Genomic DNA, 72,089 nt, shown 5'->3' with positions numbered 1-72,089 from the left:
CCCATCATCACTACCATGTAGTAAAGAGAGTATAGGAACCCATCATCACTACCGTGTAGTAAAGAGAGTACAGGAACCCATCATCACTACCATGTAGTAAAGAGAGTATAGGAACCCATCATCACTACCGTGTAGTAAAGAGAGTATAGGAACCCATCATCACTACCGTGTAGTAAAGAGAGTATAGGAACCCATCATCACTACCATGTAGTAAAGAGAGTATAGGAACCCATCATCACTACCATGTAGTAAAGAGAGTATAGGAACCCATCATCACTACCATGTAGTAAAGGGAGTATAGGAACCCATCATCACTACCGTGTAGTAAAGAGAGTATAGGAACCCATCATCACTACCATGTAGTAAAAAGAGTATAGGAACCCATCATCACTACCATGTAGTAAAGAGAGTATAGAAACCCATCATCACTACCATGTAGTAAAGAGAGTATAGGAACCCATCATCACTACCATGTAGTAAAGAGAGTATAGGAACCCATCACAACCGTGTAGTAAAGAGAGTATAGAAACCCATCATCACTACCGTGTAGTAAAGAGAGTATAGGAACCCATCATCACTACCGTGTAGTAAAGAGAGTACAGGAACCCATCATCACTACCATGCAGTAAAGAGAGTATAGGAACCCATCATCACTACCGTGTAGTAAAGAGAGTATAGGAACCCATCATCACTACCGTGTAGTAAAGAGAGTACAGGAACCCATCATCACTACCATGCAGTAAAGAGAGTATAGGAACCCATCATCACTACCGTGTAGTAAAGAGAGTATAGGAACCCATAACTGCCATGTAGTAAAGAGAGTATAGGAACCCATCATCACTACCGTATAGTAAAGAGAGTATAGGAACCCATCATCACTACCATGTAGTAAAGAGAGTATAGGAACCCATAACTACCGTGTAGTAAAGAGAGTATAGGAACCCATCATCACTACCATGTAGTAAAGAGAGTATAGGAACCCATCATCACTACCGTGTAGTAAAGAGAGTATAGGAACCCATCATCACTACCATGTAGTAAAGAGAGTATAGGAACCCATCATCACTACCGTGTAGTAAAGAGAGTATAGGAACCCATCATCACTACCGTGTAGTAAAGAGAGTATAGGAACCCATCATCACTACCATGTAGTAAAGAGAGTATAGGAACCCATCATCACTACCATGTAGTAAAGAGAGTATAGGAACCCATCATCACTACCATGTAGTAAAGGGAGTATAGGAACCCATCATCACTACCGTGTAGTAAAGAGAGTATAGGAACCCATCATCACTACCATGTAGTAAAAAGAGTATAGGAACCCATCATCACTACCATGTAGTAAAGAGAGTATAGAAACCCATCATCACTACCGTGTAGTAAATAGAGTATAGGAACCCATCATCACTACCATGTAGTAAAGAGAGTATAGGAACCCATCATCACTACCATGTAGTAAAGAGAGTATAGGAACCCATCACAACCGTGTAGTAAAGAGAGTATAGGAACCCATCATCACTACCGTGTAGTAAAGAGAGTATAGGAACCCATCACAACCGTGTAGTAAAGAGAGTATAGGAACCCATCATCACTACCGTGTAGTAAAGAGAGTATAGGAACCCATCATCACTACCATGTAGTAAAGAGAGTATAGGAACCCATCACAACCGTGTAGTAAAGAGAGTATAGGAACCCGTCATCACTACCGTGTAGTAAAGAGAGTATAGGAACCCATCATCACTACCGTGTAGTAAAGAGAGTACAGGAACCCATCATCACTACCATGCAGTAAAGAGAGTATAGGAACCCATCATCACTACCGTGTAGTAAAGAGAGTATAGGAACCCATCATCACTACCGTGTAGTAAAGAGAGTACAGGAACCCATCATCACTACCATGCAGTAAAGAGAGTATAGGAACCCATCATCACTACCGTGTAGTAAAGAGAGTATAGGAACCCATAACTGCCATGTAGTAAAGAGAGTATAGGAACCCATCATCACTACCGTATAGTAAAGAGAGTATAGGAACCCATCATCACTACCATGTAGTAGAGTATAGGAACCCATCATCACTACCGTGTAGTAAAGAGAGTATAGGAACCCATCATCACTACCGTGTAGTAAAGAGAGTATAGGAACCCATCACTACCGTGTAGTAAAGAGAGTATAGGAACCCATCATCACTACCATGTAGTAAAGAGAGTATAGGAACCCATCATCACTACTGTGTAGTAAAGAGAGTATAGGAACCCATCATCACTACCGTGTAGTAAAGAGAGTATAGAAACCCATCATAACTACCGTGTAGTAAAGAGAGTATAGGAACCCATCATCACTACCATGTAGTAAAGAGAGTATAGGAACCCATCACTACCGTGTAGTAAAGAGAGTATAGGAACCCATCATCACTAACCTGTAGTAAAGAGAGTATAGGAACCCATCATCACTACCGTGTAGTAAAGAGAGTATAGGAACCCATCATCACTACCATGTAGTAAAGAGAGTATAGGAACCCATCACTATCGTGAAGTGAAGAGAGTATAGGAACCCATCATCACTACCGTGTAGTAAAGAGAGTATAGGAACCCATCATCACTACCATGTAGTAAAGAGAGTATAGGAACCCATCATCACTACCATGTAGTAAAGAGAGTATAGGAACCCATCATCACTACCGTGTAGTAAAGAGAGTATAGGAACCCATCATCACTACCGTGTAGTAAAGAGAGTATAGGAACCCATCATCACTACCGTGTAGTAAAGAGAGTATAGGAACCCGTCATCACTACCGTGTAGTAAAGAGAGTATAGGAACCCATCATCACTACCATGTAGTAAAGAGAGTATAGGAACCCATCATCACTACCATGTAGTAAAGAGAGTATAGGAACCCATCATCACTAACGTGTAGTAAAGAGAGTATAGGAACCCATCACTACCGTGTAGTAAAGACAGTGTATAGGAACCCATCATCACTACCATGTAGTAAAGAGAGTATAGGAACCCATCATCACTACCGTGTAGTAAAGAGAGTATAGGAACCCATCACTACCGTGTAGTAAAGAGAGTACAGGAACCCATCATCACTACCATGTAGTAAAGAGAGTATAGGAACCCATCACTACCGTGTAGTAAAGAGAGTATAGGAACCCATTATCACTACCGTGTAGTAAAGAGATTATAGGAACCCATCATCACTACCATGTAGTAAAGAGAGTATAGGAACCCATCATCACTACCATGTAGTAAAGAGAGTATAGGAACCCATCATCACTACCGTGTTGTAAAGAGAGTATAGGAACCCATCATCACTACCATGTCGTAAAGAGAGTATAGGAACCCATCATCACTACCATGTAGTAAAGAGAGTATAGGAACCCATCATCACTACCGTGTAGTAAAGAGAGTATAGGAACCCATCATCACTGCCGTGTAGTAAAGAGAGTATAGGAACCCATCATCACTACCATGTAGTAAAGAGAGTATAGGAACCCATCATCACTACCATGTCGTAAAGAGAGTATAGGAACCCATCATCACTACTGTGTAGTAAAGAGAGTATAGGAACCCATCACTACCGTGTAGTAAAGAGAGTATAGGAACCCATCATCACTACCATGTAGTAAAGAGAGTATAGGAACCCATCACTACCGTGTAGTAAAGAGAGCATAGGAACCCATCATCACTACCATGTAGTAAAGAGAGTATAGGAACCCATCATCACTACCGTGTAGTAAAGAGAGTATAGGAACCCATCATCACTACCATGTAGTAAAGAGAGTATAGGAACCCATCATCACTACCATGTAGTAAAGAGAGTATAGGAACCCATCATCACTACCGTGTAGTAAAGAGAGTATAGGAACCCATCATCACTACCATGTAGTAAAGAGAGTATAGTAACCCATCATCACTACCGTGTAGTAAAGAGAGTATAGGAACCCATCATCACTACCATGTAGTAAAGAGAGTATAGGAACCCATCATCACTACCGTGTAGTAAAGAGAGTATAGGAACCCATCATCACTACCGTGTAGTAAAGAGAGTATAGGAACCCATCATCACTACCATGTAGTAAAAAGAGTATAGGAACCCATCATCACTACCATGTAGTAAAGAGAGTATAGAAACCCATCATCACTACCGTGTAGTAAATAGAGTATAGGAACCCATCATCACTACCATGTAGTAAAGAGAGTATAGGAACCCATCATCACTACCATGTAGTAAAGAGAGTATAGGAACCCATCACAACCGTGTAGTAAAGAGAGTATAGGAACCCATCATCACTACCGTGTAGTAAAGAGAGTATAGGAACCCATCACAACCGTGTAGTAAAGAGAGTATAGGAACCCATCATCACTACCGTGTAGTAAAGAGAGTATAGGAACCCATCATCACTACCATGTAGTAAAGAGAGTATAGGAACCCATCACAACCGTGTAGTAAAGAGAGTATAGGAACCCGTCATCACTACCGTGTAGTAAAGAGAGTATAGGAACCCATCATCACTACCGTGTAGTAAAGAGAGTACAGGAACCCATCATCACTACCATGCAGTAAAGAGAGTATAGGAACCCATCATCACTACCGTGTAGTAAAGAGAGTATAGGAACCCATCATCACTACCGTGTAGTAAAGAGAGTACAGGAACCCATCATCACTACCATGCAGTAAAGAGAGTATAGGAACCCATCATCACTACCGTGTAGTAAAGAGAGTATAGGAACCCATAACTGCCATGTAGTAAAGAGAGTATAGGAACCCATCATCACTACCGTATAGTAAAGAGAGTATAGGAACCCATCATCACTACCATGTAGTAGAGTATAGGAACCCATCATCACTACCGTGTAGTAAAGAGAGTATAGGAACCCATCATCACTACCGTGTAGTAAAGAGAGTATAGGAACCCATCACTACCGTGTAGTAAAGAGAGTATAGGAACCCATCATCACTACCATGTAGTAAAGAGAGTATAGGAACCCATCATCACTACTGTGTAGTAAAGAGAGTATAGGAACCCATCATCACTACCGTGTAGTAAAGAGAGTATAGAAACCCATCATAACTACCGTGTAGTAAAGAGAGTATAGGAACCCATCATCACTACCATGTAGTAAAGAGAGTATAGGAACCCATCACTACCGTGTAGTAAAGAGAGTATAGGAACCCATCATCACTAACCTGTAGTAAAGAGAGTATAGGAACCCATCATCACTACCGTGTAGTAAAGAGAGTATAGGAACCCATCATCACTACCATGTAGTAAAGAGAGTATAGGAACCCATCACTATCGTGAAGTGAAGAGAGTATAGGAACCCATCATCACTACCGTGTAGTAAAGAGAGTATAGGAACCCATCATCACTACCATGTAGTAAAGAGAGTATAGGAACCCATCATCACTACCATGTAGTAAAGAGAGTATAGGAACCCATCATCACTACCGTGTAGTAAAGAGAGTATAGGAACCCATCATCACTACCGTGTAGTAAAGAGAGTATAGGAACCCATCATCACTACCGTGTAGTAAAGAGAGTATAGGAACCCGTCATCACTACCGTGTAGTAAAGAGAGTATAGGAACCCATCATCACTACCATGTAGTAAAGAGAGTATAGGAACCCATCATCACTACCATGTAGTAAAGAGAGTATAGGAACCCATCATCACTAACGTGTAGTAAAGAGAGTATAGGAACCCATCACTACCGTGTAGTAAAGACAGTGTATAGGAACCCATCATCACTACCATGTAGTAAAGAGAGTATAGGAACCCATCATCACTACCGTGTAGTAAAGAGAGTATAGGAACCCATCACTACCGTGTAGTAAAGAGAGTACAGGAACCCATCATCACTACCATGTAGTAAAGAGAGTATAGGAACCCATCACTACCGTGTAGTAAAGAGAGTATAGGAACCCATTATCACTACCGTGTAGTAAAGAGATTATAGGAACCCATCATCACTACCGTGTAGTAAAGAGAGTATAGGAACCCATCATCACTACCATGTAGTAAAGAGAGTATAGGAACCCATCATCACTACCGTGTTGTAAAGAGAGTATAGGAACCCATCATCACTACCATGTCGTAAAGAGAGTATAGGAACCCATCATCACTACCATGTAGTAAAGAGAGTATAGGAACCCATCATCACTACCGTGTAGTAAAGAGAGTATAGGAACCCATCATCACTGCCGTGTAGTAAAGAGAGTATAGGAACCCATCATCACTACCATGTAGTAAAGAGAGTATAGGAACCCATCATCACTACCATGTCGTAAAGAGAGTATAGGAACCCATCATCACTACTGTGTAGTAAAGAGAGTATAGGAACCCATCACTACCGTGTAGTAAAGAGAGTATAGGAACCCATCATCACTACCATGTAGTAAAGAGAGTATAGGAACCCATCACTACCGTGTAGTAAAGAGAGCATAGGAACCCATCATCACTACCATGTAGTAAAGAGAGTATAGGAACCCATCATCACTACCGTGTAGTAAAGAGAGTATAGGAACCCATCATCACTACCATGTAGTAAAGAGAGTATAGGAACCCATCATCACTACCATGTAGTAAAGAGAGTATAGGAACCCATCATCACTACCGTGTAGTAAAGAGAGTATAGGAACCCATCATCACTACCATGTAGTAAAGAGAGTATAGTAACCCATCATCACTACCGTGTAGTAAAGAGAGTATAGGAACCCATCATCACTACCATGTAGTAAAGAGAGTATAGGAACCCATCATCACTACCGTGTAGTAAAGAGAGTATAGGAACCCATCATCACTACCATGTAGTAAAGAGAGTATAGGAACCCATCATCACTACCATGTAGTAAAGAGAGTCTAGGAACCCATCATCACTACCGTGTAGTAAAGAGAGTACAGGAACCCATCACTACCGTGTAGTAAAGAGAGTATAGGAACCCATCATCACTACCGTGTAGTAAAGAGAGTATAGGAACCCATCATCACTACCATGTAGTAAAGAGAGTATAGGAACATAGCAGTTATTGCACTGGTGAGGGGCCGGAAAGCAAAATGAACATTTGAAGAGAAGGGGAATAGACTAAAAAAGGATGGATGGGTATTGTAAGTGCCACTCCTTGAATTTTCTCTCAGTCTCCCTTCCTTTCTCTCTTTTCTCCTCATCTCTCTCCCCCCTCCCTCTCCTCTCCCTCTCTCTATCTTACTGTGCCTCTCTCTCTCTCCGTTTCCTGCTCAGAGAAGCTGCTAGTGTTTACCTCCCCTTATCCAGGTTGCTAATCCCCCGCTGGTGAAAGACTCCACTAAATAGGTGCTGGTGAAAAAAAGGGAGAGGGACAGGCAGAGCCATTAGAGGAGAGTTTATCAGAGTCGCCAATCTGTTATCACTCTTGTCCCTCTGTCCCTCCCGCCAGCCTCCCTCCCCTCCTGTCACAGAGCTACTGATTACAGCCAGCCAGGGTCAGTCCAGACAGCCGCAGCCACACGCAAACACACACACACTACACATAGGCAGGGTGTATGTGCGTGTCTTTGTCAGTGTGTCTGTTTTTGGACAGTGCGTGTATATGTGCTTGTGTGTGTCTACAGTGTCTGTCTGTGAGTTCTGTTTTCTGTTTCTGTATAGCTGAAAATGGCTATTATTCACAATATCTATCTGTTCTACCACAGTGAAAAGACAGAGGCATCAAGCATCTCTGAGTGTCTTTTCAGCGTTGAACACTGGCATGCAGCCCCCGCGAGGCGTGGGGGCCCAATTTTCTCTCAGCCTAATGGCAAAATGTGTAGAATAGCATGATATTAGCAATAAAACAACATTTTCTCTGTTCCATATCAATATGTGTAGAATTGCAGGAAATTAGCTTTAAAACAGCAACATTTTCTCTCATCCTCATGGCAAAATGTGTATAATAGCATGAGATTAGCTATAAAACTGCATATTTTTCTCTTTGCCCCATGGCAAAATGTGTAGAATTGTAGGACGTTAGCTCAGACCTTCACTGGCAGTGAAGCGGGTGTTCAAAAAGCTGCCAGTGTTGTGTTTGTTGGCAAGGGGGCCATAGAGACACAGAGACGGGAGGGCTTGAGTTTACCTAAAGGATAAGTGTCAGAGGATCAGCAAAATTAGATCCTCTCAGTATTAAGACATCAATGGCTGCAATGTGTGTGTATCTGCTGGGTGTGCAGACTGGTGTTCTCAGCTAGACTGCAGACTGTGCTAAAATGAAGCTACAAATTGAAGTGCTAGAATAAGCTGCTTTCCAGAGTTTAGACTAGCGCAGAACAAACCACTGAAGAGAGATGGACCCTTCCCTAATATATTGTCATGAAACCATATGCAGCGTTGTGCTTTTCTTAAGTGATCTATAGAACACATCTGATTCATCACAATCTCGGTCTACTTGAATTCCTGGTAGCATGGTGAGTTGCTCTTGATGGAATCCCCTATCAAAACCATGTCGAGGGTTGCACCAAAATAATACAGGATGCTACTCACTCACACACGAAGCCAATAGTTCCTAGCAGGCTACTGTGTTGTTCTTATTTGAAACACTGCTCCAGCAAGGATGGTCAGAGATAACGATCTCCTCTTATCCCCTACTACACTGAGCCGAGGGGAGGTGGTGGTAGGACCCGTCAGTCAAACAGTATGGAGGGTTCAGTAGATGTTTAGTGGAGCTTCTTGACCACTGCAGCTGCAGGCACTATAGCCAGTCATAGCCCAACCCGATGACAGGCTGGTTATAACACTGTGTGTATAAGTAGTGCTGTGGCCCTTGTGACTGAGAGAGTGTGAATGTCATCCTCTCCCCTCGGGCTGCAGCAGTATAGGCTGCTGCACCCTACACCCAACCTCTACCCTCCCCAAAGGGACAGGTGGGTCATTGACTGCAGAACCCAGCTCTCACAGTTATCATCACACCTCATTCAGTGATGGATGGTCTATTTCTTTACCACCAAATCTTAGCAGGCAAGCTAATCCTGAATACTGCATGCTAATATAACACCAAGGAAGTAAAGTGAGAGGGCGCCCTGCATTTTGATTCATTTTATCTAGCTGTACAATAATTGTGATTTGCCACAAAACTGTTAAAGAACATTATGTGCTTTTAGATTTTGTTAATGTCCACCCCCATCTCGCTTGGTGTCTACAGTACAGTGTCTGTGGGTCCTGTGGGAGCAACAGAAAAATGGCTGCAGCATGACATTTCTGCTGCACCGTCCATGTGCCGTCATTTAGAACTAATGACTGTTAACACTGGACTCCATGTTTACATAGCAGGGGGCTTCTACCTCACAGCCTGTGACAAATTATGAAAGGCGGGCCTCATTTCATTAAACTTTAACTTGCCTTATCTGCGGTGACAGAAGACAGTATAATAAAGGCTGACAGGTATCTAAAGTTGTATGTTTGGACTAGGGAAAGGGAACAGCGTGAGAGCTGTGGTCAGCTTTGTCACTAAAGACGGGACATATGTTGTCGGCTATAAAAACTCCAAGCAGATGTTGCTGTATTTCTAAAGGAGGGAGAGGTCGTAGAGATGCTTTCGATGCTTTGCACATCTAGCATGCAGTATTGTGGAGTAGCTGTCTTGTTTCTCTTACAGCAGTCACTGCCACAAATGGGACAAAATAAATCACAGGTGTATTTGTCATCTTTTCATACATTAGTTAATAAACAATTCAATATTCATGAACAAATATTTTGGCATCATTGTTGCATCTCATTTCTTCAGTGCATATCTCAGTCCTTTGATTAATTTTCAAAACCACTAACATAAGAATGAAATGTTTGCCTTGCTTATATAATCCCTTGAGGAAATACAATATATTTAAAAATACAATACAATAAATGATTGTATAATTTATTTTCAGGAATTACATGTCTTGACTAGCATAAGTAATATACAAACTATTAATATGGGTATATTTCAATTATTTCAAGAATTATAAATACGTACATACTGCCCCCAACAAAATGACCACAGATGACAATAGCTTTCAGCCTAGCCCCTGTGTCTCTGCTATATTTTCACCCACATTGAGGCCTCTCTAAAATCCACTTTGCACAAAGAGAGAAAATAGAATGGAAACTTGGATCTTAGACGTTTGTCGCGTGAGGTTTATATATCAAAAGGACAACTAGACAAGCCCAACATTAAAGTATGTTCAAATCTTCTGCGGGAAGCAGTTGATTGATTCCATAGAACGTTGTCCATCAAGGCCTCCAGGTTTGAACCAAAGCCATTTGGAATGTGAAGAAGAAAGAGGTCGTTACGGCAACAAGAAGCTGCTGAGGCAGGCCATTGTAAGGTTCTGAAAGGACCTATCTGCAGCTCGCCAGGCACTCCTGTAGCGCAAGAGAAAGACTACCATGTAAATAAAAGCTTAGGGTGAGCTCACAACTTCGCAGGCATGAATAAAAATGGACACAATAACGTTACAGATGCGTACACAAATAAAGTGCTCCATTCAAAGATATACTCAGCGGGCAATATCTTTTTTATTTATTCAGCTCAGCGAAAATATATCAACATTTTTCATCCAGCCGGTTGTAGATTTCGAAATTCATGAAAGAAGCTGTGTGACTGTTTCAATCAGTTTATTGTGACAGCGGTCAAGATCACTTCATCTTCATTAGTAAATACTACCAAAACTACTAAATATTACTAAATATTTCATTTAATTTGAACATCATTTTGTTAGCCAGCATATATAAACACGTTATAGATTTTGTGACCTTTTTTAACTTCCTACGAGAGCCTGTTTCTGTAGCTACATCGATACATATTGATGGACACCGGCCTGTATGATCAGATAAAGTCGGTTGTGGCCTTCCCTGGGGGTAGGAGTAAGGCCCAGCTGGCCTGAGGAGTGGTCTGAGATAGCTCTACACCTGGAAGGGCCGCAGCAGACTGCTGCTCCAGCCTAACAGCTTAGCAGCATCCAGACTCCTGTTTGAGTGAGCCCCTTCACACAGGCATTGTGTGAGAGGAGAGTAGCCGAGAGGGCCCTCTGACAGACTGGACAAGGCCCTCCATACGAGCACCTCGCTGCCTTCAGCCCATGGCTATCCACACCCAGCCTCTGCCCTACACACACACACCCTGGCCACACTCGTCTGGCTCGCGTGTGGCACCACTCGAGAGGGAATGTTGTTTTATCCACTGTTTGGTGTGGTTTTGGAGTTTGAACTGGGCTCTAAGCTGAAACACAAACAGTGTGTCAGTCTGCCTGGAGGAGAAGACAGCTGCCCTGTCCCCAGCCCGTTTGTCTTCTACAGGCCATTAGCTGCTGCCTCTGGTCCACTCCCATTCCACAGGCACAACCTTTACATTTGGTTCTATTAAAAAAAGAAATTGGATAAAGAAACAAACACACACACATATTCAGCCTGATAAGTTTGAAATTCTGTTGCAGCTCTTTATCTGAGGCGTGGGTTTTGGAGAAAGAGATATAATCAATAATAAACAACCTTGAGAAGGTCTGTAAACAGATGGCCCATTGAAAGAGGGATTCTTGGCTTCTGTACTTATGTCCTCATATTTGTTCTCTTTAATTTAGAACCAGACTAGGAATTTTTCTCCCATCTCGTCTCAGAGCCTCAGAGCACTCACGTGAAATGATGGCAGGCTTTCAGTCGATACCAGCTTGCTGTTGTCTTTCATTTTATTGTGAGTAATACAAACAGAATACCTTTCTGGGCCTCTCAAAAGACAACATCATTTCCTAAGCTTCCACAGATAACTCACACCATGAGGCTACTGTCTGGAGGGATGACATGTCTGTAGTCTCAGAATGGAGAGAACAAGGGGGTGGAGGAGGAGAAAGAGAGGGAAGGATGGAGGAGAGGAGGGTTGAGAAAGAGACTGGAACACCATGTAAAGTATGGCCTTGGCGAGCCCACAAAGAGGGCCAGTGGCGCTGTGAGCGCCACAAATCCATACTCTCAGACACCTGCTCAGCTCTGGAGAATCCTCAGATATTGACCTTCAATTCAGTCCGCATTCAGAGTTGATGAAAAGAGATAAGCACTCTAATCTGTCCGTCGTCTCGGGCTCCTCTTTATTGACTAACTGACACAGACTTATTTTAGCTGGGGCTGTGCTGCAGTGCCAAACAGGATAGGATACATAAACCTAATAGATGTTTATTTGAAAGAGGCTAATATGAAAATTGCCACTAAAGACATATGAATCAATTTTCAAAAGCAAACATAATTGGATATTCCGGTACACTTATTAAATCTGAATTGGCCCAGGTCTTCTTGGCTGACAGGGAGGAACAGTTGCCCCCCTTTCTCTCCTATGTTTCATTGTGTGACATGTTATTATGCCTCGTCTCCCTCTGTCAGTCGCAGCGATTTAACAGATTGCCCACTGAGGAGAGACTGCTTTAAAACTCAATGGAGGAGTGTGTGTGTGTGTGTGTGTGTGTGTGTGTGTGTGTGTGTGTGTGTGTGTGTGTGTGTGTGTGTGTGTGTGTGTGTGTGTGTGTGTGTGTGTGTGTGTGTGTGTGTGTGTGTGTGTGTGTGTGTGTGAGTGCGTGCGTGCGTGCGTGTGTGTGTGTGTGTGCGTGTGCGTGCGTGCGTTTAAACACATGGGATTGCGGTAAGTCCTTCGACTTCCCCTCCCACCATGGCCCTGTGCACTGTTTTCATACGGCACTTGTAGTTTGGAGGTTAGAAGTACTTGACAGTGAGTATGGGAGTAGGAGGAAGCACCTATTGAGAGACATCAGCTTCAATAGGGAGTAGTGAAGCCCACACACTGTCTGTGTCACACACCGGCCATGAGGGCAACCAAAACAGACCCCATGACCACATACACACTAACAACCCACGCACGCACACTCTACATACACATACACGCACGCAATTCATGTACGCTCATGCACGCGCACGCGCACACACACACACACACACACACACACACACACACACACACACACACACACACACACACACACACACACACACACACACACATAGTCATGGACCCAATATCAGAGAACCATACGGTTATTTTCATATTTATATTTACATGTATATGAGAGCCCCACATCCCAAGAATACATATATTTAAAATCTGGCAAAATCCGGGAAATACCAACCTCCAGAGAGAGCCCGGTATACTTATTTTGAGTGACATTGTCTAAATTGAAGTTTGACACTCTTCACCACTCTAGCCTTTATGCAAATGCAACAACATCTAAATGTGATGGACAGAATTCAATTAACTGAGATGACAGAAAATAATCTAGTGAACTGAATACATCAGCCATGTGAAAGGTAACATAATCATCCTGGTGGGGAAGGGTTCGGGGAGGGAGGGAGGGAGGAGGGGTGGTTCAGTAGGTCTGGAGAGAGAGAGCATGAGGGAGAGAGATAGAGACGGGGGGGGGGGGGAAGAGGAGGGCACAGAGGAAGCAGATATAGAGCCCATTTCTAGCGTGTCTTATCTAATGGCACAAGCTCTATTTCTCCAAAGCGGAGTCTCCAGTCCAGTAAACCCCTGATCTCAAATGAGAGGCCTGAAACACTGTTGCTAAGCAATTAGGGGCCTATATTGAGCAGCTGATTCCCAGAATTCAGTGTCCATCATTACAATTTCTGCCTCACCTAATAGACTTCCATACTGTTGAACAGCAGCGCCTAACGACACACAATGAAATAGGCTCAGACCAGACTGCAAATTACAGAGCCTCAGCCTGGGTCTTTCTCCTAAAGCTACAGAGTCTGACTAAAACAACTGTTGCTGCCGTCTACGAGTGTTTAGGCACTATCTCTGGGTTGTCTTGTATGTGGGTGTGTGTCTGAGATGGGAGTATATATTAGAAATATATTAGAAAATACATAAACATTGTGATAATTTACATAGACATACTTACATATTGTATCATCTGAGTTCTAATACCACTGATTAAACTATATAATTAACGTTTAGAGGTCAATATGAGAAGTCAGTGACATTCTTCAAGACCTGAGAAATAGACCAATGATCATGTTCTGATTTAACTTATATTTAACTAGGCAAGTCAGTTAAGAACAAATTCTTATTTCCAATGACGGCCTAGGAACAGTGGGTTAACTGCCTTGTTCAGTGGCAGAACAACAGATTTTTACCTTGTCAGCTCGGGGATTCAATCTAGCAACCTTTCGGTTACTGGGCCAACACTCTAACCACTAGACTACCTGCCACTGATTAAATTATTATAATTCCCAAAAATATGTAATATTACTCTGAAAATAATATAATTCAAACCTAAAATTACAGTTCATTCTTCATCATAATCCTGATAGTAGTTGGATGTTAAGAGTGTTTCGAGAACACAATGGGTATGACTGCAGCCTCCCAGACAGAAATGCTGCCTGCCTCTGAGAACGTCAGGGACTCGATATACTAGTGGCCATGTGGGGGCACCCTTACCCAAGTTTTGAAACACTGGTCCACAACATTAAGTTATTGGTCAGTGGTCACAGTGACATTTGACAAGTATTGTTTTTGTCTTGGAGTATCATTGTTATAACAAACAGCACTGAGCTATATTCAATAGACAATCAAATACCATCACTGTCGTTAAACATGCTTGGTGCTTGTAGAACAGTGATGCGAGTGGGTAATATACCAATAGCTGCAACACTGCCTGGTTTGTTTGTAAAAGGTTGTAATTACATGTATAAAGAGGGAATCTTCGTTAATCCAGACACTTAGAGTGCATCCGTCTGTTTGTGTCCCCTCAGTGTTCAGTGTTCAGTGTTCAGTGTGGAGGTGATGATTGGTGATGTTGCACACAGTGTGCAGTGCAGTAACTTCCAGTAGCTACTGACACTAGGTGGCTCTGCAGGGATGCCTTGCTCGGAGATGATGATGCTCACCCTTCAAGCGTTTCTATTATTTTCATACAACATATCTTTTCATGCTTTATTCTATCAAAACTAATAGTGAGCAATATTGTGTGACGGGGTTGTCCGTTATTATTTTAAACCACCCCAGTAAATGAAATAACCCATTGTGGTCCATGTGTTTTTATCCTCAGTGTATCAGCAACTTCATAATCACTCCGTCAATGTTCAACCCTCCACCCCCCCAATTTCCTATATGATCATGTCTAGGCTACATTTTACATTTCTACTTTTATCCGTTACTAATTACATTACAAGCCTGATTTAATCGTGGCCATTTAAATGTGGTGAGTAAGAAAATAGTGTGGCTCAAAAACACAGCATAATGGATGGTTAAGTGACTCCTCGCCAGATCCCTTACATATAATGTAAATTCCATTAGCCTCAAAACTGGCTACTGTATGGCATTCAATTAAATATAGCCTTCAAAAGAAACCCATGTCAAGCAATTTAGAGTGTGGTACATTTGAAGCTTGCGTGAGGTTACTAGTGCTTTTAACCAATGCTCCCACTGCATAGACCATTAATTACCATATTTAGAATGAAGTAGATTTGCCATGCAATAATCATTCTCTAATTCACTAAGAACTATTGCTTTTCAAACACTGGACAGTTATCACTAATTATGTTTAGCTAAGGAAATATATAAATAAATGTATAAATTAGCAAAGGCCCATCAATATGATTGGCTATTAGCTTGGTCAGTGTGCTGTGAGGGATGTGTTAGCTGCAGTAGAATATAAATTCCTCTCAGACATGGACATGCTAACATATGCAGACGTACACGCATGTAGCCTCCACTCACACACATCCCAGAGGGTGTCATTAGTCCGTCAAATTCAAGACCTGAAGGAATCGCTACAGAATAGATTAAAGAAATAGATGTTTTAGTGTCACTTAAACGGGATAGGTGCAGTACAATGTGTTGTTTTACAGTGTCAGCCATAGTAGTACGGCACCCCTGGAGAAAATTAGGGTTAAGTGCCTTGCTCAAGGGCACATCGACTGATTTTTCACCTTGTCGGCTCGGGTATTCAAACCAGCGACCTTTCGGTTACTGGCCCAACGCTCTGACCGCTAGGCTACCTGATGCCCTGTATAATTTTACTTTTGCTATTGACTTCAGTTTTGGAGAGATTGGTCTGTCAATCCAATTTACTTCGGATCAAGGAATGTAGACCACAGCACCTCCAATGTATCATATATCAACCATAACAGATTGCAGTCCTTCCAGTCCTGGTGGCAGACAGTGATGGGACAGTCAGTTTGAGGGGGCCAAGCACCATGAGTGATGGTTTGCACCTCAGGTATAATGAGGAGTTCCTGCTCAGCCGCTGAGAGGGAGAGTGGCAGCACTCCAGCCCTGCCCTCGTCCTAATCCTGGGGATCCAGTCTCTGCTGACTGCAGGCTTATTCAAGGCTTTAGGGAGAAACACAGGGGCCATCCCGGCTCCTCTAGCTCCCCTCAGATCCTATCACTGCTCCTCCCACTGACCCACAGAGACGGCAGGCACCTGCCCATTCAGCAGGTCAAGCACGTCTCTCTCTCTATCTCTCTCTCTTTTGCTCTCTCTCTCTTACTTACTATTTATTTGCCTCTCTCTGTCTCACTATCTCTTTTTCTCTCGTTCTTTCTCTCTCAGACACTCGAAACTGACTTATGAGGATATGGATAGCAGGCGAGTCATTGGAGGAGAGGGGAAATTGGTTAATTTTGTAAGAGGAGAGGATTGGAGAACCAGTTGAAGTGAGAAACAATATCTTCACTGAAAATAAACTGTGACACACGCAGTATACGGTACACATACAGCATGAACACAATGTGTTCTATGCAGTATGTTTCTCTGCAGGCAGCTTGCCTACACCATATTATTCAGCATATTGCAGTGGTAATTTATCAGTCAGGTGGGAATGAACAATATCAAAAACCATATACTCTTCCCAATGCCATATAGGCTACCATTTCATATATGAAATTCTTCCACCTCATTTGAATTTCACACTGCAATATTCTCTGAGTCAAACCATGGAAGTTGTAAAGCAAATTACCCCCAAACTGTCCCAGAAAACATAGAGCACATCATAATTCGTTGTTTTCCTTCTGGACATCCACGATTCAGTTCAGTCCTGGGTTATGAGAAGGACATCAGAAACGAGGCCTCCACTGTAGCGAGCCACGTCACGTGACTGTGTACGATGTTTAAACGGCGTAAACAGAACCCGTCTCACAGTGGGGGCCATGCTGATTGCTGACCACGCACACAACAATGTCTCCTCTGAACCCACCCTTTCATGGCCGCCCCGGCTTTGATGCTCACTCTAATTGGTTGAGATGAACCGGAGCTCGAGCTGCTGTGGTGTTGTGGCCCCCAGCTCAGCTCCACTGTACGCTATGCCTGGCCACAGCAACACTGTCTGCTTTTAATTAGCTGGTCCCCTCTGTCTGTCTGTGTCAGAGATGGAGAGGGAAGAGAGGGAGATTGGGAAGACACAGGTGTACAGTAATCTAGGTCTATGTGTCCTACCCTTCTACTAAAGGGTTTGGCAGGTTAAACTGAGTAGAGAAGGTAAGTAGAGGATGGACCAGGTGGGGAGGTGCTGTATCTGGGGGCTGGTCTGTAAAATGGTGAGTCGTACAGGGGACCACCTTGGTGTGTTTTCCCAGCACTTCAGAGTGGTGGTGAGAGAGAGGAGGTGGCGGGTTGTGACTGCGACGGGAGTAGAAGTGAAGGGTGTTCCGTAGCAGTTTGTTTTCCCAGCCCTTCACTTCTCAGCGTTTGGTGGTGGGTCCGGGCCCTGCTTCTGTTGCAGAGCCGCCGGGTGTGAGTGGCGCTTTGTTTGACTTCCTCTCAGTGCAGGAGACACCAGCAGGGCCCAGTAATGAGTCTGCAAACAAGACTTACAAGGAAAAGAACCGCGTTGCTCATGACTAATTGCCCTGAGTGACAGAAACAGAGAAACTAAGGTCTGAGAGTATCTGGAGTTTTAGCTATAGGGCTCTACTTGACCAAGTTGAAGGATGGTGCTTGAAACAGTTCTCTTAATCTTATGTCTCCTGGTTAGAGCTCGGTGTAGGTATAACTTGCAAGACAGGGTCTTGCTAATCAGCAATAATTATGTAATAAGTCTCCAATTGATTGATCTCCTTTACCGGGATGCATTTAAACAAGGTTTTGTAAACAAACAATAGCAGGCCCTAAAATGTAATGTCACCACTGAAAATGGGTGACAAAACAACGTCGGCCCACAATATTTATACAAGCCATATTTCGATGACGTTATAAACTATTTTCTTCCATACAATCGCAAACAAAGCAGAAAGTATCATGTCTCTGCAGCTTGTGTCGACTTCACAAAAGCACAATGATTGATTATGACAAATTACTAGCTTGTATGAGCAGCCGAGAATCCTCTACCTGCTGTAGCCCTGGAGCTGGGAAGCGAAATTGTTCCACCCAAGCACCATAAAAACAGATTGAAACCTCAGAGCTGTGAATTAGCCACACAGGAAGCCCTAAACCCTCTGTTTTATTCATGAGCATGAAGTCTATCTGAGCTAAGAAACCCCCGCGGTCTCTCTCGCCACATCAAGGTTGCTGCGCCGCATCAATTCCACATTCGGGAAGGTTGTGTTTTTGACATGCAACAATAATGGCACATTAAAAAGCAACAGGGATTAACCGACCAAGTCATTTGTGGATGTATAAACAAGTTGTTTATTATACTGTAAGACACAGAGGAAGTGACCATGGCCGCCATGTTGCAACTAGTTATAAATAGAGAAACATCATTCAGCTCATGGAATGCTTCTCAAAATGTCAGCCAAGTAAAATTTGGGGGGTTTGGGGGAGAGAGAGGGGGAGAAAGGAGGGTGGGAGAAGGGGAGAGAGAAAGTTTGCACATCTGCTGAGGAAATGCATTGTTGTTGATAATCCTTTGAAAATTGAAAGAGGGTGATGCAGCGTCTCCTAAGGGGAGGGCGATGCAGTGGACACACACAGCTTACCACCAGGCTCCAGCGTCTGAATGACAGAGAAGTTTGGTGATCACCACGGGGGGTTCTGAAGATTGTAGCCAAGTGGGAACAAGGTGAAGAGGCCACATCTCCAGAAATTGCGGTGGAATATACAGCAGAAATATGTCCTTTCAAAAGTCCCCCTTCTCATAGCCTCTGTTCATTTCAGCAGAACTGCCATATGCTGCAAAGGCAGTCAGTTGTCGCTTCAGCTCCAGTAATTATGGCTATACTTTGATAATTGCACCAATTAAAAACATTAATTATGATCCTGAAATCTGTGCAATGTTTCATAACAGGTGTAAACAGTAAGTATAGTATCATGCTGGCAGGCATCAACACACACAAACATACACACTGAGATGAAGATGTTTAAAGCCTCACACTTAATAAGCTGAGAAACAAACACAAATTAGTCACTTTGCCAATGAGAGGAGAAATAATTGGTCTACTTCCCATTATGCTAATAAAGAAGCAATAATGACAAAGTTGCCACGCCGATAAGAACTACTCAGTAGGAGGCCATTTCATTATTCTTGTTTTACTTCCCCTTCAAAGCAATTAGATGTATCTCACAATGTCAAATAACAACAACATACAGAATTCCGTGCGACACATCTGCATTTATTTGGGTTCTTTGGGTGCGGACTTTTCCTAATTGCCCTCTCTGAATTGAACAACTCGGGGCTGCTGTCATTATGGCTGCATTGAAGTCCTAATGAGTGGAATTGTTATCTAAAAGATGGACCCTATTTCCCCCTGCTGTGAAACCACATTAGATCCAGACAGCTCATTTCTATTCCCCCTGTCATCTCTCTAGAAATGACGCGCAGTGCTTGAAACTGTTTATTTCCAAATTCAGACCTCCTCCGCGGCAGCCATCGGCTTCAATTACCAGTTTTCCTGAGCAGAACCATCAGGCAGTCTGACACTGAGGTCCAACCTAATTCCCACCTTCTCCAAAGTCAAGAGCATAATGTGCAGATAAAAAAGGTGGAAAATAGCCTGCCGCTCATTAGCATGCAGGGGCTGCCTGTTCATTTGCTTGCTGCGAATGAAAGTTCTGGCACTCAGCACCTCCTGCAATATGAGAATAGTCCTCTTCAGACCGCGCCGTGTCCTTACTGCAGTGGAAAGGTCATCCGCAGAGGCACACAGCAACCTGGCTAGCTGCTCTCCACTGGCCCGGCTGGGAGAGGGTGACGGGGGTATTGATTCTGGGAGCACCTCATTACCTGCTGAATCAACATATTATTGCCATGTTTCACCCACAGAATTGTTTACAAGTGTATTTACAACGGTGGCCAGGGCGCGACCACACTCATTAGTCCATGACCCGGCGATTATGTGTCATCTGATACGCTGCTATCTGACTTGGCTGTCTGACCAGGGCCACTGACCTGCATTGGCCCAGGCCCATTACCGTGCCCCTCTCTCCCTCTACCCTCTACTCTCTCTCTCTCTCTGCTCCCTATGAATGTATCCATTAGCCCGCCGATGTGTAAATTGTTTTCACCTGCACTGTGGGCAGATGGGGACCAGCGTCTCGGTCGTGATTTCCTATGCATGAGCTTTCTAATCAGTCGGAGAGTAACACGATTCCCCTGCTCCTCACAGGAAAAAGACAAACCACACACACACACATTCACCCACACAGACACACTTTCACGCAGACAATCACACACGCTAATACGTTCACACACTCACAATCTGCAATCAATATGCATGCTGTGTTGTAGGGATATTGGTGCAGTGGTAGCGGTGAAAGGGTTCATTATATGAGCTTATATCACTGTGATAGCTTAATACTGAGGAGAGCCAGGGCCTGGGCTCAGGGCTGATCCTTGCCTCCACTATTCCCAATTTCATTCCAACTTAAAGGATAATTTGACCTCTGAGACTAAACCCACATAAGCACAACATCCAGTGGCAGTGTCAATCGAGTGTGACCTTGAAAGTGGATTCGAGCGAGGGCTCCCTCACACAACAAATAAACGCTCACTAATGCTCTGACATGGATGTGACATGTAACCTGGGCCTCTCTGCTAGAGGGGGCCAAACATCTCTTTCAATGTGAGTAGAGGTTTCCAGATAATGAGCAGTCAACATCAAGGGATATGATGCTTTATTTCAGTATTGACAAAACCGTATTATCGCCATGGTTATATCACCATCACTGTATTACTAATATCGTATCATTATTTGCTATTGTCATACCTCCCCGGTCGAGAGAACATTTCAGCACCCCCACCCCAAAACATCTTCCCACGGCGATGCCAGAGAGACAGAGTAAGGAAACTGCAGTGAGCCCAGCACCAGCACAGCATCTGTAACGGGATCACTCCAGATCTCTGACCCACCACATGACGGTTGGTTTACCTGTCAGCTACAGACAGAGAGCTGGTAAACATGGAGGTGCATTTCCACATGCTGCAGCTTAAACGAATTGACATAGACTTCTAACCTCATGTGAGGGCCCAGACAGGCCCTGGATGTCACACACGACCCTGACAACATGGTTCTCATCAACCAGCCAGCCAGCCAGCCTGCCACACACACTGCTGGCCTCATCCACTGCCCTCCACACTGACACTGATACTGCTGTCTGTCACTCAAACACCCGACTTACTGCCTCATGTCTGAGTGCATGACGATACTCTGCTTCCTCTCTCTCAGAGCCGGTGCCAAGGCTCTAGAGAAAGAGAATGGAGAATGAATCCACTCACCAACCTGTGACATCACAAGATCTACATAACCGAGCAACAAACAAACAGGAGAGTACCGTCCTCATCCACAAGGCTTTGTTTTACCAAAACTGTATCCATTGTCCTCTCAGACAGCACTCTAGACTTTGCTGATGCTTATTCAAATCACCAACAAATGCAACATCATGGTCAATGTAATAACTCAAGTTGTCCATTGAACAATGAGATAAAAATGTGTATAGTAATCTGTAAATGGCCTACCTTTAATAAGGATTTACGCTATTGCATTAATAATGGACACCTTTCACACTCTTTTCAAAGGTAGGTTACATCTCTGGTGACATCTCTTGGTTTTAACAGAGTACTTTCAATTCAGATCAATTTGGCACAATTAAACTGCTTTATATTCACTGGAGCATGCACTGTCCTTCCTAGTTAGCATGCACTGTCCTTCCTATTTAGCATGCACTGTCCTTCCTAGTTAGCATGCACTGTCCTTCCTAGTTAGCATGCACTGTCCTTCCTAGTTAGCATGCACTGTCCTTCCTAGTTAGCCTGATGAGATGGCCATCCTACAGAATGCTTTGTTTTCAAATTAGCTTCAAACCACACCCATTCAGAGTATGTGTGGGAGGACTAATACTTACTGGAGACGTCTTCTGGATTAGTAGGACAATTATAGTCACTGGCAGCAATGATACAGCATCTTGACGTTCGTTTCTGAGATTCTCTGTGTCCAATTGCCTCTTAATCTTTACCCGTGAAGAAAAGCTTTCAGAGAAACTCTGTCTCATCGATCCCCACTCCATACTTTATTAACTTTGCTGGCCATACAATTAAAAATTGGGAATTTTTGCACCTTTTTATCCACTTGACAGCACTTAACTCATAATTGACTGTCTCACACATGAACATTAACAAACACACATAAATGTACATAGCGCACACACATCAACATGTTGCTGCTTTGTTTGGATCCACAATGAAATGTTGTATCAAATAGACCGAATTTGACGCCCATGTGACGATTGGCAATAATAAACAAACCTATTTTCTGTTTTATTATTTGTTGAAGATGGACAGTTTCTCACAGACATAACTCATATCATTAGCTAGCCACATTTCAGCTTTAATATGACTCTGTGAAAATCAAAATATAGCTATGCCAACTTCAAGTGCCCAATTGTTGAAACAATGATAAAAGCTTGTCAAATCTCATTTTCTGATGGCATAAGCCAATTATAGAAACAAGTGACCATTGAATTAGCCCATACCTAGAACTTGACAGCTTTCATATTCTGATCTAGAAGAAATTCTGTGGGGGGAAAAAATCACCTTATTTGCAATTTCAGTGGGACTCATCTGAGCTCCAGTCAAACAATGGCCTACCCTTAGACACATTAGAAATGGGAGGTTTATTCCTATTGAGTACTAAATGCTATTTCTTCCATGGCTATTATTACCAGGAGAATATGTAGCTTTTTCTTGTATTTATTGTACATCACAATGTCTTCAATGTTTTGAATGAATATTAAATGCAGTTGTAGATCCTTTATATGTCGGCCACAATAGCCAACCTGTAAAATATTTGACTTAACTCTCACCGTCAGATTGACTGGGGGTTTGAATTAACCCCAAACACTGATCCAAAATCTAAATGATAGTGAAAAGAGTGAGCAAAAGCCATGAAGACCTAGGATATGGAAGAATAGCCACAAAACAGATAAACCCAACATGTGCATTACAGAAAGCACAGCCTTAGCCAACTGTTCCAAGTTTGACACAAGAAAAAATCGGAGTCTTCAGAGAAGATCATTTGGGGGGCGTTTCTGTAAGCTGTTTATCAAATTATTAACCGTCCAGATGTTTCTGTCTGGTTAGCAGCTGAACCCGGGCTCTGCCAAGCAGGGAAACAAAGGTCTGAAGGAATAATTTGAGATGTGCACAGAATATCAATTTAATTTACTGCCGTTAATTCTCATGCAAATCAAGACCTCTGTTAAGGCATATCAATTACCCTACATACTGTATCTATTCTACAAGACGAGGCGCAGGAAGAAAGGGGCCAATAATTCTATATGGGAATACAATTGGAAAAGGACACATTTCTATTTTCCCATGCATATATTATAATTCAAATAATAAAGCCCCATTTTACCATTAAGCATCAACTGATAAAACATAGCATGCTGGCTTTTCCCCAATATGTATGACTACTGCTGTTGGTGGTTTAGCCTAGTGTGCTGTTTATATCCATACATACTCTCCCAGGGAAAACAGACATTTATGGTTTTATGTTGAATCATTTCTCAGTAAAACTGAAATGGGATTGAAGGCAGTGTATGTTTTGATGTATGGTATGGGTCTGGGGCCGTAAAAGTGGAATATGTAGGCTTACTTATCTCTTGAGACTGCCATGTAACTCAAGGTTCAAGAGTCAGATAAGAAAGTTAACCTACGTAAAGTGGAGACTGAATGTGTGTGTCAGTGGAAGGGATAAGTCAAGAAAAAAATAAACATTTGAATGTATTTGCTATGATGGATAACCCATAGGCAGGTTGTTGTTGGTATTCCACAAGTATATGCTAACTGACTATAATTGTCAAAATTAGGGCTTCTACTACAGATTGTGTTTCAAGGTTGCTCATATGCAGATGGGAAGTTATAGCTGACTGTAAATGAACAGAAACATCTAATGCATCCCATCATATGATACAGTGTTGTAACATTCAAATCTAATAGGAGGACTGATCACTTTCACCAACCTCGGCTGGGCCCCAGTAGAAAGAAGAGTGATTGCGAGTCTCACTCACTTCATCACCTCCAAAGTAGTGCTTTTCAGCTCTGTGCAGCACAAACAAAGAGCCCCGCAACAATATCAATTATACATGCAGGAGGCAAACAAGGGGATTTATTCCACAACAAATAGCCTCACGGAGAGATGTTGAATAGGGGCGATTAACATATGAAAAGGACAGCAAAACTCCCCAGTTCAACAGCTAAATAGCAATTTGATGTGGCTGGAATTGGGGAAATTGCTTGATTAGGGGCTGCATTTGGAGGGGCTGACAATAACAGCACCTCGGCTGTGGGTGACACGTCCGTAGCGAGACACAAAACCGATGTGCCGCTATTGTAGCATCAGTCAGAACGTGGCATGACATTAGAGAGCTGTCAACAATGAACTTCTGAAATGCAAAGCATGATCCGTGGGGATACTGGAGAAAAAAAGAAGCCTGCTGCATCAGGACCATGGACAGAGAACAGAGCCAGTTTATCTGTTCAGTAATACTGGCTTACATGTGCATCACTCATGCATTCGTTTAGGCTTCTCTTTAGCTATTTAGCAGCACACAGACCTTTAACAAAAACCTACAACAGGCTGTTGGTAATTTTGGAGGCACGTTCTCTAGGCCGAAGAGCCCACGGCTAAGAAGAGCTTTCCCTAGTCATTTTAGTTTCTTTGAGTCTCCCTGATATTGATTGCGATCAGGGATAAGAGATGTATGGGGCTTACCATGCTTGCTGAAGCAGCCGCATCTTCTGACCACTTCTGTCCACGCATCTTCTGTCCACTTTTTTTGTGTCCACTCTGTCCGCATCTTCTGTCTACAGCCGAATCTTCTGTCGACTCAAGGCCTGCTATGTCAAGCCAGGCTACAGTGTACATCACTTCGTATTTAAAAGGGAAGATTATCACAGAAAATTACTGAAATTATAGTAAAGAACCTGAGTAGAATATTGCATTGTAGAAAATCTTGGCTTGCATAATGTGTCAATCCAAATATCCAATCGTTGCTGACCAATGCAAATCACTACATCAGCAGTACAAAAAAAACGTGTAAAAATGCCTCGATCTCTCCCTCATTTATTATTTTCCACGAGTCACGATGACAGTAGATTAGGTCAGAGATCATCAACGAGAGGCTATGTGTTCTATGGAAAACAATGAACGACGTGGAAGGTGTGTTCCACGACGCGCTAGTGGATTGGAATTTACCTTCCACGGAGTTGCATTATTTTCCAGAGAACACATAGAGCCCGGAGTTGATTATTAATTTTATACTATGGCTAAAATTTAACACATTTGCCACTACAAATGTGTTCATTTGCCGGTAGAAATATATTCAATATCCACTAAACAAGTAGTTAGCAAGTTTAGTATATACAGTATTTGCCGTGGTAACCAAACAAACAGACTTGCTAGTTTAGCTAACCAAACCATCAGTCCTAGCTTGCTATTATGAAAATCGAATTCAACAATGCCAATACTGTTTTTAATTCGTCTTTTGCGTTCAAAAGCAACTCAAACAAAATATGTAAAAATGAACTATAGTAAATACATTTTACCGTAGAAATATACTACACCGGCTCTGATGCTCGTCGGATGTGGCAGGGCCTACAAACCATTACAGACTACAAAGGGAAGCCGAGAGCTGAGAGCTGCCCAGTGACACGAGCCTACCAGACGAGCTAAACTACTTCTATGCTCGCTTTGAGGCAAATAACACTGAAACATGCATGGGAGCATCAACTGTTACGGAAGACTGTGTGATCACGCTTTCCACAGACGATGTGAGTAAGACCTTTAAACAGGTCAACATTCACAAGGCCGCAGGGCCAAATTAATTACCAGGACGTGTACTGGCAAGTGTCTTCACTGACATTTTCAACCTCTCCCTGTCCGAGTCTGTAATACCAACATGTTTTAAGCAGACCACCACAGTCCCTGTGCCCAATAACACTATCGTAACCTGCCTAAACGACTACCAACCCGTAGTACTCACGTCTGTAGCCAAGAAGTGCTTTGAAAGGCTGGTCATGGCTCACATCAAAACCATCATCCCAGAAACCCTAGACCCACTCCAATTTGCATACCGCCCCAACAGATCCACAGATGATGCGATCTCTATTGCACTTCACACTGCCCTTTCCCACCTGGACAAAAGGAACACCTATGTGAGAATGCTGTTCATTGACTACAGCTCAGCGTTCAATACCATAGTGCCCTCAAAGCTCATCAAAAAGCTAAGGACCCTGGGACAAAACACCTCCCTCTGCAACTGGATCCTGGACTTCCTGACGGGCCACCCCCGGGTGGTAAGGGTAGGTAACAACACATCCGCCACGCTGATCCTCAACACAGGGGTGCATGCTCAGTCGCCTCCTGTACTCCCTGTTCACTCACGACTGCACGGCCAAGCACAACTCCAACACCATCATTAAATTTGCCGATGACACAACAGTGGTAGGCCTAATCACCGACAACGATGAGACAGCCTATAGGGAGGAAGTCAGAGACCTGGCCGTGTTGTGGATGACACAAGTAATCAGAAGTTTACATACACTTATGTTTGAGTCATTAAAACTCGTTTTTCAACCACTCCACAAATTTCTTGTTAACAAACTATAGTTTTGGCAAGTCGGTTAGGACATGTACTTTGTGCATGACACAAGTCATTTTTCCAACAATTGTTTACAGACAGATTATTTCACTTATAATTCACTGTGTCACAAATCCAGTGGGTCAGAAGTTTACATACACTAAGTTGTCTGTGCCTTTAAACAGCTTGGAAAATTCCAGAAAAGGATGTCATGGCTTTAGAAGCTTCTGATAGTCTAATTGACATTATTTGAGTCAATTGGAGGTGTACCTGTGGATGTATTTCAAGGCCTACCTTCAAACCCAGTGCCTCTTTGCTTGACATCATGGGAAAATCAAAAGAAATCAGCCAAGACCTCAGAAAAACAATTGTATACCTCCACAAGTCTGGTTCATCCTTGGGAGCAATTTCCAAATGCCTGAAGGTACCACGTTCATCTGTACAAACAATAGTACGCAAGTATAAACACCATGGGACCATGCAGCCGTCATACCGCTCAGAAAGGAGACGTGTTCTGTCTCCTAGAGATGAACGTACTTTGGTGCGAAAAGTGCAAATCAATCCCAGAACAACAGCAAAGGACCTTGTGAAGATGCTGGAGGAAACAGGTGCAAAAGTATCTATATTCACAGTAAAACAAGTCCTATATCAACATAACATGAAAGGCCGCTCAGCAAGGAAGAAGCCACTGCTCCAAAACCGCCACAAAAAAGCCAGACTATGGTTTGCAACTACACATGGGGACAAAGATCATACTTTTTGGAGAAATGTCCTCTGGTCTGATGAAACAAAAATAGAACTGTTTGGCCATAATGACCATTGTTATGTTTTGAGGAAAAGGGGGAGGCTTGCAAGTCGAAGAACACCATCCCAACCGTAAAGCACGGGGGTGGCAGCATCAGGAAGGAAAATTATGTGGATATATTGAAGCAGCATCTCAAGACTTCAGTCAGGAAGTTAAAGCTTGGTCGCAAATGGGTCTTTCAAATGGACAATGACCCCAAGCATTCTTCCAAAGTTGTGGCAAAGTGGCTTAAGGACAACAAAGTCAAGGTATAGGAGTGGCCATCACAAAGCCCTGACCTCAATCATATAGAAAATTTGTGGGCATAACTGAAAAAGTGTATGCGATTAAGGTGACCTACAAACCTGACTCAGTTACACCAGCTCTGTCAGGAGGAATGGGCCAAAATTCACCCAACTTATTGTGGGAAGCTTGTGGTAGGCTACTCAAAACGTTTGACCCAAGTTAAACAATTTAAAGGCAATGCTACCAAATACTAATTGAGTGTATGTAAACTTCTGACCCACTGGGAATGTGATGAAAGAAATAAAAGCTGAAATAAATTCTGTCTACTATTATTCTGACATTTCACATTCTTAAAATAAAGTGGTGATCCTAACTGACCTAAGACAGGGATGTTTTACTAGGATTAAATGTCAGGAATTGTGAAAAACTGAGTTTAAATGTATTTGTCTAAGGTGTATGTAAACTTTAAATGTACATACTACCTCAAATAACCGGTGCCCCCACACATTGACTCTGTATCAGTACCCCCCTGTATATAGTCTCACTATTGTTATTTCACTGCTGCTCTTTAATTACTTGTTACTTGTATCTCTTCTTATCCGTATTTTTTTTAAACTGCATTGTTGGTTAGGGGCTCGTAAGTAAGCATTTCACTGTGGTCTACACCTGTTGTATTCGGCGCATGTGACTAATACAATTTGATTTGATTATAGGGAGATAATGCCCGTTCTCCCTGTATGTATGCAATAATTATTTTGATTCCAAATGCAGTTTCAAAAAAATGCATGAGTGTACCGTTCATATACAGTCATTGGTACAGTCTGAAAGCTGATCCTAGACCAGCACTAGGCGCAAATCACATCACTTCTCTACTTTCCCGCTCCTGTTGTTTACAAGAGGGGATCTCTGGGAAGTGGTGCTCATGGCAACCAGCATAAACACTTCTCAGTAGCTACGTTTTTGCTGCTTGTACAAAACGGGGCGCAAAGGGCAAGGAACGTTGTTATCATGGCGTTCTGTGAGGACCAATACTATGAAAGAATTGGATCCATTCAACAAAGCATGCACGAAAGGTAAGATTTTAACCCGTTTTCCTTTTGGCGCCAGGCCCCTTTGACACCACGAGTTTGAGTTATGCACTCTCCCGACACTGCTGCTGCCTTTCACGCCATGTGTCACTGGATAAAGTGGCTAGCTAACTAACCATTAGCAACGGCTAACTAGCTAGCTGTGGGTCAATTTTACCGGTCAGCGGATTGACACGCTAGCAAGCACCTATGTCTTGAAGAAGACGTGTAAGAAACCTCAATGTATTATTTTAACAATAACTATTGCATATTTTCGTTATGCTAGCTAACTTTAGCTAACCAATTTAGTAGGGGGTTTACACCAACAGCAAACTAACGACGTTAGCTAGCTAGGTAGGGCTAGCTTAGCGTTAAATAGCTACTGTTACTCATGTCACTGTGTATGCAATACCGGTTTCATACGAACTGGTAAAACATGTCATTCTTACCAGAACTGCAGCAACGTTAGACAAGGCGACTACTCAGTCGTTTAATAATTAGCTAGCTACTGTAACGTTACTGTAGCTAGCCAACTATGATAATGTTGACGGTTACTGTACGTTTATCTCCGTGCACGACCATCTGGACCTTTTTACTCACAGAACACCACTATTGTGGGCGTGCATGGGGCTGCTGAAGCTAGTATGTTATGGAGACACGTCTTTGTTTGTTGCCTATAACAGTTTTTATTCGTACGATGCAAAGATAGAAAAAACGATGTAGCCAACATCTGTTTAATCTATTCCTGTAGGGAAAAGAGGAGACTTGAGTTGGAGAGGGAGCTGTTTGCTTACTGCAGATCTGACAAGAGAGGGTAAGTGGGTCCCAACAATTAACAATGTAGCTCGTTAGCTAGCAGTTTAGCTTTATGTGCATTGTTTATCAAACCCTTAATCATAATAACAGTTCAATCATTAGCTATCCAGTTGTTACTTTTCATCCCAAATTGTTGTATGTCCTTTGTGGGCACAGCACACGGTTTATTCCAGGGTAACGATGAGCAATAACCTGTGTAGGCATGACATTGTAGTGGTTATGTAAGTACAGACAGTTAGACTACATAGTACCAGTGTTATTAGGCTATACTAGTATGCTAGTTATTTCACTGGTAGTCACTCAGGTATGAATTATACAATGTAACGTTTTTTTTTAACTGTACACTGAAGTTCTGAACTGTTCCGATACTAATGAGGAATGCCAGTGAAAACAAAACATAGAGATAGGGATACTCCATAGTACAGTGTTGCCCCTAGGATATTTTTCAGTAGCAGTGTCAAAGGTAGCTGGGGAATATTTTTGCGGGGTGGAACGACTGTGGAAAGGTCACTTTTGGTGACTTTTTAAAAGGACATTCTACTCTAAAATGAATGAAAATGTAAGTATGTTGACATAATCTGAAATTTAATTTTCCCCTTTAAAAGCATTATAACCTGTAGTCCAATTGATGCAGCATCGGGGCGGCAGGTAGCCTAGTGGTTATAGCGTTGGACTAGTAACCCGGAAGGTTGCAAGATCGAATCCCAGAGCTGACAAGATAAAAATCTGTCGTTCTGCCCCTGAAAAAGGCAGTTAACCCACTGTTCCTAGGCCATCATTGAAAATAAGGACTTGTTCTGAACTGACTTGCCTAGTTAAATAAAGGTAAAATTAATTTAAAAATTGTGGTGCTAGGTGATAAAAGAGGGGAAAAGGAGACTAGAGGGAAAATTTAAATAAATGGGCTGAAGTATGGGGTTGCCCATCTGCATTTACCTAATTGAAAACCCCCAAAATACTCTGAATGCATCAAATGCTACAAATATACTGTACATTGTAACTTGTCACTCTGATCTTAAAGGCATGTCTTGGCAGAAATATTTAAAGTTGGAGTCCTTAGTGGTGAAACTGCCACGTCCGTTTGCAAAATTACAACAACAAAGAAGTTACTGCAAACAATGAACACTGTTTTTTCCCTAAGACATCATTGTATGCTCGATAGAACAGCAGAACAACATACAGCAAATGTTTTTGTCACGCCGGGCGGCGTCTGCATTGTAAGAAAAAAACTAAAACAATAGCGGCGGTGGCGGTGGCAGATAGTGGCACTTTTTCCTCTACTGCACATTCCATCTTAAAAATAATAATATTATAATCGGGGGGAGAGTGGCAGGGTGCCGCAGCTAAATTAATATAGGGGAAACACTGCCGTAGTAACCATTTCTTTAGAATAATGTGTGGAGGAATAGTACTGCACATCTGGCTTTTATTTGCAAGAGTGTCCTTAAATAAATACATCTCTTTTTTGCCCTTAAGTTCTCAGATAAAGTGTGCCACACTCCGTGGGTATCTCAAGGAAATCTGTGAGAGAGAAAAACAGGCGAAAATTCGAAACCTAGAGCTCCTGAGAGATGTGGAGTGCATTGAAATGAGCATGAAGGAGCACTGTGCTGACCGTAACCCTCTGGATAAACACAAGGTAAGACTGGGACACTGCAGTGCCAGTGTCTCATCTGTTCAGTGTGTAGCCACAGCTGCAGAGTTGATATTAGGCATTGTGCATTTAAAAGGTTTATGATTCTCTACAAACTGTACCACATTTTACATGATTGAGATGGAGAGCACACTTTATTGAACTCTTTTTACATGATTCAGTAAAGATCATTGTACAGTAAACCTATGGTTGACGCTCATGCTCTATTGTCCCTTATGTACTGAAGAATAGTTCATGTGAGTGTGGGATCATGATTTACAAGGCCATTTCACAACACAAAAATGTTTTGGAATTTCAAAAAAATGATGCATGCACTTCAATGACGTTCTTATTGTCAATTGCCTTAGTATCATGCTCTAATTGCCGTACACTGTAGGGATATTTACACTCATTTGCTTGATGTAACAATAGTAAACACTCGAATACTGCAGTTTATCACTGCAGGCAAATGAGCAAGAGAAAACAATGAACGAGTCAGATTATCGCTTAACTCAACAACAGTGCTCTACAGCTTAATATCAAATTAACAAAATTGGTTAATTATGACTCGCTAAATTAATTGCCCAATATTGAGACAGTGAAGTGCTCCAGAGGTTTATTTTTTCCCCCTCAAGCAGTTGCTTTGTTTATTTTTTATGCTTTATGATTCATAAATGTTTGTAGTTGATTTTTATTTATAATTTTCTGTTGTCACATTGTTTCATTCATCTTCCTGTTACAAGTGTGCTATGACTTAATTGTCAAGCAGTCAAACAACTGTGAAAAGGTACCTTTAACATTCAGGTGTAGATATTTTGTGGACTAAGTCACTATTTGTTTTTTTGTTTAGATATTTCAGCCTATTTCTCCAGTACAATACAGTACGACCACACGCATACATACAAATGATGCTGACCGTAATCATAATCATTTGTGACTTCATTGTTGATATCAGTCGCTGTAGAATCAGTGCAAATAGATAACAAGTGTATTTAGTAATTTTGATAAACAGAAGTAGCTTTTTTTGTGTGCAATTGGTATTGTTTTGAAGAAAAGGCCTGGGATGTTGGAGTTAATCCCAGTGCCCTTAACTGCACCATTAGACTGTTTAATTGGAGTTGGGATTAGGGCAGTCAGTCTGGCTACTCAGATGATTAAGAGTGTTGCAGGCACCATGGAGGACACTCACTGGGGAATACCCGAGGTGACTAACTCTCATGTTTGTACACTTTGGATTTCACCAGCTCCTCTTGTCTATGTTTTTAAATGTGTTTGCAGAACATGTTTAACGCGGTTTTATCACACTGAAGAAACATCCTATGTATACAATTACCAAGATAATGACATGTTCATTATGTAGATTTTTCTGATAAGGACAATGTCCAACGATGTATCCCTTTTTTTCTGACGCATTGAAAAACGGTACAATAGATATAGAATTATTGATCACTTTGAAAAGGGACATTTGCTAAATGAATTGTGCTCTACTTGACTGTATTTTTCCTGAATTTCTCAGGTTGAATGCTTGAATAGAATTTCCAGATTTATGGCAGCAAGGCAGAAGAAAGAAGAGCCAAATCTTAAAATAGACATGGCAATAATAATAATTAAGAGTCTCTTGAAATTACAAAAAAAGTAAATTAGAAGATAGATGTAAGCCTAACCTTTGATTAGAATAAATTTAACACATTTTTCAAAGAACATACATGACTTGCAACTAAGCTACCGGTATGTTTCATTCTGGCTGTAGTAGTAGTCTGCTGTTTGTTAATGCAGGGTGCCCTATGTTTTGTACAATTCATTTTATATAAGGGTCATTTATATGATTAAAAAGTTATACAGTCTAAAATAGTCTTTGGGAAATGTGTACCATGTATTATGCAATTCATATATTTTAGAATTCCAGAAGATTTGGCCAGAAATATTTGACTTACACAGTATTCTCTTCTTATGGCAAATCAATTTTTTTTTTGTAAGGATAATGCAAATCTTAGCTCTATCTAACTGTGTTTTCAGCTTTGGAACAACAAAGAAAAGTAGACATTATGCAGAGCAAATCTGTAGAGCAGTATACATTTTAACTGTGTCTGTAATAATGCAGGTGTCTAATCCTGGCTGGTGCATCTGTACAAGCGATGTAGTTCAAGCCTATAGCTGCTTCTTCCTTCACTTAACGCAGTTAAAGCTCTTTTAGATGAAATGTCTAAGACATCTCATAATAACTTGGAGCATGCTGTCTCGAGCAGTCACTTGTGACTGTGTGCACAACCCCCCCTCAGCTTGGCGATATTGTAATGAGCAAAATGGTACCGTCACTCCATTATGCATACAAGCCATTGCTGGCAGTGTGCATGTCCCTCAGGCTACAGCATTCATTAAGGGAAGCTTACCGGGCTGAAAGCTGGAGACAGATGATAACGGGATATGATTTTCATATTTAATACATTCCTTGGAAGAGCACGCGCGTGCCGCAGATTGATAGAAGAATCAATTGCTACTTTAGTGAAACACTTTCTACTTTGCCCTGCAGCTACCGATGGAATCACTCAGCCAAGAAATTAACTTTTCCTATTTTTTACCTACTTTGTGGATCTGCTGGGCAGAGCTGCATGGTTTACAGTGAATGTTATTAAGCAGCTAACTGTTTGGTATTTAAGACTCTTATCAGAAAAGAAACAGAAGCCATACTTTTTGTTATTATGTTCGGAGGAAGGTTTTTTAGCTTTCTCTCCGACCCCCTTGGTGCCATAGCAGACATGAATCACAACTTGTACAGAGGATTGCTTATACGATTAGAAGTTAAAACATTGATCGTGTAACATTCTTCTGAAAGAGGGTTTGGAAATAAATATGACCTTGACCCAAATAAACAGCGTTTTTAACAGAAAAAGTGATACTTTTAAAACACTCCACTGTTTGATTTTGAAGAAAAAGTCCTTCTAACCTAATTTGCAAGTGTTGCATTTTTAGGAGAATAAACAGAATTATAGAAGCAGAAAATTGTAGGAGCAATATTATACCAACACCAACTTAAGATGTCTTTGCTGCTTGTGGCTGAAGGGTATCCTTGACCATTTCATGCTATTTTGCCAATCTTGTCTATTGTACGTCGTGTTATTATGATTATATATTAATTGAAGTACCATTTTCTTTCGAATGTTCATTGCTCAAATTGGAATGTGGACTGTGACAAGAAAAAATGTTGCTCTTGGGGATATTATTTGAGCATAATGATATGAATTAGCAGTCAATTTAACTGGAGTTACACAATACACCTGCAACCCTAGATCTGATCTCCAAAATGCATTGCTTTTGATAAACATTTTGCTATTTGACATTGAGTAACCGTGAAGGGGTTACCTTTTGTTTTATTGTTTCCTGTTTTTCAGGGAGATTTGTTGAATTGCCACCCTCAGGGTGAGTCCCCCTCACCACAGGCCAGGGCTTTACGCCAACCATCTGTAATCTTCATGGGTCGCCAGACCTCCAGAAGTTACGCGACTGAAGATGCCACCACAAGTATACACTTACGACAAGCGGAGCGTCATTCGCCAAATCATCTCTCGCATGCCTCGGAATGCCTGCAAAGTGGCCTTTTGAATGACTCCAAAGTTTCCCGAGGGGTCGTTGCCGACAGCGGAGCATCTTTATCAGTTGACATTTCAGGCTCAAAAGATTCCCCCGACGGCTGTAATTTGTGTGACAAACATGAAAGGACGGCGGCAGTGGTTCCATCTGTTCATACCTTAACAGCGAGGGCCGGCGTGCCTTTTGGAGATGATGAACAACTGACTTCACCTCGAGTGACCTTGACGAGGCCAGAGAAGAATAGCCCATCGCCCGACACTATCAGCCATATGTGGGACAGGAATTCACCTGCAGAATACACTCGGGGTAGAGGGTCTGGTCATCAGGAGAGCATAAAAGAAGATGTGGAGAGAGTTCTGCAAAGATCACCTCCTCAAACTGACTTGGGAAAAGAATCTCAAGATGTGCCAGGTTGGTGATCTTATTACTGAAAGATATTACATGCCAGAAGATATCCAGACTCTGTATGTTGTTTCACTGTACTAGCTAGTATTCTATTCCTTAGCAATTTGATTGAAACGTGTTCCGTTTAAGGAACTGCTGAAATGCATATATTTTTACTTATAATGCTACATATTCACACTGATTCAAATAGCCTGTTTGTGTGTTTTCAGAGAAGAGTGAAACCCTTAGTAGATCCAGTTCCAGTATGGAGCTGTCAGTGACCAGCAGTGGTAGTGACCTGTCCATCTCCCTGACTGAGTCTGACCTGGCTGAGCTACCAAAGGTGCCAGAGGGTGTAGTCCATGTAGACAGCCACACCAGGAGGACAGCCAGCCACACCAGGAGGACATCCAGCCACACCAGGAGGACAGACAGCCCACCACAGAGGAGTGCTATTCCACCCAGCGAGAGGGAGCTCCGCAGCGCCAGTGTTCACAGTCAATCACTGGACACTCCAGAGCCTAAGAACAGACCAGAATCACGTAGCGAATCCACGTCTCCAGAAATCCCATTGAAAAGGTAGGAGTTCGTTATGTACTTTACATTTCGGTCTCAGTGAAGTGTTGCACTGCAGTGGAAAGAGCTGTCTATTCATTTGATGACATTCAATTAAACCCTTATGTCAGCCATCATAACAAACACAGTTCTTTTTAATTTTGTAAACATTTTCCTACATTTTCCTCCCAGACTATCTGTTTAATTCAGTTTTATTGTTGAGTAAATTAAACAGAGGGGCATGCTAAAGCAGCAAAGCTACAGCTCTACATGAGCATGTTCCAGAGTGGCCAAGCTGAACTGGGCTGCAGGATAACTAGGCTGCACTGGGGATTCTGCTCAAGACAGTTGACTTGCGCCACATCTGTAGCCGTCAGAGAGGATGGTGTGAGTCCCGCTCCACACGACCCACCGCACTCACTGCTTCTCAGCAGCAGCCGCTTTAGCCTCAGTGCACCTTATAGGGAGGGTTTACGACCCGTGACAAACATTATTGCCATAATCCAAGATAATGCTGTAACAGAGCAATTTTCTGCTTGGGAGACCTCAGGAAGTGTCAGTGGAGGAGGACATTTGTGGCTCCATAGAGTGTTCTGGAGGGTGGGCATGTGGACAGGCACTCACACTAAGAAATCCAGCGCTTGGTGTCCTCTGATTTTAAGGATTGCTTGTGATGGCTTGCACAGTGAAGGGAGAGACAATTTCTGTCCATCAATCCAGATCTTTACTGTCATCTGAAAAAAGTCAGATTGCAGGCTATAGACATAGCTGTAATACGTATCTTTCCTCTATGTGTTATGATAATTCTCAGTATATGTGTTGGTAGACAAATAACTGTTTGGGGGTGAAACTCAAAGGTATTTCTTATAAATAACTAGCTTGTCTGTGATTTAGATGTTGCAATGCATGGGTGTATATTCCTCAATGCATAGGCCTCATCTTCCAGTTGTACATGTGTATTGTACAAATGTTTTCCAAGGCCACAAAAATACAGCATTTTTTTTTAGAGTCCAAACTATTTTAACATTTGATCTGCTACAATTTTTTTTAAATTGTTTGCTTGGTATCAGGGTTGAAGTTTGACATGGAATGAAAATAAAACAGACAAATTATTGTACTTAGAACCTGAACAATGAATGTTTTTGTTTAGATGTTGTGTACTCTATTTAAATGTTCCACTGTGCCCTTTAGAGAAGCTGTAGAGTGGTTGGTTGTGGCGGTGATGGGGAGGGGAGAATCTGAGCTCTCCATTGTTAACATGGAGCCCTGTGTATGAGGCGGGGACAAACAAAGCTTTGATGTGAAGCTCAGAGCAGCCTGTCTCCAGTGCCACGTGGCCTCACTCAACGTCAAGGTTAGAGTTTATATCGCTTTTCCCATTCAGCTCCCAGGCAGGAAAACAAGCGTTGGCAATTCATTCCATTATTCCATTATATTTCCCCCTGGTGTGACCTGGGTGAGGGAGTAGAGAACAGAAACCCTCTTGGGTTTTCTTTAGTGCTCATCGTAATGGCTGGAGTCTTTCACAGGGATGCAGTGTTTATTTATTTATGATCCCCATTAGCTTTTGCAGAAGCAGCAACTATTCTTTCTTGGGTCCACACAAAACATGACAAGTAAAATAAATAAAAAATAAAAAAACACTGATACAGTGATAGTGAAATGCTTACCCGTAAGCTCTCTTTAGTGCAGTAAAATTATCTTAATATTAACAAATAAGTAATAAAAAGTAGTTACTTTTTTTTGTTGTGGCGATGGAAATATGTACATAATTAGAGGATTCTGTGTAATGTCTCTTGTGGTGACTGGGAATTACTTGTATTATGTTGTTGTCTTAACAACAACGTCATGGCTATGTCAGCTGTGAGATGGTGTTTTTTTTTTAATCATGTGAAGAGTCTGTAGCTATATGAAGTGTCTGAGTACGAACCTCCTTATGCCCAATCAAGGGCATTACTTAGAAAGGGTTCCAAACGGACAAAGGCTGTCTGGATTGTACTGGTTAGTCTGAATTGACTGGTTATTGTGTACTCTCACATACAACCGTTTAATAGTGAGAATTATTGTACAGTGTTATTTGTTTTACAACTATTAGTATTTTCCAGCATTTTCCCTTTTCTTTGTGTGTGAAAAAAATGCCCTGAAAGTGATCTGACACCAATCACTCATGTTGCGACCATTACATTTAGGAAATCATGGTGAAATCTCCACTGTACACAGTGTCAGTGTTATATCGCTCGCCAGAGGCTGACCCCCCTCCATCCCTACTAATAATACACTCCTGATGATGTCGAGACTCAGACACACACAGCAACACCAAACGTGTGGTATGAGACCTCGCGATGAAGCCCTCACAACAATACGGAGAGGTTTGGTGCATACAACTAATTCCCTTTTTTTTAGTAAAAAGGTCCCTTTTTGAAGAGCACTGACAAATAAAATGTAGAGAAAGTTGATGACGATTTCAAGGCCCACGCTGACGGGAGGAAAAAAGGCAGAGCTTTTACCCATGCTACTTCAGCTGCATTGAAGAGGACTTAGCGCAGATGGATGGTGCACTACATGTCATGGATATAATTCAAGCTGCCAGCTTAATCAGGATGTTACCAGGAAACAACCTGCAAAAGGGAAGGAGCAATTGTTTGCTGACCTCTAACCCCGGAGCCCATTATAGATTGTCATACATTCTTTTTGCCCCTTTTATGTTGGGGGGCTCAGGATCTCGGCTGGGGTTTCTGGGGAATTCAATGAGGGCCACCCAGAGCTTAATGCTCAAGAAAGAGATGGATTCCCCAAATCCACATGCATTAGGCACCCATTTCTCATTTTACAGCCTCACATGGCCAGATTAAATTGTAAATCTCTCACCAAAAGAAATCATCTTGGGTTTTTTCTTGTTTGGAGGTTGGGCTATGTTAGCTGTCCGAATATGGATGAAATTAGTGTTTTTCTATAATAATTTCCAGGCCCCTGTTTATATTGAAATGAGACACAAGGACAGTTTTGTTCTATGCTCCTAATCCCTCAGTTTATTAGCTGTGTACCCAGTGCTGAGGCACTTTATTTTCCTGCCTGGTATTCACTCTGCATCAATTGACATTGAATTGAATGGTTGAAGGCCCATCTCTGACATGTCAATCAATACAAATGCTACCATAGTGCCTTGATCTCTTAAACACACACAGAGAGAGGAAAAATCTGTAAACACATATGGTTCAAATCCAGTCAGACATTTTGTTTCTGTGTCTTCATTTGATATATATGTTCTTTCAGACTGTCCATGGAGGGATTCTTCCATCTACTGGAGAGCATCGAAGAACGATTCCACAGAGGAGAAAGAAGTGTGTACTGTGTCTCGTCACTTGGCGATAGCAAACGCAATAAAGTGATCAGGTAAGCTCTTTCCATATTTAGAAACGATTTTGGTCTTTGTCTTGAGTTTGTCTGCAATTATTTTCATTATCAACCAGTGTTCATGGATCTGGGGAAAATGTATTAACCTGCCGCCAAGGGCTCTCACTTTAAATGAAGTGTCATCACTTGGCACCAACAATGCTCTTGCAGCACATCTTGGTTTCTAAGGGTTTTTCAAAGACACAGGATTGTCATAGTAACCTCACTTTGCTGCTGAATTATGGTCCTCCTGGCATTTGGGAGTCATTGAAATTCACTGGCTATGTGTCATTTGAAATGAAAGTGACCACTTTTTTCTAAATATATTACATTTTTGTACAAGAGGATAAAGATACAAATGTTTTATTATCAATAAGCGTTTGCAATAGAATAGCAGGGAAGGAAATAACATTCCCAACTTCTTGCCTTTTTGCCAGAATGATCAGAACTACTGTCACCTAGTTGTCAGACAGTGAATTGTGTCTGTTGTTCTCCTGCTGTGGCCTTTGCCATGTGTTTGGGGCTTGTGTGTGTTGGGGCTCATCCCTAACATGGGGTGTACTGAGAACAGCTGCTGTGCTCTATACTCCTGACCTGTGGGCTGCTGGGCTGAGCCCCGGGTTCCATGGCGATGGCTCACTCCGCTCTATATATTCGTCAGCCTTTGTAACGCCAGGGCAGGCTTGAATGGAGAGGACCTTGATGCATGTGGAGCAGTCGTCCTTCACCAGCTTCAGAGGTTGTCATGGACCATGTCAATGGGTTGCCTGTTACCCGAAGAGCTAGTTAGCTCCAACTGGTCCACCACCGAGCCCAGGAAAATAAGGTAAGGCTTCTTTGAACTCTGCACCAGATAAGTCTTTTTTTGTTTGTTGATGTCACTGTTTTGAAAATGGGATTTATCATTCGATGCATTTCTTTTCAATCGTATATAGAAGTGTGTTTTAGGTGAGGCAGTTAAAATGATCTTCAGGTTCATGCTGGTCAGTAAGTAATGTTATGACCCTTTGAAATTGAGCCTTCATGTACAGAATGTTTATTTTCTCCTTTGTGTCCTTTTTTTTCTTTCTAGAGAAAATGATTAATTGCTTTTGATATTATTTTTTGATAATTACTTGGTAATTATTTAAGACGGCATGTATGTGCTCTAGAAACCCAGGTAGAAAAATGCTTCAATTGGTCTTGTGTTGCTGCTTCAGGGTCCCTTACTATTATATTAGCTAAATATTCCATCAAGTCTGAGTGAGTCAAGACGGGAACATTTTCAACTCTGCTCCTGTAATAAATGTGAGCTATAATGGAGTCATCAAGCAGAGATATCAGTGCTCTAAAAGTGACCGAGTCCAATAGACAATCTCACCGTCCAAATGAAAAGTGAACCGATTCAAAGATGAATTCCACTTTTCAGACAAAGAGCAGATTAGTTCCTGTGCATTTTTCTTGAAGGTTTGATTGGAGTTCAGAGGAGAGGGGAAGCACGTATTTAGAACAGGTTGAGATTGAATTGAATGTCCGTGAACACATCTCCATCCTCCACAAATGTAAAGGTCATTTGTGTTACCTCAAGCAGTAACTGTGTGTGAATGTCATGAGCAAATGAAATGCCCTATCTGTGACTGGTTTCTTTTGATAATGAGGAGCTCCATTTTGAACTATAGCTCCAAGCTCTGCTATGCCTGAATACCTTATTGTATTCAGGCAAAAAGAAAGTGTCTTGAGATACAGTATCTTTTATACCCTACTGTGGTCGCTTGACCTTTTCTCAGTATGTAGCCAACGTATGTGTCATTAGGTTAACTTCAATTCACAAATATAAAATAAGCCAACTTTGGTCAATATATCAAGATGTCAAACTACACTACCTTTTCTTTAGGTGTACCATGTGTGTTTCTTTCCATCTACAAATGTTGAGGTTTTTTTCTCACCATTACATGCATGAATGACCCAACTCCATAATCATTTATATTTGAAGTGTTTACACTATATAGATGGACAGTATAAGTATAAATGCATTCTCTCACTGTAATGAAGTATGTTTATGTTGTATCTTACTGTGGTAAGATACACGCCTGTGATCCTCGCTCACGGTACTGCGTGTCCTCCACGCTGCAGCTCTCGTCTCCCCCCTGATGCTGCTCCTCTGTGGGATCGCTGGTTCAAGCACGCCCTTCTGCTGAAGGACCACCATGTCCTCACCCCCGAGCGCCTCGTCCAGCTGTTCACTCCACTGCTGCTGCCATACAATGCCTCCTATAGTGCCAAGGTATGCGTCTCACAATACACTTCAAAGTACAGTACCTTTTCCTACAGTACAAACTCTGTCATGCACAGGAAGCACATGTCATGCATTACAAGGATATACCTATTTCTTTATTATTATTTAGAATTATTTTAACCCCTTTTCTATTTTCGATCTTGTGTCATCACTGCAAACTCCCCAACGGGCTCGGGAGGCGAAGTTTGAGTCATGCGTTCTCCAAAACATGACCCGCCAGACCGCGCTTCTTAACACCCGCCCGCTTCACCTTGAAGCCAGCTGCACCAATGTGTCGGAGGAAACACCGTTTGCCTGACGATCGAGGTCAGCCTGCAGGCGCCCAGCCCGCCACAAGGATTTGCTAGAGCGCGATGAGCCAAGTAAAGCCCCCCCGGCCAAACCCTCCCCTAACCCGGACAACGGTGGGCCAATTGTGCGCTGCCCAATGGGACACCCGATCACGTCTGGTTGTGACCCGGGTCTGTAGTTCTGACTCTAACACTGCGATGCAGAGTGCCTTAGACTGCTGCGCCACTCAGGAGACACGGATAAAACATCTGTACAGACTTACAGTACTACACCTCAGACAACAAGATGTCATAGCAAGGGATTTCATAAGTTAGTTGTCTTTTAAAGATAGTAACTAGCCATTGTGTGGACATTCGATGTTAAGAAGGCAATAGCACTTTGTGTGTGTGTGAAATGTAGTGCTTCCCGTTCATCAGATTGCTACACAGGGTGACCTTGACCAAAAGGAAACTCTGACCCATGCGCTAATCGCAAATAACAGGCTCTGCCCAGACTCCTTTCATCCTGTGGCTTATTGTCCTGAAAAACACAGGCCTTTAATTTGTTATTAGCTGAAGTATTGCTGTGGCCCAGGCCCACGTGAATGAGGCAGCCATTAGACCTTCTTCACAACAGAGGCGGGAGTCTTTGAAATTCCCTACTCATTGACCTTGCAGCAGAGCATGCCCAATTAAACCGGCCATGAAATGACAGACTATTCACCAGGCCCACAGAGGCTGAAAGATTGAGATAAGAGTAAGGTACCATCATTGCTACTCATCTTCCTTCCTGAATCCTCTGTTGCTTTCTTTGTTTGTGTGCTCAGGGTTGTCATTGTAAATTTGACACATGTACAGTTGAAGTCGGAAGTTTACATACACCTTAGCCAAATACATTTAAACACAGTTTTTCACAATTTCTGACATTTAATCCTCGTAAAAATTCCCTGTCTTAGGTTCGTTAGGATCACCACTTTATTTAAAAAATGTGAAATGTCAGAATATTAGTAGAGTGACTGTTTTATTTCTTTCATCGCATTCCCAGTGGGTCAGAAGTTTACATACACTCAATTAGTATTTGGTAGCATTGCCTTTAAATTGTTTAACTTGGGTCAAATGTTTTGATTAGCCTTCCACACGCTTCCCACAATAAGTTGGGTGAATTTTGGCTCATTCCTCCTGACAGAGCTGGTGTAACTGAGTCAGGTTTGTAGGCCTCCTTGCTCGCACATGCTTTTTCAGTTCTGCCCACACATTTTCTATAGGATTGAGGTCAGGGCTTTGTGATGGCCACTCCAATACCTTGACTTTGTTTTCCTTAAGTCATTTTGCCACAACTTTGGAAGTATGCTTGGGATCATTGTCCATTTGGAAGACCCATTTGCAACCAAGCTTTAACTTCCTGACTGATGTCTTAAGATGTTGCTTCAATATATCCACATAATTTTCCTACCTCATGATGCCATCTATTTTGTGAAGTGCACCAGTCCCTCCTACAGCAAAGCACCCCCACAACAGGATGATGCCACCCCCATGCTTCACGGTTGGGATGGTGTTCTTCGGCTTGCAAGCCTCCCCCTTTTTCCTCCAAACATAACAATGATCATTATGGTCTATTTTCGTTTTATCAGACCAGAGGACATTTCTCCAAAAAGTACGATCTTTGTCCCAATGTGCAGTTGCTAACCGTAGTCTGACTTTTGTATGGCGGTTTTGGAGCAGTGGCTTCTTCCTTGCTGAGAGGCCTTTCAGGTTATATCGATTATAGGACTGTTTTTTACTGAGGATATAGATAGTTTTGTATCTGTTTCCTCCAGCATCTTCACAAAGTACTTTGCTGTTGTTCTGGGATTGATTTGCACTTTTCACACCAAAGTACGTTCATCTCTAGGAGACAGAACGCGTCTCCTTCCTGAGCGGTATGACGGCTGCGTGGTCCCATGGTGTTTATACTTGTGTACTTTTGTTTGTACAGATGAACGTGGTACCTTCAGGCGTTTGGAAATTGCTCCCAAGGATGAACCAGACTTGTGGAGGTCTAGAATTGTTTTTCTGAGGTCTTGGCTGATTTCTTTTGATTTTCCCATGATGTCAAGCAAAGAGGCATTGAGTTTGAAGGTAGGCCTTGAAATACATCCATAGGTACACCTCCAATTGAGTCAAATTAGTCAAATGAGTCAATTAGCCTATCAGAAGCTTCTAAAGCCATGACATCATTTTCTGGAATTTTCGAAGCTGTTTAAAGGCACAGTCAACTTACTGTATGTAAACTTCTGACCCACTGGAATTGTGATACTGTGAAATAATCTGTCTGTAAACAAGTGTTGGACAAATTACTTGTGTCATGCACAAAGTAGATGTCCTAACCGACTTGCCAAAACTATAGTTTGTTAACAAGAAATTTGTGGAGTGGTTGAAACACTTACGTTGGAGTCATTAAAACTAGTTTGTGAACTTCTGACTGTAACTGTATCACAAATCAATGAGTAGGTCTGTACAGAATATCTTAACATTTGATTGAGTAGGGAATATTTGTTTATTTCTTTGTTCTTTTTTGAAACTGGACACAAATAAGATTAAATATAAATCAATCTCCTGAAAAGGCTGCTAGCATTTTAGCTCTGGTTCTTGCGAGGCTGTAGAGGCTCTTAAAAATATGAACTGACAAAGAGAAGAGAGGTTCCGCAATCCTGATCACCATGTCCAAGCGCATCAGGAAGAGCCTGAGTGTAAACCCCTCTCTCTCTCTCTCTCTCTCTCTCGCCCCTTCTCTCTCTCTCTTGCCCCCTCTCACAAACCCACACAACAGCTTATTCTCCTTCATTCTCACACACGAGCCCAAACAGAATTTCCATTCACGTCTTGCCACACAGCCTTCACCACTCTGTGACCAACGGGAGCATGCATCTTGCATGCACACTCAGAGACCCTTTGAATATTGAAGGGCCAACCGTTGCATTCATTGATATTTCAATTGCAGTGGTTTGTAAGAGCGCTCTCCACTACGTGGTGCATTTTGAATATATTTAAAAAGAGAAATATCACGAGGAGGGATCAGGACATTTTGGATTGTGAGTGTTGAGTAGGAAGAAAAGATCAGATTGGGTGTTTGTTCTCCTCTCAGGATATGAAAGACTGTACACGCTATCAGTCTCCCGATGACCTGCCGATCACAACTAATATTGTACAGGTTTGTCTGTTTCTAAATCCTCCTGATCTCCCCTTCATATTAACGCTCATTAAAAGTTGTGAACAGTCGTCTGAGCCGAGAGGCAGGCTTTGAAGACAAGAGAGGGCCTATCGCTCAGATGATGATGATGATGGCTGGTTTGATACGGTGAATGGAATCACCGTGTCCATCTCCCTCCTCCTCCTCACATGGAGCAGCTCTTCTTAATTGTGTGTGTCCTCTTCTCCCGGGAGATAAATTGAGAGGAAGGAAGAGAGCAGTTTGTCTCAATCCTCTCCGCCAAGTGGAGATAACTTAACGCATTTCACGTTAACGCGAGGATGATTGCGTTCTTTAGGCACTTGTCTAATCTCATGGATGAGAGGAGTGTGTGTGTGTGTGTGTGTGTGTGTGTGTGTGTGTGTGTGTGTGTGTGTGTGTGTGTGTGTGTGTGTGTGTGTGTGTGAGTAGAAAGAGAGGGAGAGGATAATCTCTTGCTTAAACCAGAGAATTTCTAGTTATTTTCACAATGTGGGAGCAGTTAGAATGTGGTTTTAATTTGCCATGGTTGCAGGCCAAAGTGCTGCTGAGGACACTTCTGTCCCGGTCCAGTGAGGAGTGCCCTTCGGTGGAGAGTGAGTCTTCATCCTGTGGCCTTCCCTCGTTCCTCAACGACAGCGTTGCGGAGGTCCAACCAGCCAGACCTTCTCAGGAGCAGTGCGCCTCAGGGATGCAAGGTCATTATCCCTCTCTCACCATTTCTGTCTGGCCAGTTGGTAGCTAATGTGCTACTCCTTTGAAGTGATGCATCACTCTCCGGTTATGATAATGAACTGTATAACCAGCCTCAAGATTAAAACTAACAAGGGAAGTTGGGATTATGACCCTGTCCAATGATGCGAATGTTTTTAGACTAATTCTTTCAATCAGAAGTAATTTGCACATACTGCAACTTAAGTTTACACAACATTTCAAACTGAGAAAAGTCAGTAATTGCCCAGTGAGACAGAGAGATTGGGATGTGAGCGTTTGTAGAATGGTGCCATTTCTGTTAAGTATGAGCAATCGCTGCACTGAAAGGAAACTTCCCCCATATGACAAAGAATCACAACACTTTCACCATAGGCCTCTTTCTGAATCCCTGGCAGCCTCAGTCTTCATAGGGCCTTCTATTCAGACAAAGGGAAACCCAGAGTCCCAGCCTAGCCTCCCCCTGTCTCTGAGCTCTGTGTGGGCCTCCCTTTCTTACAGGACTACAAAGTGGTGAAGAGGACAGCCAAGACGAGAGCCCCGTGGAAAGTATTCCTATTAAAGGTAAAAAGGCAGTACCGAGCCCTGCATTCAGAGTTCTTGTGTGCCGTTTGTTTTCCTCCCACAGCAGCCGATAATGGGCTCTTTTTAAATGGATGGCTGTGGTAGGATGATCAAGGTGAATCTGGGGTCAAAGTCCCACCTGAAGAGCTGTGCAGTTCCTCTAATTATATTGGAGAAACAGTGCGTGTTTTCAGCCGGCCAGAGCAGAGGCGAGGCCAAATTGATAATTTGCGCCCCGCATAATGCAGCTGTTTAATTGTCAGGACACCGGGGTGTAGCCAAAGATCTGTCATTGGTTCTCATTATCTTATAAACAATGCTGTGCAGCAGCAGACTTGAAAAGACGGGATCTGAAGCGGCCTGTGTACTAGTCCACAGCCAGAATCTCAGAAATTTAAAATGATTTCTTATTACACTAGGCTATGGGATTTCCTACTGGGTGTTTCATGTATGGAACACCCCCAAGGAAGGAGGACCACAGAACTAGTCCAGTTTCAACTCTCAACTAATTAAAAGCTAAATATTGTTTTGAAAAGAAACATTTCAGTCCAGTTTCATGGCTGGAGGCACTGCTGGGCAACCAAAGGTAATGAGTTAATATAGTGTGGCTGTACATGCTCAAAGTGACATGCACTTGTTAGTCGGGGGAAAACGATTTGACAGACAACTACAATGGACAGATACTTAGATATATTTGGCATACAAATGTTCCATTGTTTCATCATTTCTGGAAGGCCAAACATACATTTGTTGTCCACAGAGTTCAAAGGATTCTTGCCTATGGATAGCACGCTTGGATGCGTAAACTCGACCCCTGGCCTGAACTTGGGTTAAAACGACCATATATAACGCTTTTATCTTTCGATTTACCGTAGTGTGTTAGTGTCATCAACTTGAGACAATTGGCCATTTATGACATACAGCTAGCTGCTCTATAGATTGTAAAGCCTGTGTAGTTCTCAAATATCAGACCTAATCCACTGTATATGGAAGTAGTTAGTGTTTTATTGAAAGAAAATCTCTCTCTTCCGGGTTGGGGTGCCTGCCAACCTGATGCAAAGATAAGGTGGAGGGTGGTTATGGTGTCGTGGAAACTGTTACTCCTCTTGGCGTGTGTATGCACACTGCTTAAATACACAGCTTAGTCGGCCCTGCGCTGTGTTTTGACCCACTGTTCATCAGAAGGCCCAAAGAGCCAGCCATCGGCGCGTGTTGTCTCATCAAACACACAGCATCTGAAAGTTGGAAACCTGGGCCTTGAGTCAATATTTAACTCCGACATTTTGTGTTTTTGGAACAGAGACAAAAGCATATCAGCTGCTTAAACAGTCTGCCACGCAGGCGAGGCAGCAGAGCTCTGGAGACGAGGAGGATCTGTCAGGTAAGGGGAAACAGCGCCTGCACCACCCCATCCCTCCAGTGAGCCACCGTGGCCTAATCATCAGTCAACACTGACCATATGTCTCACTGTTCTATAAAGAATTGGCACAAGTGTTGTATAAAGAATACCACCATGTGTACAGGTTTTATTTTGTCAGTCTTCTGTGCTTTTCCTCTCCGTCTATTTACCTACATGTCAATACACAACATAGATTATCGTGTAATTAGATGCACGTCAAAATGTTTGATCTGTCTTGTTTGCTCTTTAAGGAATAAATGATGGCCATGAAGAGAATACTGTGAGGGTTGAGCACTCCTCTCATCAAGACCCTTACCCTTGGTAAGGACATTGTTCTTCTTCACTCCCTTTATGGAAATAGGCCACCAGACACCAAAGTGAATGATGTACATCTGCATGTAGCGCTCATAATTCCCTGTTAATTTCCATTAGATCAAGGGGGCGCCACCCATTAACTTGTACATTATAACAAAAGGCCAGACTGTTATCAAGCCTAAAGCCTGCTCTCACTATTTATTGGGTTTTTCTTTTAGGAGGCTAGCTATAAAACCAGACCGTTGCCAACTAAACTAGTTTTGAAAATCCAATCCGACCCCAAATGGTTTGTACTATGTGTACAAACTGTGTTTCAACAAATAGAAAATCAGAAACAACTGTTTTGAAAAGAAGACTTACAAGGAGGAGTTTTAAGATGACACATCCCTTCATTTAGAGAGCTTCCCCACGTCCTGAATTGCATTTAGGCTGCTCAAATCAAAGTGTTGAGTGGTAGGAAAAGAACGTCTGAATAGCTGCATGTTTTTCACACATTTGAATATCAACACGACTTCATCAAAATCTGCAATTGTAGGTCCTCAGAGCGGCTCTTCACCGGGAGCCCATTTGGGAAGGTAATGGCTGGGTAAACGTTATGAGGAATAATCTTCTCTGATTTCATGTGATTACTGGGCACCACGCTGACACAAGGGCCCAAAGTGTGCGTCTCCCTGGCCAGGCCAGCGGGTCTCTCAGTCTACCTATTAGCAGAGGGAAGGGCATAATGGCCCAGTTCTATTGAGGCGCTACTGTCTGCCAGTGCCAGCCCAATGACTATACCTCTTTAATAAACATGAGCCAATTTCAGACTCCAGACCCTCTGATCGCTCTGTCTCCACTGTCATTAAGGAGCATGGGAAGGCGATAAAACGCATGTAAATGTTGAGGAAATGGAGAGAATCACACCACTCTGATTGGCCACTGTGGCCGTATTGGTCCTGTGCATAAATTATTGAAATGAGACTAATGACTAGTTTTGCATGCTTGACACCTAATCTGGTCAGGGGAGGAGTGATCTGTTGTAGAGCGACAGCTAAGAGCGGTCACCATCGCACCTCTTTCCTGCTCCTCTGTGATTCCCCACCCCCGGATGCTTCCGTTTTAAGCATTCCACTTACCACAGTCACTTCTTGCGCTTTATTGCTTCTACAAGTGGTCTGGAAACCTTGCACTTGAACAGAAGCATAACACTGCAGCATGCTCTGCCATGTCTTTCTCTATCTCAATGTCTCTCCCCATCTCTTCCCCTTTCTCTATTCCTCCCTCTCACCCTGTCCTTATGTATTTTCCTCTCTTCCCCTCTACTTCATCCTTTTTTTAAATGATTTGCTTCATTTTGTCAGTGAGCTGATGAGTGACATCAAACGACTCTGTGGCTGGACTCAAAAAATGGCTTCCTCTCTGTTGTCTTAGACAATAATTATGATTTTCCAGTTAAGCCTAGACTACAGCTGAGGGATTGTAGTTTAAAGCAGAGGCTTTGGTGCAAAAAAATGCATTTATAGGCCTTTGTGTGGCTCCTCATTATGTGTGGGCCCAATTCATTAAGTAATTGGTTTGCAGTTGTTTACATGAGTATTACAGTCCTCTATTCAGGAGCCTTTGAGAGATGCATTGTGAAAATGTTGCATGTTATGAATGCAGAATGAGAGGTGGGGGGGGGGCAGTCCTATTGGCCAAACACTACACTCAGCTGAAAAGCAAGAGAAAAGCGGAAAAGCGCTGGGTGCCTCTTTGCATAGCAATGACTCTGCCTTTTAATAAGCTTTACAGATGACATACACGCAGTCGATACAAGATGCAAAGAAATACTCTTAACACATTTATATGTGCTCATTTCACTATTATGGCATTGGAGAGAATCAAGGTCTTTCATATTCAGTATTTTTCTCTCTCCTCCACACAGTGTTTTTCAGAGAGTATAGAATGTGCTGTTTATTGTATTATAAGTCACGGCCAAGCAGACTGAGCTTCAACAACAGTTTATTAAGGATTCATCCATTAGAAATCTTTTGCTGCCATTGTGAGTGGTAAAGCAAAATCACTTTGTGGTTGAGTGGGGATGAAAGGAATAATGTAGGGAGTGAGACTTAATAAGCAGCTGCACTCCATGTAAAGACAACTTGTTCCGCTTTGTCTGGGGGTGCATGCCACTGCTTCCTGTTGTGCAAGATTCATTGTGCTGTTTTTCTTTGTTTTACTGTAGGCATTTCAGATGTTCCATTTCCTTTCTTGTTTTTATATTTTCTTCGCTTTTTTCCCCTTTTTTTGTTGTTGTTCTGGCCTTGATCTAAGAAAAGATTCTCACACTGAAAAAGAAAACATAGGTGATCTCTCCCTCTTCAGTAATCAGTGAGTGATGTGTTTGTAATGCCTTCTTCCTGCTTGACAAAAACCTTGACAATTAGTGTGGAGCGTTCCCTTGGACAACAGGATGTGCTCAGGCATTCACCCCCCCCCCCCCCCCCCCCAATCACTCAGACAGACAGTGTCATAATCAGAAGTTAGCCCTCTGGAGGAGAGGCAGGAGGAAGCGATGTGTGTGGCATCTCTCACAGAACACTGGGAGGGAGGGAGAGGAAGGGAGAGCGAGAGGGAGGAAAAGGTGGTGCAGAAGGTGCCAGGTAGAGAGACCAACGAACATGCAGACAAACTGCACAGAGCCTGATTTTAGAACACAGCTGACAGAAATGTGTTCAGAGACTTTCGACAGAGAAATAATATAATAATATTTTTTCCCGTTGTGAATTCATGGCAAAGGCAGACACATGCCCAGTCTAAAAACAAATGCTTGCTCCTACCCCTAGACACTTGATTGTCCTTCATTTGTAGATCTGAAAGCATTGTAATTGTGTAAGCAATATGGGTGTAACTCCATATAGCCCACTGTGAGTTGATTTGGGACTGGGCAAGAGAAACAGACAGCATTGAGGTGATACTGTCAGAGGAGGTCCTCTCCTCCCCCCACAGTCAATCACACCATATCTAACAGTATTCATATAGTGTATACATCTGTCTAATAGGTTAAAGCAGACGTTTTTACGGGTAGCAATTAAGTACCATACTGTGATTGTCTTCAATTAAAATGGTTAAAAAAATAACTAAAATTAACTTATTAGCAAATAGCAGTTTCTCAAGCAAGAATTATACTAGGGCTGTCTGGGAGTGGTTTGAGTGGGGAGTGGAAAACTGAAAATGTTTTGTTATTGGCAGAGCGGTTTAGCACTCTCATATTTGTTTATCGACTAATTTACCGCATGGGGATGTCACCATGCAAGGCCAAAACTCCCTCCCACAAAAACAGGCTGAATTTCAGGTGGTCTTTTCAAACAGCCCCCCCGACCCCACCCTTTTGTCCTCAGAATTGTTCGTAGAGCTCCGAGACAGGATTGTGTCGCGGCACAGATCTGGGGAAGAGTACCAAAACATTTCTGAAAGATTGAAGGTCCCCAAGAACACAGTGGCCTCCATCATTCTTAAATGGAAGATGTTTGGAACCACCAAGACTCTTCCTAGAGCTGGCAGCCCGGCCAAACTGAGCAATCGGGGGAGAAGGGCCTTGGTCAGGGAGGTGACCAAATACCCACTGGTTGCTCTGACAAAGCTCCAGAGTTCCTCTGTGGAGATGAGCGAACCTTCCAAAAGGACAACCATCTCTGCAGCACTCCACCAATCAGGCCTTTATGATAGAGTGGCCAGATGGAAGCCACTTCTCAGTAAAAGGCACATGACAGCCCACTTGGAGTTTGCCTAAAGGCACCTAAAGATTCTCAGACCATGAGAAGCAAGATTCGCTGGTCTGATGAAACCAAGATTGAACTCTTTGGCCTGAATGCGAAGCGTCATATCTAGAGGAAACGTGGCACCATCCCTACGGTGAATCATGGTGATGGCAGCATCATGGTGTGGAGATATTTGTCACTGGCAGGAACTGGGAGACTAGTCAGGATAGAGGGAAAGATGAACCCGAGCAAAGTACAGAGAGATCCTTGATGAAAACCTGCTCCACAGCGCTCAGGACCTCGTGCGTAGGTTCACCTTCCAACAGGACAACGACCCTAAGCACACAGCCAAGACAACGCAGGCGTGGCTTCGGGTCAAGTCTCTGAATGTCCTTGAGTGGCCCAGCCAGAGCCCGGACTTGAACCTGATCTCTGGAGAGACTTGAAAATAGCTGAGTAGTGACGCTCCCCATCCAACCTGATAGAGCTTGAGAGGATCTGCAGAGAAGAATGGGAGAAATTTCACAATACAGGTGTGCCAAGCTTGTAGTGTCATACTCAAGAAGACTCGAGGCTTCAATCGCTCCCAAAGGTGCTTCAACAAAGTACTGCGTAAAGGGTCTGAATATTTATATAAATGTGATATTTCAGTTTTTTAAATAAATTTGCAAACATTTCTAAAAACCTGTTTTTGCTTTGTCATTATGGGGTATTGTGTGTAGATTGATGAGAGGGGGGGGGGGGGACTAACCGATTTTTAGAATAAGGCTGTAACGTAACAAAATGTGGAAAATTTTAAGGGGTCTGAATACTTTCTGATTGCACTCTGAATGGCGCACATGCACAATCCATGTCTTAATTGTTTCAAGGCTTAAAAATCCTTCTTTAACCTGTCTGCTCCCCTTCATCTACGCTGATTTGAAGTGGATTTAACAGCTGACATCAATAAGGGATCATAGACTAACAAGGTGAATCCCGGTCTAAGCTATGTCATGGAAAGAGCATAATATTTTGTATACTCAATGTATATACAACACAGGAAAATCTACTTTTTGACTGCACTGGGCTTTTAATCACACAATGTAAAGTGTTTTCATTTCTATTCATGACAAAAGTAAGTAGAAAATGGAATAAGAAAATGTGTCACATTCCAATAAGTAAGTTGTCTAACTTAGGTAGTTAAAACAATTTGTACACTGAACAAACATATAATGCTACATGTAAAGTATTTGTTTCATGCGCTGAAATAAAATATCCAGGAATGTTCCATATGCACAAAAAATGTATTTCTCTCAAATGTTTTGCACAAATTTGTTTACATCCCTGTTATTGTGCATTTCTCATTTGCCAAGATATTCCATCCACCTGACAGGTGTCGCATATCAAGAAGCTGATTAATCATTACACAGGTGCAACATGTGCTGGGGACAATAAAAGGCCAATCAGTTTTGTCACACAACACAATGCCACAGATGTCTCAAGTTTTGAAAGCGTGTGCAATTGGGGTGCTGACTGCAGGAATGTCCACCAGAGCTGTTGCCAGAGAATTGGATGTTCATTTCTCTACCATAAGCGTTGTTTTAGAGAATTTTGCTTAATGTCCAACTGGCCTCACAACCGCAGACCACGTGTAACCATGCTAGCCCAGGACCTCCACATTGAATTTCTTCAGCCGTGGGATCATCTGAGGGGAGTGCTGCCTGTAATAAAGCCATTTAGTGTGGAAAAACTCATTTTGATTGCCTGGGCTTGGCTCCACAGTGGGTGGGCCTATGCTCACCCATGGCTGTGCCCTTGCCCAGTCATGTGAAATCCATAGATTAGGGCCAAATGGCGCCGGAGAAGAAGGCTGACATTTTTACTTGTTTTTTTTGTTTGTTTGCGTTGTTTGTAACTTTTTTATTTCCTAACATTTTGTACATAATGTTGCTGCTACCGTCTCTTATGACCGAAAATAACTTCTGGACATCAGGACTGTGATTAACTCACCACGAACTGGCAGAATCCTTTTGTTACTTTAACTAGTCCGACGAGCCCGAGGTGAATGACGTACTGCTTTCCCGGGAACAGGCCCAGATCCCCGTAATTTGTGTGAAGAGAAGGTGGAGAAAAAAGGTCCGGCGGGAATTCGAAGGCAATCGAATAAACCCCCAACGTGCAATCTTTGGAAAATAAAATCGATGACCTACGTGGAAGATTGACCTACCAACGGGACATTCAAAACTGTAATATCTTATGCTTCACGGAGTCGTGGCTGACCGACAACATTATCAACATACAGCTGGCTGGATATACGCTATATCGGCAGGATAGAACGGCGGCGTCTGATAAGATAAGGGGTGGCGCACTATGTATTTTTGTAAATAACAGCTGGTGCACTATATCTAAGGAAGTCTCAAGGTTTTTCTCCTAGTGGCTGTGGACTTTAATGCAGGGAAACTTCGGTCTTACCACATTTCTATCAGCATGTTAAATGTGCAACCAGAGGGAAAAGAACTCTGGACCATCTTTACTCCACACACAGAGACGCATACAAAGCTCTCCCTCGCCCTCCATTTGGCAAATCTGACCATAATTCTATTCTCTTGATTCCTGCTTACAAGCAAAAATTAAGTGACTAGATCAATAAAAGGTGGTCAGATGAAGCAGATGCTAAGCTACAGGACTGTTTTGCTAGCACAGACTGGAATATGTTCCTGGATTCCTCCGATGGCATTGAGGAGTACACCACATCAGTCATTGGTTTCATCAATAAGTGCATCGATGACTTCATCCAAACAGTGAACGTGCGTACATTCCCCAACCAGAACTCATGAATTACAAGCAACATCCGCACTGAGCTAAAGGCTAGAGCTGCCGCTTTCAAGGAGCGGGACTCTAACCCGGAAGCTTATAAGAAATCTTTCTATGCCCTTCGACAAACCATCAAACAGGCAAAATGTCAATACAGGACTAAGATTGAATCGTACTACACCGGTTTTGACGCACGTCAGGTGTGGCAGGGCCTACAAACCATTAAAAACTACAAAGGGAAGCACAGCCGAGAGCTGCTCAATGACACGAGTCTACCAGACGAGCTAAACTACTTCTATGCTTGCTTCGAGGCAAATAACACTAAAACATGCATGCAAGCACCAGCTGTTCCGGAAGACTGTGTGATCATGCTCTCCACTGACGATGTGAGTAAGACCTTTTTAAACAGGTCAACATTCACAAGGCCGCAGGGCCAGACGGATTATCATAACGTGTACTGGAGCATGCGCTGACCAACCAACATTTTCAACCTCTCCCTGTCCGGGTCTAATACCAACATGTTTTAAGCAGACCACCATAGTCCCTGTGCCCAAGGACAGTAAGGTAACCTGCCTAAACGACTACCGACCCGTAGCACTCACGTCTGTAGCGATGAAGTGCTTTGAAAGGCTGGTCATGGCTTACATCAACACCAGCATCCCAGAAACCCTAGACCCACTCCAATTTGCATACCGCCCCAACAGATCCACAGATGATGCGATCTCCATTGCACTTCACACTGCCCTTTCCCACATGGACAAAAGGAACACCTATGTGAGAATGCTATACATTGACTACAGCTCAGCGTTCAATACCATAGTGCCCTCAAAGCTCATCAATAAGCTAAGGACCCTGGGACTAAACACCTACCTCTGCAACTGGATCCTGGACTTCCTGACGGGCCACCCCCGGGTGGTAAGGGTAGGTAACAACACATCCGCCACGCTGATCCTCAACACAGGGGCCCCTCAGGGGTGTGTGCTCAGTCCCCTCCTGTACTCCCTGTTCACTTATGAATGCACGGCCAGGCACGACTCCAACACCATGAAGTTTGCCGATGACACAACAGTGGTAGGCCTGATCACCGACAACGACGAGACAGCCTATAGGGAGGAGGTCAGAGACCTGACCGTGTGGTGCCAGGACAACAACCTCTCCCTCAACGTGATCAAGACAAAGGAGATGATTGTGGACCACAGGAAAAAGAGGACCGAGCACGCCCACATTCTCATCGACAGGGCTGTAGTGGAGCAGGTTGAGAGCTTCAAGTTCCTTGGTGTCCACATCACCAACAAACTACCACGGTCCATGCACACCAAGACAGTCGTGAAGAGGCCACGACAAAACCTATTCCCCCTCAGGAGACTGAAAAGATTTGGCATGGGTCCTCAGATCTTCAAAAGGTTCTACACCTGCACCACCGAGAGCATCCTGACTGGTTGCATCACTGCCTGGTATGGCAACTGCTCGGCCTCCGGCCGCAAGGCACTACAGAGGGTATTGCGTACGGCCCAGTACATCAAGGGGCAAAGCTTCCTGTCATCCAGGACCTATATACAGGCGGTGCCAGAGGAAGGCCCTAAAAATTGTCTAAGACTCCAACCAACCAAGTCATAGACTGTTCTCTCTGCTACTGCACGACAAGTGGTACCGGAGCGCCAAGTCTAGGTCCAAGAGGCTTCTAAACAGCTTCTACCCCAAGCCATGAAACTCCCGAACATCTAATCAAATGGCTACCCAGACTATTTGCACGCCCCCCCCCCCCCCCCCCCTTACACTGCTGCTACTCTCTGTTGTTATCATCTATGCATAGTCACTTTAATAACTCTACCTTCATGTACATATTACCTCGACTAACTGGTACCCACGCACATTGACTCTGTACTGGTACCCCCCTGTATATAGTCTCGCTATTGTTGTTTTACTGCTGCTCAGTAATTACATGTTACTTTTATCTCTTATTAGTTTTTTATTTCTTTTTTAACTGCATTGTTGGTTAGGGGCTCGTAAGTAAGGTGTTGTATTTAGCGCATGTGACTAATACAATTTGAAATTCATTTCATTCAAATTGACTTTTTTTTTTTTTTTTTTTTGTATAATCTTTGACATTTTTGCACGTTGTATTTTATATTTTTGTTCAGTATATCATTTATTGTAAACTTGTGACTAATTTCACTGGTCTAGAATTTAATTGAATAAAAATATTCAATTTTATTCCTGTCAGTCATTATGTTCTGTTCTGTCAAGCAGCTGTGATTCCAATGAAGGAGCCACCTACTATCAATGAATGTACCCGAGTGTGAATCTGTGGCACTATTTCCAGCGCTGCAGTTTTCCTTTATGGCCAGCAGAGAGCACTCACACATTAGAGAGCATAGAGTGGAATCGGTGAATCCCCTGAGTGCTCCATCCTACTATAATCCTCTGCTTTTTTTCAACATCTAAACAATTTAACTGTGGGTCATAGCTGGGAAGGGAGTAGGAGTTGATGGGAGTGATGGGGTGATGGGTCTCCCTCTTTTTTCCCTTTACCTTTAGACAAACGCTGTGCTAGAGTGCCTGTGCTATTAGCATTTCTGTGTGGGTGTTAGGAGCTTAAAAAAGACAGGGTAAATAGAGGCAGCATTCTCTACCAGGCTGTGCTGACAGTATATGAAATGCCAGGTAAGCATTATTTTTCCAGACAGAATCCACCACCCTCTATAGCTTTTCCATTATGGAAGCCATCATTAAATTACCTTCATTCCAATGAACTCATTACAAAAACATTCACAATCATTATATAGTGCAGTTTGAAAGGATAGCATATGAGAAGCGAAGGAGGTAGTCATAGGCCTAGGTCTCCTTTACTTAGACGCTAGCAATAAGTATGTCTAATTGGGGGGAAATAAAGTCTGCTTTTTGAAATGCAGTAGGATAATATGAATTTGTAATTGTGGAATTGTTTTGTAAGGGCTATGACATGATTGGTTATGTTGATATTTCCTTTGTATCATTTGTACAAAATGTATCATAACATTTCTTAATTCTGCAAGGCCTATAACCTAATGATAGACAATAATCAAATGTTAGGGAAAAAAGCATGAAGTTGTGAATGAAAGGTGCCAGTCCTCCTGCTCACAAACCTTATTGTAATGTAGATATAACATAAGGTAAACAGTAATATGTAACAATCACAAAAACCAGGAAGGAGACTACAAAAAGGAGGCATTTCAATGGTAGCTATAATTTGCAGCATTTTTCAAATTACGTTCACCTCTGTCTACCAGAGTGCAAAACAGTGGCCAGCCCGGTCTGTCTTAAATATTCAGATCGTTGCCTCAGTTAAGGGAAACTCAATATGAGTGGCATAAATGTTTATGGAAATGTAATATTAGATTGAAGGGGTCATTGGCGTACTGGGCTCTCTATGGTAATGGCCCAGTCTTGAAAATCAGTCCGGTCCCTGTCTGAAGTGGAGCAGCTGACGGATCATTCCCATGCTGCCTGCGGAAGTTATAAAAGAATAGTCCAATTTATTCCCCGGAAACATGTATTTATTACCGTCATTACTGTGGCGGGGAGAAGAAGTAACATGTTGCTGTAAATGGCTTGAGTCATAAAAAAGGAATGTGAATATGTATATACATACATATTGATTATGTCTGTGTTTTCATATGTAATAGCCTAGGATGCAATGCAGTAACAGCTGATGTATAATTTTGTAAAATACGTCCCTATCCAAAATAAGAGGGACTGTGTTTGACAAGCTATGTTAGTGTAGCAGCCGGCTAAATGGGAAGTAGCAGACCAGACTTTCTTGTCTTTTATTTTTTTTATTTAACTAGGCAAGTCAGTTAAGAACAAATTCTTATTTACAATGACGGCCTACCAAAAGGCAAAAGGCCTCCTGCAGGGACGAGGGCTGGTCTTAAAATAAAAATATAGGACAAAACACACATCACGACGAGACACTCTTTGCTGTTCCACATTCACTTCAATTGCTAATTTTCTGAAAAATACAGACCATTTTCAAAAACATTTAATTTGAAGCTCACCTTGCACTAAGACTTCATGAATGCTCTTATGGAAAAACTGTAGTCAGGACTACAAGGTTGCACTTCCCAACATTATGACTTGATGTGTGTGTATGCGTTTTGTGTAATTACAGATTTATCTGTCTGGTATTCCCTAAATCAAACAATCTCTCAATGAAAAGCAAAGAATGTTACAGGAGTGTCTGACACTTAATCTAAACTTGTGGATGTTGACATTCTCGTAAGAATTGCTCCTACTTAAAGGAGACTTGAACATGACATAAAAAATACAGATTTTTATGCTGGGTATAATGGCTGCTAAGAAGACAATCTTACAAAGTAATTTTGAACATGGAAAGTCTAAAATGTGTTCATATGTCCACTGCAAGGTTGCAAACAGCTTCCTCTGTAACTTTGACAAATTTGATCAGGGCTGTGAGTCAAATTTTATAGCTGAGGTATTTTGGTATTTTGTAGGTAAGTACAATTCGTTAAAGTTGACTTATAGTGCCTTCAGAAAGTATTACTTATTGTCCTGCTAAAAGGTGAATTGATCTCCCAGTGTCTGGTGGAAAGCAGACTGAACCAGGTTTTCCTCTAGGATTTTGCCTGTGCTTAGCTCCATTACGCTTATTTTTTCATCCTGAAAAACTCCCCAGTCCTTAACGATTAAAAGCATACCCATAACATGATGCAGCCACCACTAAGCTTGAAAATATGGAGAGTGGTACTCGGTAATGTGTTGTATTGGATTTTCCCCAAGTTAATTGCTTTGCCACATTTCTTGCAGTATTACTTTAGTGTCTCGTTGCAAACAGGATGCATGTTTTGGAATATTTTTATTCAGTAAATGCTTCTTTTTCATTATGTCCATTAGGTTAGTATTGTGGAGTAACTACAGTGGGGAGAACAAGTATTTGATACAGTGCCGATTTTGCAGGTTTTCCTACTTACAAAGCATGTAGAGGTCTGTAATTTTTTATCATAGGTACACTTCAACTGTGAGAGACGGAATCTGAAACAAAAATCCAGAAAATCACATTGTATGATTTTTAAGTAATTAATTAGCTTTGTATTGCCTCTTTGCTTGACATCATGGGAAAATCAAAAGAAATCAGCCAAGACCTCAGAAAAATAATTTGTAAACCTCCACAAGTCTGGTTCATCCTTGGGAGCAATTTCCAAACGCCTGAAGGTACCACGTTCATCTGTACAAACAATAGTATGCAAGTATAAACACCATGGGACCACGTAGCCATCATACCACTCAGGAAGGAGATGCGTTCTGTCTCCTAGAGATGAACGTACTTTGGTGCGAAAAGTGCAAATCAATCCCAGAACAACAGCAAAGGACCCTGTGAAGATGCTGGAGGAAACAGGTACAAAAGTATCTATATCCACAGTAAAACAAGTCCTATATCGATATAACCTGAAAGGCCGCTCAGCAAGGAAGAAGCCACTGCTCCAAAACCGCCATAAAAAAGTCCGACTACGGGTAGCAAATGTACATTGGGACAAAGATCGTACTTTTTGGAGAAATTTCCTCTGGTCTGATGAAACAAAAATTGAATTGTTTGGCCATAATGACCATCGTTATGTTTGGAGGTAAAAGGGGGAGGCTTGCAAGTCGAAGAACACCATCCCAACCGTGAAGCACGGGGGTGGCAGCATCATGTTGTGGGGGTGCTTTGCTGTAGGAGGGACTGGTGCACTTCACAAAATAGATGGCATCATGAGGTAGGAAAATTATGTGGATATATTGAAGCAACATTTCAAGACATCAGTCAGGAAGTTAAAGATTGGTCGCAAATGGGTCTTCCAAATGGACAATGACCCCAAGCATACTTCCGAAGTTGTGGCAAAATGGCTTAAGGACAACAAAGTCAAGGTATTGGAGTGGCCATCACAAAGCCCTGACCTCAATCCCATAGACAATTTGTGGGCAGAACTGAAAAAGCGTGTGCGAGCAAGGAGGCTTACTAACCTGACTCAGTTACACCAGCTCTGTCAGGAGGAATGGGCCAAAATTCACCCAACTTATTGTGGGAAGCTTGTGGAAGGCTACTCAAAACATTTGACCCACGTTAAACAATTTAAAGGCAATGCTACCAAATACTAATTGAGTGTATGTAAACCTCTGACCCACTGGGAATGTGATGAAAGAAATAAAAGCTGAAATAAATAATTCTCTACTATTATTCTGACATTTCACATTCTTAAAATAAAGTGGTGATCCTAACTGACCTAAGACAGGGAATTTTTACTAGGATTACATTTCAGGAATTGTGAAAAACAGAGTTTAAACTTATTTGGCTAAGGTGTATGTAAACTTCCGACTTCAACTGTAATCGTGTGCGTGGGGTACAGAGATAAGGTAGTGAGTCACAAATCATGTTTAACACTATAAATTGCACACAGAGTGAGTCCATGCAACTTATTATGTGACTTGTTCAGCAAATTTGTTCTCCTGAACTTATTTAGGCTTGCCATAACAAAGGGGAGGAATACATATTGACTCAGGACATTTCAGCTTTTCATTTTGCATTCATTTGTAAAAATGTCCAAAAACACAATTACACTTTGACATTATGGTGTGTGGGCCACTGACACAAAATCTCAATTGAATCAATTTTAAATTCAGACTTTAATACAAGAAAATGTGGAAAAAGTCAAGGGGTGTAAATACTTTCTGAAGGCACTGTATATTTGTCTAGTCTGTATAAATGAATGTTAAATATAGTCATTTTCTTGCATAAAGAATATCTAATTGAATCATATCTGAATCTTTACCTTTTTTAACAAAAAAGGTGTAATCTAAAAGGCTTAAGGCCCCCAACAAAAGCCTTGCTCTGGGTTTCAGAAGGACATACTGTATATAAGGTGCCCTTTTAAGATGCAGACAGGCTAATCATTTGTGATCGCATCCTTGCCTCATCCCACACATCTACTTTCTTGACCTTGGTTTTTTGACTGGCTCTATTTTGATTTGCCTGCTCGGAGTGCCAAAGGTTTTCAGAGTTATTCTCTCTTTCTCTTGCCTTGAGGTAGACATCATCCAAATATCTGCCAGGAAGCTTATTGATATGTGAATGTGATGGTCGCACCGTAATGGTTATGCCGGCTACATAATTGAATGCATTGTATTGGAAAGCAATCTTCTCGCTGTTAGAAATGGGGAGTTGGGAGGATTTAAAAAATATATATATACCTGTTTGGGTGGTGTGGCAAAAGCAGAAACATATAGTTTGTAAGATGGAGTGGCTTTAAATAGGATCAGAGCCAACATAATTGAGTTCATATACTCGATGTACAGCAGTCACATTTGGCTCTGCCAAGGCTGTGCTTGGGGAGAAGGGGGTAATTGTGAGGATGGCAATCAAAGGGGTCATGCGTTTCAATTGAGGGACACATGGATGCAGATGAATCAACACAACGTGTGTGTGTGTGTGTGTGTGTGTGTGTGTGTGTGTGTGTGTGTGTGTGTGTGTGTGTGTGTGTGTGTGTGTGTGTGTGTGTGTGTGTGTGTGAGCCACCTCTGCCCTATTTTTGTTCCATCTCAAAAGACTTTCACCGTAGGACATAAAAATATAAACAACTGGCCATATGGATATACGATAACCCAAAAGATGATTGGGATGTATTGTGGTGGTTGTGAATAGGCCCTGTGATGATGTAAATTGAAGAGGCCTTTAAAAGTGGAACGGCCTACTGCATATGCATCGTGGCACATCAAAGCCTTTTCAGGGGTCCTACATTTACATAGCGATATCACTGATGCTATGGGAACCCAGCAACCCTGTCTTTCGACCACTTCTGAATAAAGAGGGGGCTTGTGGAAGTCCTTCAGCACGATTAGAACAGGAGTCAAGGAAGTTCCCTTTGGTTTTCCTTTCCTTTAAAACGGGCTTAGGCTTGGAAATTTGGCTCCTCGACGTTTGGATAGGCATCCTTGTAACGTGTGTGTTAGATACACATTTTGGTAAGTGCACTGGTACAAGAAACAAGGTATTTGTTGGTGTGAGTTGTGCGTTTGATTGATGAGACATGTACTGAGCTTTATTGCTGGTTTTTCTAGGATTTCACTGACTGTGGCAACGATATAATTTTTTTATCCTTGAAGGCTATTTACCTGTTATGTGCTTGACTTGTGTGAATTCTGAACCAATGCTTCTTGTATGAGATTATAAAAGGGTTGTGTGTCTTTTGACACAACTGGTGAGGTTTACCTTATTGGACACAACTGCCATACACATGTGAAATCTTAATCATTGCTCTCAATGTGAAAGACCACCGTCACGTTTAGCTATTGCTTCTTGAAATTATGCTCTATCAACAAAACATAGGGCTATTGACTGTTTTCTTTGTCTTTTCAGGAGAGAAACGACAAAAATGAAAACCTACTCTGCTGTACAGTCTAAAGGTGAGTTTAGAATGCATTACAAAGCCATCCTAAATAATGCTGTCTATCTTTGTCATATCTCCAAGCAGGCTAGCTAGTTGTTAGCAATAAGTTAGCAATATTGTGAACCACGTGAGATGTTAAGTTATGCTAATGTCAGAATCATCCATCTATGTATGGATCACAAATGGGTGCGAAAAGGGCACATGGACAATTATTCAAGATCTTGCTCTCTGTAATAGCCATGTTACATGTGTAATTAGTATGCATTTCACAATGACTATCGGTTCGTATTTGCATTTGAATTACACCCCATCTCTGCTTTTATGAATTTCATGATTCAGTTTCAGGTGTCAAATGTTGGGTCTGTTATTTATTTTGTAGCTTTTTGGGGAGAATCAGACGACAGCAACTCCGAGATAGAAGCAGCTCTGCGTCCTCAATACAATACGAAGAATGACAACTCTGAGGATTTTTAGGACTGACTACCTGAGAAAAGGGATTCTTAACAGAAGCTGCTGAGAGAAAGCGCTTTAGAGAACATCTGCACACTGTTTATTTTTCTTCCATTCGTTACCCGGCTAAATTCTATCTACGTTGTAAATTGTATGCATACTGTATCATAAAAAAATGTATAATGATAAACCTGATACCTCTTACTGTGGTTAAAGTATGTGAAGAGTTTTCAAACACACCGATGTTAACCCTGCTTCAGTCTCTTTATCTGAATGACTCTTACAACTCATAATAACAGCTTGAAATAGATTAAACTGGTCTTTTGAAGCGATTTGTTTGCACTAGGCTGGAAATCATGCATTTTGAATGCTGCAAGCATCTCCGAGTGGTCTGCATCTAGCATGCTTGAGTGTAGTGACGTTAGTCACCTGTAAAATGACAAAGAACAATGGCCACTCTGGATGTTACCAAACGACCTGCGGACCTGTTGAAGTGGCCTATCACCCAGGACAAGATGTACCGTCGTGTTAACAGATCCACAATGATCACAATGTATGTTTTTGAAACTGTTTAGTGAAGTTGAACTGATACAAAGATTATATCAGACCTGTATTCCTTTTTCATTTCCCATGTGCCTTTTCATTTGCTATGACATTTTCAAACTCACAAACTTTTTATTGCTCAGAAGAAGTACAATCATGTTTTCATGTTCTATTTTTGTATAATGCTTTGTGATCAAATGATGTGTCGAGTAGACATACAGTACTCAAAGACGTAATAGTTGATTTTGTGGGGGGAAAACATGCCGTTTGTTAAACCCATCTCCCTCCCTCCCATCCACCCATTTCCTTTTCACCCTTCAAGTAGCAGTGCATGTCAATGACAATGACTATTCATTACATTAGTTAAAATGCCTTGGAAATCAAATCACCTGAACCATGCAGCATCTCCACTGGCCCTCAGCCTGTTTTCCAGTTCTGTAAATAACCTGTTACTCCTATCTTGTGAGAGGTCGCCTTTCTGAATCGTACATGAAAGTTCATCTGTATCATGTCTATAGAATATTGAACATTTGCAAAGCCATGTTATGTTGTAATATTGTAAAAGCCCCTGACGTTCAGTACATCAGTAGGATTCCATTAGTCAGCTTTTAGGTGACTTTATATGCCTGAACCTTCTAAAGTAGGACTCCACACTCATTACCAGTAATGGCTTCAGCCAGCCCTGCACCTCACGCAGAAAGGGAATGTGTCGGAATAATTTGGAGTTTGCTAAAAGGCTCCCTAACATAATATCCGTGTTAAGGAGCAGGTCAACAGATACTTGGTGCGGCAGATAACTCTGTGAGAGGAGGTATATTGTACAAAATACACGGCGTATACCAAACATTAGGAACACCTTCCTATTAAGTTGCACCCCCCCCACACACACACCCTTTTGCCCTCAGAACAGCCTCAAATCGTCGGGGGATGGACTACAAGGTGTCAAGCGTTCCACAGGGATGCTGGTCCTGGTTGACTCCAACGCTTCCCACAGTTGTGTCAAGTTGGCTTGATGTCCTTTGGGTTGTGGACCATTCTTAATACACACAGGAAACTGTTGAGCGTGAAAAACCCAGCAGTGTTGCAGTTCTTGTTACAAACCGGTGCGCCTGGCACCTACTACCATACCCTGTTCAAAGGCACTTCAATCTTTTGTCTTGCCCATTCACCCTCTGAATGGCCCACATACACAATCTCATGCCTCAAGGTTTAAAAATCTGTCTTTAACCTGTCTCCTCTTCATCTACACTGATTGAAGTGGATATAACAAGTGACATCAATAAGGGATCATAGCTTTCACCTGGTCAGTCTGTCATGGAAAGAGCAGGTGTTCTTAGTGTTTTCTATACTCGGTGTATAACAACACAATAAATAGCTTGGAAGATAACTTTTCCTGATTGACACTGCGGTGAGAGGCAGTGCCTGTATTCCACGTTTAGCTCTTAGCTTTTAACACGGTGGTAGCAGGCTGCAAATATTTATTTAATTAACCTTTATTTAACTAGGCAAGTCAGTTAAGAACAAATTCTTATTTACAATGACGGCCTATCAAAAGGCAAAAGGCCTACTTTGATATGTGCTGAGAGATGGACAATGCGCAATCTAGCCATACTACTAAGTACTTGTATGTGGTGACTATCTCAAGCTTAACCCTCTGAGGTAGTAATCACACCTGTGGGAGAGGGGCATTCTTCTTACCAAACCACATTACCTTTGTTTTGGAGGTGTTTAGAACAAGGTTAAGGGTAGGGAAAGCTTGTTGGACACTAAAAAAGCTTTGTTGTAGAGCATTTAACACACAATTCAGGGAGGGGCCAGCTGAGTATAAGACTATCATCTGCATATAAATGGATGAGAGAGCTTCCTACTGCTTGAGCTATGTTATTGATGTAAATTGAGAAGAGCGTGGGGCCTAGGATCGAGCCTTGTGGTACTCTCTTGGTGACAGGCAGTCACCAAGAGACAGCAGATGTTCTGACTTTATACACTGCACTCTTTGAGAGAGGTACAGTAGTTAACAAACCAGGCCAAAGACCCCTCAGAGACACAAATACTCCTTAGCTGGCCCACAAGAATGGAATGGTCTACTGCTGGTATTCCCAAACACGCAATGCCGTCAGGGGTACGCAAAATAAAAATGTGATTCACATATTTATTTTTATTTATTTTTAAATTACAATTTTTCTTCACATTTTCAAACAGCTCATTTATATTTTCCAACGGGGTTATACATTGGGTGAGTTTTTTTGTCTCGCTTGAGTAGCCTCATTTCACTGCCAAAAATAGAAAATTAAACCATCTGGTGTTGAGCAAAATAACAACACAGTGTCAAATACAGGTATTCTAGTCAAATAATTAACATCCAATCACATGAACCGTTAGTCTCACGCAGGAAACCTTCACTCTTGCGCAGACATTTAGAAACTAAACTTGACAATTTAAAAAAATACGCCAACTGGGTTTTTGGAGCAATAATAAAGATGACTTTCGAGTAGTAAGACATGTATAAAAGCAACAGATACCATTAGTAAGAAGGGGCTAGAAGCGTCTTATATGGTGAGCTACCGAGTGGCTAGGACAGGCAAGCCCAATACAGTTGTGGAGGACTTAAATCTGCTGCCGCGGATGTGGCTGGGGCAATGCTCGGGGAAAAGGCCAAAAAAACTATACAGACAATGCCTTCATCAAACAACACTGTTTCACGACACATCAATGACATGGCAGGAGATGTTTTGAAACAATTATTGCTTTGCATACAAGCCAGTGAAATATATGCGTTACAGCTGGATGAGTCAACAGACGTGGCGGACCTGGTACAGCTCCTGGTATATGTCCATTACGTTTATGGGGGGTCAATTAAGGAAGACATCCTCTTCTGCGAACCACTGGAAACCAGGACAATATGAGAGGATGATTGTAAAGTACCGGACAGCTTTGTGATATCAAATGGACTTTGATGGTCAAGATGTGTATCTGTACTGATGGCGCAAAAGCCATGACAGGGAGACATAGTGGAGTAGTAATGTGTGTGCAAGCAGTCGCTGCCGACGCCACTTGGGTACACTGCAGCATCCACCGAGAGGCTTTTGCTGCCAAGGGAATGCCTGACAACTTGAAAGACGTTTTGGACACTACAGTGAAAATGGTTAACTTTGTTAAAACTAGGCCCCTGGAATCTCGTTTATTTTCTGCATTATGCAATGATATGGGCAGCGACCATGTAACGCATTTACATGGTTATCAAGGGGCAAAGTATTGACACATTTTTTTGAATTGAGAGACGAGCTTAAAGATTTCTTTACTGACCATAATTTTCACTTGTCTGACACACGACTGGCCTATCTGGGTTTTTTCTCGCCTGAATGATCTGAATCTAGGATTACAGGGACTCTCCGCAACTATATTCAATGTGCGGAACAAAATGAGGCTAGGATTAAGAAGTTGGAGATCTTTTCTGTCTGCATTAACAAGGACAACACACAGGTCTTTCCATCATATGATTTTTTGTGTGCAAATGACCTCAAGCTTACGGAAAATGTCAGATGTGATATAACAAAGCACCTGAGTGAGCTGGGTGCGCAATTACGCAGGTACTTTTCCAAAATGGATGACACAAACAACTGGATTCATTATCCCTTTCATGCCCTGCCTACAGTCCAGTTACCGATATCTGAACACGAGCCTCATCAAAATTGCAACAAGCAGTTCTGTGAAAATTGAATTTAATCAGAAGCCACTGCCAGATTTCTGGATAGGGCTGCGCTCAGAGTTTCTTGCCTTGGAAAATTGCGCTGTTAAGACACTGATGCCCTTTGCAACCACGTACCGATGTGAGAGTGGATTCTCGGCCCTCACTAGCATGAAAACTAAATACAGGCACAGACTGTGTGTGGAAAATTATTTAAGACTGTGACTCTCTGCAATACAACCCAACATTGCAGAGTTATGTGCATCCTTTCAAGCACACTCTTCTCATTAACCTGTAGTGAGTTATTCACAATTTTTGATGAACAAATAAGGTTTCATATGTAAGATGGCTAAATAAAGAGCAAAATTATTATTATTATATTATTATTTGTGCCTTGGTCCTATAAGAGCTCTTTGTCACTTCCCACGAGCCAGGTTGTGACAAAAACTCACACTCATTCTTATGTTTAATAAATGTATCGTATAGTGTGTGTGTGGCAGGCTTACAATGATGGCAAAAAACAACATTTGAGAGTTCGCTGACACTGGTGCTAGAGGGGGTACGCAGCTGGAGGTTGAATGTTTGAAGGGGTACTGAACTATAAAACGTTTGGGAACCACTGGTCTAGCGTATCAAAAGCTTTGGCCAAGTCAATAAAAATACCAGCACAACATTGCTTAGATACAAGGGCAATGGTGACATCATTTAGGACCTTTAAGGTTGCAGTGACACATCCATAACCTGAGCGGAAACCAGATTGCATACCAGAGATAATACTATAGACATCAAGAAAGCCAGTCAGTTGATTATTGACAAGTTTTTCCAACACTTTTGATAAACATGGGAGCATAGAAATAGACCTATAACAGTTAGGATCAGCTTGATCTCCCCCTTTAAATAAAGGACCAACCGTGGCTGCCTTCCAAGCAATGGGAACCTCCCCAGAGAGGAGAAACAGGTTAAAACTTCTTGCCGCACGAATCCCTTTAGCGGGATCATTTTCGTAAACAACCGCTGAATTGCAGAGCAACAAATAAAAAATTAAAAAATACTACAAATATTTATAATCATGAAATCACAAGTGAAATATACCAAAACACAGCTTAGCTTGTTGTTAATCCACCTATCGTGTCAGATTGTGAAAATATGCTTTACCGCGATAGCAATCCAAGCGTTTGTGAATTTATCAATCACTAGACAAAACAGTAAGAACAGCTAGCCTCAAATTAGCTTGGTCACAAAAGTCAGAAAAGCAATAAAAATGAATCGCTTACCTTTGATAATCTTCGGATGTTTGCACTCACGAGACTCCCAGTTACACAATGTAATTTTTGTTCGATAAAGATTAGTTTTATAACCAAAAACCGCCATTTGGTTTGCGCGTTATGTTCAGAAAACCACAGGCTCGTTCCGGTCCTGAAAGGCCAAAAAGTATCCGTAATGTTCGCAGAAACATGACAAACGTTTTTTATAATCAATCCTCAGTTTGTTTTTAACATACATAATCGATAATATTTCAACCGGACGGTAACCTATTCAATATTACAGAGAAAGAAAATGTCGAGCTACATCTCTCGCGCGCAGGAACTAATCTAAGGACACCTGACGCGTTTTGAAAAATCTCGCTCATTTTTCAAAATAAAAGCTTGAAACAATGTCTAAAGCCTGGTCACAGCCTGAGGAAACCATTGGAAAAGCAATCTGGTTGATACCCCTTTAAATGGAGGACGGGCAGGCAACGGAACAGGGATCTTTCCAAATAAAAGGCACTTCCGGGTTGGATTTCCTCAGGTTTTTGTCTGCAAAATCAGTTCTGTTATACTCACAGACAATATTTTGACAGTTTTGGAAACTTCAGAGTGTTTTCTATCCTAGTCTGTCAATTATATGCATATTCTACCATCTGGACCTGAGAAATAGTCTGTTTACCTTGGGAACGTTATTTTTCCAAACATAAAAATTCTGCCCCCTAGCTGAAAGAGGTTAAAAAGGTGATTGTGTTAGCTGTGTTGTTGGCTATCTCCTCTGAACAACAGTGTCCTCACTAGAGAGCACATTTTCTTGACTTCATCTCGAAAACACCCGTGCCAATATATCCTCCAAACACCTGCTTCTCGGGCATTATCGCTTAAATAAATTCTGCCTTCTTGTATACTTATGCTAAAATGTTTATTTTATTCTACTGAGCCATTTACTTTATGATCGTATTCTTTTATTTTTTTATTTCTTGATGTTGTTGCATTGTCGTGAAGGAACCTGCAAGTAAGCATTTTGTTGGATGGTGTATACCATGTGTGCAGTGGTGATTTTAGCATGTCAATCGTGGGGCAAACTCACTACACTACACGACACAACACTAAACAATACATTAATTGGACTATAACAGTGACAAATGGTGTCCACAAACTGTTAGGGCCTACATAAAGCTGTCCCAACAGCAGAGTCCCAACAGCAGTCAACAGATACTTGGTGCGGCAGATAACTCTGTGAGAGGAGGTATATTGTACAAAATACACGGCGTATACCAAACATTAGGAACACCTTCCTATTAAGTTGCACCCCCCACACACACACACCCTTTTGCCCTCAGAACAGCCTCAAATCGTCGGGGGATGGACTACAAGGTGTCAAGCGTTCCACAGGGATGCTGGTCCTGGTTGACTCCAACGCTTCCCACAGTTGTGTCAAGTTGGCTTGATGTCCTTTGGGTTGTGGACCATTCTTAATACACACAGGAAACTGTTGAGCGTGAAAAACCCAGCAGTGTTGCAGTTCTTGTTACAAACCGGTGCGCCTGGCACCTACTACCATACCCTGTTCAAAGGCACTTCAATCTTTTGTCTTGCCCATTCACCCTCTGAATGGCCCACATACACAATCTCATGCCTCAAGGTTTAAAAATCTGTCTTTAACCTGTCTCCTCTTCATCTACACTGATTGAAGTGGATATAACAAGTGACATCAATAAGGGATCATAGCTTTCACCTGGTCAGTCTGTCATGGAAAGAGCAGGTGTTCTTAGTGTTTTCTATACTCGGTGTATAACAACACAATAAATAGCTTGGAAGATAACTTTTCCTGATTGACACTGCGGTGAGAGGCAGTGCCTGTATTCCACGTTTAGCTCTTAGCTTTTAACACGGTGGTAGCAGGCTGCAAATATTTATTTATTTAATTAACCTTTATTTAACTAGGCAAGTCAGTTAAGAACAAATTCTTATTTACAATGACGGCCTATCAAAAGGCAAAAGGCCTACTTTGATATGTGCTGAGAGATGGACAATGCGCAATCTAGCCATACTACTAAGTACTTGTATGTGGTGACTATCTCAAGCTTAACCCTCTGAGGTAGTAATCACACCTGTGGGAGAGGGGCATTCTTCTTACCAAACCACATTACCTTTGTTTTGGAGGTGTTTAGAACAAGGTTAAGGGTAGGGAAAGCTTGTTGGACACTAAAAAAGCTTTGTTGTAGAGCATTTAACACACAATTCAGGGAGGGGCCAGCTGAGTATAAGACTATCATCTGCATATAAATGGATGAGAGAGCTTCCTACTGCTTGAGCTATGTTATTGATGTAAATTGAGAAGAGCGTGGGGCCTAGGATCGAGCCTTGTGGTACTCTCTTGGTGACAGGCAGTCACCAAGAGACAGCAGATGTTCTGACTTTATACACTGCACTCTTTGAGAGAGGTACAGTAGTTAACAAACCAGGCCAAAGACCCCTCAGAGACACAAATACTCCTTAGCTGGCCCACAAGAATGGAATGGTCTACTGCTGGTATTCCCAAACACGCAATGCCGTCAGGGGTACGCAAAATAAAAATGTGATTCACATATTTATTTTTATTTATTTTTAAATTACAATTTTTCTTCACATTTTCAAACAGCTCATTTATATTTTCCAACGGGGTTATACATTGGGTGAGTTTTTTTGTCTCGCTTGAGTAGCCTCATTTCACTGCCAAAAATAGAAAATTAAACCATCTGGTGTTGAGCAAAATAACAACACAGTGTCAAATACAGGTATTCTAGTCAAATAATTAACATCCAATCACATGAACCGTTAGTCTCACGCGGGAAACCTTCACTCTTGTGCAGACATTTAGAAACTAAACTTGACAATTTAAAAAAATACGCCAACTGGGTTTTTGGAGCAATAATAAAGATGACTTTCGAGTAGTAAGACATGTATAAAAGCAACAGATACCATTAGTAAGAAGGGGCTAGAAGCGTCTTATATGGTGAGCTACCG

At 42.1% G+C, this 72,089-nt stretch overlaps 1 protein-coding gene across 2 annotated transcripts; it reads left to right on the top strand.

The window, feature by feature from the left end:
* Positions 1 to 28,895: 28,895 nt before the first annotated feature.
* Positions 28,896 to 64,381, top strand: LOC129812712 (centrosomal protein kizuna-like). Of its 2 annotated transcripts, none has more exons than XM_055864528.1 (14): positions 28,896 to 29,113; positions 29,859 to 29,921; positions 31,400 to 31,562; positions 34,946 to 35,555; positions 35,759 to 36,107; positions 39,357 to 39,476; positions 40,138 to 40,302; positions 41,589 to 41,739; positions 45,764 to 45,926; positions 46,441 to 46,503; positions 47,804 to 47,884; positions 48,154 to 48,223; positions 63,122 to 63,168; positions 63,532 to 64,381. In XM_055864528.1, exons 1-14 carry the CDS (start codon positions 29,049 to 29,051, stop codon positions 63,624 to 63,626), a joined length of 2,205 nt encoding a protein of 734 aa, XP_055720503.1. In that variant the 5' UTR covers positions 28,896 to 29,048; the 3' UTR covers positions 63,627 to 64,381. The 2 variants fall into 2 exon arrangements, with proteins under 2 accessions (XP_055720503.1, XP_055720504.1); XM_055864529.1 differs by lacking the exon at positions 28,896 to 29,113 and adding an exon at positions 29,254 to 29,335.
* Positions 64,382 to 72,089: the final 7,708 nt, after the last annotated feature.

Source organism: Salvelinus fontinalis, chromosome 16, assembly GCF_029448725.1.
Source record: "Salvelinus fontinalis isolate EN_2023a chromosome 16, ASM2944872v1, whole genome shotgun sequence".
Taxonomy (NCBI): domain Eukaryota; kingdom Metazoa; phylum Chordata; class Actinopteri; order Salmoniformes; family Salmonidae; genus Salvelinus; species Salvelinus fontinalis.
The sequence above is the reverse complement of the archived record's forward strand: the minus strand, read 5'-3'. Positions and strand labels throughout refer to the sequence as shown.

Coding starts and splice junctions, on each gene's coding strand:
- LOC129812712 (XM_055864528.1), top strand. CDS start 29,049: ATGGCGTTCTGTGAGGACCAATACTATGAAAGAATTGGATCCATTCAA. Junction 31,563..34,945: donor ACCCTCTGGATAAACACAAG/GTAAGACTGGGA, acceptor CCTGTTTTTCAG/GGAGATTTGTTGAATTGCCA. Junction 39,477..40,137: donor AAACGCAATAAAGTGATCAG/GTAAGCTCTTTC, acceptor TATATTCGTCAG/CCTTTGTAACGCCAGGGCAG.